This window comes from Annulohypoxylon maeteangense (genome assembly GCF_022496945.1).
Source record: "Annulohypoxylon maeteangense strain CBS 123835 unplaced genomic scaffold GGS22scaffold_6, whole genome shotgun sequence".
Classification (NCBI taxonomy): Eukaryota; Fungi; Ascomycota; class Sordariomycetes; order Xylariales; family Hypoxylaceae; genus Annulohypoxylon; species Annulohypoxylon maeteangense.
Genome location: NW_025953253.1, coordinates 1,660,937 through 1,716,978, shown reverse-complemented (window position 1 = coordinate 1,716,978; position 56,042 = coordinate 1,660,937). Strand labels below are relative to the sequence as shown.

General features: G+C 44.9%; 18 protein-coding genes across 18 annotated transcripts; 10 read left to right on the top strand and 8 right to left on the bottom strand.

Moving 5' to 3' along the window:
- Positions 1 to 324: 324 nt before the first annotated feature.
- On the top strand, positions 325 to 2,871 carry GGS22DRAFT_199667 (uncharacterized protein; the record flags this gene model as incomplete). The annotated part of the gene is made up of 3 exons (XM_047966321.1): positions 325 to 348; positions 1,570 to 2,751; positions 2,803 to 2,871. 3 exons carry the CDS (start codon positions 325 to 327, stop codon positions 2,869 to 2,871), a joined length of 1,275 nt encoding a protein of 424 aa, XP_047820216.1.
- A 1,125-nt stretch (positions 2,872 to 3,996) lies between these two features.
- GGS22DRAFT_199665 (uncharacterized protein) lies at positions 3,997 to 6,484 on the top strand. The gene is made up of 5 exons (XM_047966320.1): positions 3,997 to 4,305; positions 4,356 to 4,462; positions 4,544 to 4,783; positions 4,843 to 5,289; positions 5,349 to 6,484. The coding sequence occupies exons 1-5, from the start codon at positions 4,234 to 4,236 to the stop codon at positions 6,334 to 6,336; spliced, it is 1,854 nt and encodes a 617-aa protein (XP_047820215.1). The 5' UTR covers positions 3,997 to 4,233; the 3' UTR covers positions 6,337 to 6,484.
- A 188-nt stretch (positions 6,485 to 6,672) lies between these two features.
- On the bottom strand, positions 6,673 to 8,966 carry GGS22DRAFT_128125 (uncharacterized protein). The gene is made up of 3 exons (XM_047958389.1): positions 7,787 to 8,966; positions 7,498 to 7,727; positions 6,673 to 7,444 (listed from the first exon to the last, which is right to left on the bottom strand). Exons 1-3 carry the CDS (start codon positions 8,865 to 8,867, stop codon positions 6,713 to 6,715), a joined length of 2,043 nt encoding a protein of 680 aa, XP_047820214.1. The 5' UTR covers positions 8,868 to 8,966; the 3' UTR covers positions 6,673 to 6,712.
- Positions 8,967 to 9,838: 872 nt separating this feature from the next.
- On the bottom strand, positions 9,839 to 10,714 carry GGS22DRAFT_199651 (uncharacterized protein). The gene has a single exon (XM_047966319.1). The coding sequence runs from the start codon at positions 10,567 to 10,569 to the stop codon at positions 9,856 to 9,858; it is 714 nt and encodes a 237-aa protein (XP_047820213.1). The 5' UTR covers positions 10,570 to 10,714; the 3' UTR covers positions 9,839 to 9,855.
- A 3,345-nt stretch (positions 10,715 to 14,059) lies between these two features.
- On the bottom strand, positions 14,060 to 15,844 carry GGS22DRAFT_199647 (aldehyde dehydrogenase; the record flags this gene model as incomplete). The annotated part of the gene is made up of 7 exons (XM_047966318.1): positions 14,060 to 14,645; positions 14,706 to 15,113; positions 15,176 to 15,371; positions 15,422 to 15,476; positions 15,549 to 15,611; positions 15,647 to 15,739; positions 15,812 to 15,844. 7 exons carry the CDS (start codon positions 15,842 to 15,844, stop codon positions 14,060 to 14,062), a joined length of 1,434 nt encoding a protein of 477 aa, XP_047820212.1.
- Positions 15,845 to 17,099: 1,255 nt separating this feature from the next.
- Positions 17,100 to 19,736, top strand: GGS22DRAFT_179257 (fungal-specific transcription factor domain-containing protein; the record flags this gene model as incomplete). The annotated part of the gene is made up of 9 exons (XM_047963663.1): positions 17,100 to 17,188; positions 17,340 to 17,772; positions 17,865 to 18,097; positions 18,150 to 18,349; positions 18,420 to 18,552; positions 18,624 to 18,845; positions 18,894 to 19,052; positions 19,114 to 19,553; positions 19,681 to 19,736. The coding sequence occupies 9 exons, from the start codon at positions 17,100 to 17,102 to the stop codon at positions 19,734 to 19,736; spliced, it is 1,965 nt and encodes a 654-aa protein (XP_047820211.1).
- A 5,090-nt stretch (positions 19,737 to 24,826) lies between these two features.
- Positions 24,827 to 26,723, top strand: GGS22DRAFT_187618 (monooxygenase; the record flags this gene model as incomplete). The annotated part of the gene is made up of 5 exons (XM_047964618.1): positions 24,827 to 24,978; positions 25,040 to 25,328; positions 25,383 to 25,472; positions 25,530 to 26,167; positions 26,231 to 26,723. The coding sequence occupies 5 exons, from the start codon at positions 24,827 to 24,829 to the stop codon at positions 26,721 to 26,723; spliced, it is 1,662 nt and encodes a 553-aa protein (XP_047820210.1).
- A 1,478-nt stretch (positions 26,724 to 28,201) lies between these two features.
- GGS22DRAFT_160705 (putative ER-golgi SNARE complex subunit) lies at positions 28,202 to 30,082 on the top strand. The gene is made up of 4 exons (XM_047960970.1): positions 28,202 to 28,816; positions 28,874 to 28,959; positions 29,017 to 29,667; positions 29,731 to 30,082. The coding sequence occupies exons 1-4, from the start codon at positions 28,601 to 28,603 to the stop codon at positions 29,753 to 29,755; spliced, it is 978 nt and encodes a 325-aa protein (XP_047820209.1). The 5' UTR covers positions 28,202 to 28,600; the 3' UTR covers positions 29,756 to 30,082.
- A 914-nt stretch (positions 30,083 to 30,996) lies between these two features.
- Positions 30,997 to 32,675, top strand: GGS22DRAFT_160704 (Aldo/keto reductase). The gene is made up of 3 exons (XM_047960969.1): positions 30,997 to 31,171; positions 31,339 to 32,016; positions 32,076 to 32,675. The coding sequence occupies exons 1-3, from the start codon at positions 31,012 to 31,014 to the stop codon at positions 32,297 to 32,299; spliced, it is 1,062 nt and encodes a 353-aa protein (XP_047820208.1). The 5' UTR covers positions 30,997 to 31,011; the 3' UTR covers positions 32,300 to 32,675.
- A 144-nt stretch (positions 32,676 to 32,819) lies between these two features.
- GGS22DRAFT_128088 (HET-domain-containing protein) lies at positions 32,820 to 35,067 on the top strand. Its single transcript, XM_047958388.1, has one exon. The coding sequence runs from the start codon at positions 32,911 to 32,913 to the stop codon at positions 34,993 to 34,995; it is 2,085 nt and encodes a 694-aa protein (XP_047820207.1). The 5' UTR covers positions 32,820 to 32,910; the 3' UTR covers positions 34,996 to 35,067.
- Positions 35,068 to 36,279: 1,212 nt separating this feature from the next.
- GGS22DRAFT_160701 (carbohydrate esterase family 1 protein) lies at positions 36,280 to 37,577 on the top strand. Its single transcript, XM_047960968.1, has 4 exons — positions 36,280 to 36,697; positions 36,766 to 37,117; positions 37,176 to 37,216; positions 37,269 to 37,577. Exons 1-4 carry the CDS (start codon positions 36,403 to 36,405, stop codon positions 37,475 to 37,477), a joined length of 897 nt encoding a protein of 298 aa, XP_047820206.1. The 5' UTR covers positions 36,280 to 36,402; the 3' UTR covers positions 37,478 to 37,577.
- Positions 37,578 to 37,707: 130 nt separating this feature from the next.
- On the bottom strand, positions 37,708 to 39,926 carry GGS22DRAFT_160700 (Di-copper centre-containing protein). The gene is made up of 6 exons (XM_047960967.1): positions 39,363 to 39,926; positions 39,151 to 39,297; positions 38,839 to 39,088; positions 38,594 to 38,781; positions 38,296 to 38,539; positions 37,708 to 38,237 (listed from the first exon to the last, which is right to left on the bottom strand). The coding sequence occupies exons 1-6, from the start codon at positions 39,464 to 39,466 to the stop codon at positions 37,914 to 37,916; spliced, it is 1,257 nt and encodes a 418-aa protein (XP_047820205.1). The 5' UTR covers positions 39,467 to 39,926; the 3' UTR covers positions 37,708 to 37,913.
- A 473-nt stretch (positions 39,927 to 40,399) lies between these two features.
- Positions 40,400 to 42,228, bottom strand: GGS22DRAFT_128060 (GroES-like protein). Its single transcript, XM_047958387.1, has 4 exons — positions 41,888 to 42,228; positions 41,443 to 41,813; positions 40,928 to 41,348; positions 40,400 to 40,843 (listed from the first exon to the last, which is right to left on the bottom strand). The coding sequence occupies exons 1-4, from the start codon at positions 41,942 to 41,944 to the stop codon at positions 40,541 to 40,543; spliced, it is 1,152 nt and encodes a 383-aa protein (XP_047820204.1). The 5' UTR covers positions 41,945 to 42,228; the 3' UTR covers positions 40,400 to 40,540.
- A 232-nt stretch (positions 42,229 to 42,460) lies between these two features.
- GGS22DRAFT_160681 (NAD(P)-binding protein) lies at positions 42,461 to 43,881 on the top strand. Its single transcript, XM_047960966.1, has 3 exons — positions 42,461 to 42,555; positions 42,650 to 43,028; positions 43,126 to 43,881. Exons 2-3 carry the CDS (start codon positions 42,909 to 42,911, stop codon positions 43,786 to 43,788), a joined length of 783 nt encoding a protein of 260 aa, XP_047820203.1. The 5' UTR covers positions 42,461 to 42,555; positions 42,650 to 42,908; the 3' UTR covers positions 43,789 to 43,881.
- Positions 43,882 to 44,056: 175 nt separating this feature from the next.
- On the bottom strand, positions 44,057 to 45,396 carry GGS22DRAFT_187610 (alpha/beta-hydrolase; the record flags this gene model as incomplete). The annotated part of the gene is made up of 2 exons (XM_047964617.1): positions 44,057 to 44,221; positions 44,314 to 45,396. 2 exons carry the CDS (start codon positions 45,394 to 45,396, stop codon positions 44,057 to 44,059), a joined length of 1,248 nt encoding a protein of 415 aa, XP_047820202.1.
- Positions 45,397 to 45,446: 50 nt separating this feature from the next.
- On the bottom strand, positions 45,447 to 46,016 carry GGS22DRAFT_187609 (uncharacterized protein; the record flags this gene model as incomplete). Its single annotated transcript, XM_047964616.1, has 2 exons — positions 45,447 to 45,675; positions 45,931 to 46,016. 2 exons carry the CDS (start codon positions 46,014 to 46,016, stop codon positions 45,447 to 45,449), a joined length of 315 nt encoding a protein of 104 aa, XP_047820201.1.
- A 578-nt stretch (positions 46,017 to 46,594) lies between these two features.
- On the bottom strand, positions 46,595 to 47,956 carry GGS22DRAFT_160676 (acetyltransferase). Its single transcript, XM_047960965.1, has 2 exons — positions 47,389 to 47,956; positions 46,595 to 47,250 (listed from the first exon to the last, which is right to left on the bottom strand). Exons 1-2 carry the CDS (start codon positions 47,667 to 47,669, stop codon positions 47,007 to 47,009), a joined length of 525 nt encoding a protein of 174 aa, XP_047820200.1. The 5' UTR covers positions 47,670 to 47,956; the 3' UTR covers positions 46,595 to 47,006.
- A 5,472-nt stretch (positions 47,957 to 53,428) lies between these two features.
- GGS22DRAFT_160672 (glycoside hydrolase family 43 protein) lies at positions 53,429 to 55,026 on the top strand. The gene is made up of 2 exons (XM_047960964.1): positions 53,429 to 53,562; positions 53,740 to 55,026. Exon 2 carries the CDS (start codon positions 53,751 to 53,753, stop codon positions 54,780 to 54,782), a length of 1,032 nt encoding a protein of 343 aa, XP_047820199.1. The 5' UTR covers positions 53,429 to 53,562; positions 53,740 to 53,750; the 3' UTR covers positions 54,783 to 55,026.
- The last annotated feature ends 1,016 nt before the right edge of the window (positions 55,027 to 56,042 follow it).

Sequence of the window (56,042 nt, the reverse complement as noted above, 5' to 3'; positions counted from 1 at the left end):
TACGCTACCTGATTAGTGATCATATTCTTCATTATCTTCCTCTATTGGTGATTGAGGATGATATTTATGCCGATCCTCAATACGACTCATATATCGCCTCTACTGCTTTAAGACCCCTATAGTATTCGAGGTGGTACCTTGCTTCATCCCTTTAATCCGTCCATAATGGGACCCTATGATCCAGTCAGTAATACAAGCAGTGAATTTATCATTGTTTATCTATCGGAGCGCTCGTCGCGGCCGTACGAACCCGTCACGAGGCGGAACCAAAAAGACCAGGAAACAACGACGTTGTTGCGCGAGGAGCTCCCAACTACTCTCGCTATGGAGAACACGTTATACATACAGGTGAAGCTCTTTGTCTACCCTGCTTCCAATACTGGTGGCCAACAGGACCCTCACGAACTCAGGGGTGACTCCACAGACCTCCACAGCGGGCCGAATCCCGACCCCATAGACCTCTAGTTACCAACCTGGAGGAAGACCAGACGTCTGACAAGCTCTTAGAATTTATTGATGTCTAGGTTGCAACTCTACCATTTACACTGGATATCTCAAATAGAGTCTTGGTTGGTTTAAGTCCTTGGGATCTTAAGGAAGATAAACTCTAAGAAACTGCCTACTTGTTTATGGATATTCTAAACTGCTTTTAAAAAACAAGATATCACAGCGTTATTACTTAGGTACATATCTGCTAGATCAATATTAGTAAATAGTAGGTACCTAGGTACCAAGGTAGTTACGTGAATTCAGATTTATCTGCTATATATTTACCTGCATAGTAGGTGGGTAGGTATTTATTAGGTATTTAAGGGAGTCTTATAAAGGAATAAATGACTAAACTCACTAACGTACCTTGTACCTACCCCTATATACTAGGTAACGTTCTAATTTAAACAGAATTGTCTATCTTATTCCATATTTGTTGACAGCGAGGTTATGGTTTCTATGTACTTGTGTACTACCCACTAAAAAGACCGTATTATACCCCTTTAAGCCTAGGCGTATAGGAATCGTTGTTTAAATGGATGTGGTGGCGAAATAGGAGGTATTTTCTAGGTTAACTAGATCTTGCTAAGAAAGGTCTGGACAATTCGGGGTATGTTATTTCCACGAAATCGACATCTGACCTTATCCTGCTTAGACGTCACCTCATCTTAGTGCTTAAAGAACACAAATTTTGGTTTTTAAGCTAAAATGACGGCCCGGGCACTTAGTGTCGTCGATAGGGCTGGATATTGTAGGAATGACTCGTTAAAGCTTTATAACTAGCAGCTAGGAAAAAATTGAAGTAAAGTTACGGTCAGAGTGATGATCAATGTGGCCATGAGTATAACTATTGTAATAATGAAATAAAAGAAATAATTAGGTAGGTACCTACCTCCTAGTAGGTAGAATTTGTTGGAGAATTAAGTGGTATTAGAAATGTACCTAATTTATTATCATGATAGCAACACGAATGGCTTTCCTGGATTTAAATTACTAGATTATTTACTTGGGATACTCACAAATTTTAATTTGAAGTTCGCTTCGTCTATCACGATGAAGTTGTCTTTAGTTGTATGTCAGGCCTTTGTGGTTGTAATCATACCATCGCCTGTGATTGAACCACGCCAAGGTATTGACACTTCGCTTGCTGACTCTGCGCCAACACCAACCAATGCTTCTATACCTATTGGACCTACTGCTGATTCAACTACATACGATTTGAGTAAAGCCACGGCATCTGCTACTGCAAGTCCCTTGCCTGTGGGAACCGCACCAATTAAACGACGATATCTAACGGCCCGTCAGACGGCGTGCCAACCTCTTCCTACTGGAGCTGGACCTATGCCGACCCCTGATACTGATGGTAGCTTCCTTAACTACAGTACATTCTCAACTAATGCCAGTCAAGCTTCTACTCCGTCTGGCTACAATAAAACTTATGTGAACCTACATGCGAGAAGCGAGTCCTACGGGTATCTTGGCTTCAACGCCATCGATTCATATGATACCCAAAACTGTGCCAGCCAGTGTAGTACAATCTGGCGCGGATGCCAAGGTTTCAATATCTTCTTCGAGAGGGACCCTTCTATTGAACCAGGGCCGAATTGCACAAATCCATCTTCAACAACCACCATTAAATGTATTTTCTGGGGCGGTCTAGTCTCAGCAGAGACAGCTAGCAATACAGGTCAGTATATAGCTGACTTCCATGTCGTCATCGCGGGATCCAATGGCTATATGAAAAACGCTATTCCTCCTGTGCCCGGTTATGATGGAGAAGCGACTGGAAACAACACAATTGATGTGCCAGGGCCTGACCTTGGCGAACCATCTGTAACTACAACAGCTACCACATCTACTAATAGTACAACCTCCACTTCATCCACGGCAAGCCCGACATCTGGCTCTAGCTCAGTCACTGCTTCGACTTCGTCTACGGGAAGTGCAACCACGACAGTTACTACGAGCAGTACCACCACCTCTTCTCCTACTACAAGCAGCACAACTCCCCCGGGCGCAGGTCCCGGAACAGGGACTTACATCGGATCTAAGATATTTACGAACACCTATTTCGACCCAGCTCTCTGTGCCGCGGCATGTGATTCCCAGAATCAGAATAATTGGTCCCACCCTCCTAGCCGAGGTCAACCACAGATTTGCCGATTCTTCACAACATACTTGTTGTACAAGAATGGTCAGCCTATCGGGCAGTATTGTGCCCTATACACGCAGTACTATTCCAGCTCCTATGCTACCAACAGCGTAAGCACCTTGAAACCCTTGTCACTTTTTAGTCCTAATTTATCCCGATAGGGTACACAAAGTGGAGGGAACAGTCTTGATGTTCGCCATGCTTATTCGTACAGAAATACGAAGGTATAGGTAATTAAGTTCTCGATGGTATTCGTTGGTTGGGTTTACGTTAGTAGGTAATTGTTTCAACCAGATACGACGAAATAAAAGTTCTAATATGAAATGAGACCTACCTACTAGGTACCTAGGTAGGTAGGTTCCTATTAATGGTAAGGTGTCAGAAGTTACCAGACCGAACTTCTCATCTTATAAATAATAGCAATGGTTTATGTTACGTTGTAGGTAGGGGCTTAAATTATATAATCCTTACCCCTTTACGGTGCGGATTCACTACTAGGCGGCTTAGTAATCATTGTAGTTATAAAAGGGGGCTAACTTTGGTAGGTATGTATTAAATGAGCGGGATAAAAGACTATCTATCGAGGAACTCTAAAGGAGAGTCGAGGTATTATAAAATATGGTTTGCGGAAAAGGAACATATGAAAAACAAGAATAATTATCATTAGGTTACATTGTATCGTGGCTGGTGCTGATGTATCGGTGAAGGGGTGGAAGGTTGTCGCGGCTAGATGCTAGGCTTCAGTTTTATGTGTTGAATTGAATTGACGCAGATCGGATATAGCGCATTTAAGGCTGCTATATATGTTAAAGGATTTTGCACTAGTGGTGATTATAACGGACCATGTTTAAGCGGCACAAAAATATGGATACAGTTAGTTATGTTTTCCCTTACGAGATGCAGACTTCTTAAGGTATAGACCATGATTTCGTCGTTTTTGATTCGTTGTGGACGTTTATAATAGATGTTGGCGAGGCAGTGTAAAAAAGAGCCAAGAGCTACGCGTCAAGGAATATAAATCGTAAGGCTGATTTTAACGGAGACTATAACCGGGATTTCGGCTTGTTGGCGCTATGGCCATATGGGTACGCTTATGCAATATCCCCTGACTGAAGATTGCACCGCCTCTTGCGTCGTATTTTTGACCTCTGTCCTCTGCGGGGGCTAGCCTATGCTCGGAATATGAGAAGTTGTGAGTCGGATTTTTTGCTGCCTGTTCTAAAAGCCGACCGACATCCATGGTTCACACTGATCTCGTTACTACCTGCCAGGTATATTACTTAATTCGTCAACTACCTAATACGAACACCCTTGATAGGAGGACCTGGAAATCGTATGCAGCAAATCAGAATTCAACATACTTCACTCTTGGCACACATATGTAGTCTGCATTTCTAATTGATGTCTTATTAATATTTTACTCTATCACCTGCCAATCATCCAACTGCCATCGATCAACTACCGAGAACTGTGCATCCGTGTATAATCTATCTAAATTCCGTGCAAGCCCTTCTAGATTGTAGAAATTGGCGATCGCGGTCGAGAAAAAGTACAAGTATATTCACACCTTAGGGGTTAACTTCCTATTCCCGATGTCGTCAAGCGCACCGAGTTGGCCCGGTGTACGTCCCGTTAAGACATGCACGGAATGCAAACAGTCGAAGGTAAAGATTGCCGCTTTTCGCATATCGGAGCTCCGCTAATAGTTCGCTAGCTTCGGTGCGATTCAAAGGACATGTTCCCAAATCCTTGTTCTAGGTGTCAGGCAAGAAAACTGACTTGTACGGTTGACCCGTCTTTTCGGAGGACACCGGCTCGAAAGTGCGTTTCGAAACTTCCATCACACGGAGTTTCCGCCATTGGCAATATCTCCTTGGTCTAGTGACTAATTGAAGCGAACAGGCGTCTTGAAGCCATGTCAAGGGAGCTGCGAGAACTTCGTGATCAAAGAATATCGAATTCTCGTGCAGGCTCCACTACGAGCCCGGACCCAGAATCTACTCGTTCGCAAGACTCGTCTTGTAATACATCGCAGCCATCCGCTGCTATTCTACTAGAAGATTTCGAGCTATTGGGATTGGAAACCTTTGAGCTTGGTGGTGTCACGATAGATAAGCAATCCGTGGTTGAGATGTTCAAGCTGTGAGTATTTGATCTGAATAGTCGATGATCTTCGGCTGACTGATTCCTTGTCACAAAAGATTCACCACACTCTTTCATCCACATCTTCCAATATTAGGACCAATATCACTTAAGAATATTCACCATTCCCATTCCTTCCTCTTCTGGACGATCATAATCATTGTTGCGCTACGTGCGCCTTTGCCAACAGACGAAAATCTATTCAACAGACTCCATGACCCGTATATGGTAATGCTTAGCACTGAGATTCTACAAGCACCGATGCCGCTAAGCAAGATTCAAGCCATCTTGTTCCTTTGCGTATGGCCGATGCCCGTATTACATCAAAGGGATGACCCAAGTTGGCTCTATTGTGGGATCGCCGTGAACGCTGCTCTTTATATGAGCCTTCATCGATCGACTCCAAAATCAGGTATTACTCCTTCATTGTATAGTGTCGGCGTTATATCTGGTAGCCCTCGCGAGAGAACAAACACGTGGCTTGGCTGCTTCTACGTCAGCACCTCGTAAGATATTTCGTATACCCCTTATACATAGTAGATCAACTGCTAAGGATTCTACGCAGTCTCAGCATGCACCTCGGTCTCCCACCGATGATCAATACTCCATCTGACCTCGCATCGGTTCGTGCGATTCTCGGTGAACATGGCATACCAAAAGAATTTGCTCTCCAGATTCGGATACTCCTTATCATGGCAGGTTTCGGCAATGTCCTTGCACATAACTCAAATGATGGCGTAGTTGACTCCTCGGTCACTCAGCTTCTTGATGGTGAACTCGACACCCTTAGGATTACATATCCTGAGGGATGGTCAAGCACGACTGACTATGCGGTTATGGTCGTCAAAATGCACGTTTATACCCTGGTAATAACACGGTCCAGATCCGGTGCTAGTTCTAAGGACATACTACTTAAGCTGGGCCTAGCGGCCTCCCTTCGAATTATCCACCTGGCAAATTTGAGATTTCACGAAAGGCCGGATAAGTCCCAAACCATGTCTACGGTAGAGCGCGAAAGGACTTTGCCAAAGGATTACTTCAGGGCACTTGCTTTTGCGACAATATTCCTGCTCAGATACTTCGGTCTGAACAATGGTAATAGTAGTGCGGAGGAACAACAGCTAGCGGCGAACCATGTGATCATGTCGCATACTATTTTTAAAACTATAACGAAGCACGCTCGAGATGAATACGACAGAGTTGCAAGTCTCTTTGAAACGCTTTGCAAGCAAGCACCTGCTCCCCCAGATGCGGGCAAATCCAGTGTCACTGGTCGAATGGGGGTATCTATCTTACTGGACGCGATCAACGCTGCTCGGGAAATACGAGGGTTTCCCATTGAAATGCCAGAACCGGAGGCTCCAAATATAGCTGAAAGCTTAGTAGGGCCTAGTACTATCCCGCACGCGGACGTTTTCGACGCCACCTCTCAATTAGTAGAGCCGTGGCAGTCAGATCTCGCATTTGCGAACATGTTTTGGGGAGACCCTACATGGGATGTCTACAACATGTCCACAGATACTCCCCAGTACCACCCAGGCCCAGGGTTATAATTATGTATTATTGTATATAGAGAACATAAATCACGAGCACATAGACGAGACAACCATCGGTCATCTGCATCAATTTTTAGGACACCCCCTTTTTCAGCGGGGTGGGGTGGGGGTGGTGCAGGGTACAGGGTGCACCCCACTAAATACCATTGAATTTCTAGGGAGTGAGTTAAAACGATTTCGCACTCTATTCATCATGGGAAAAGAAAATTGCTATTATCTCTTTCGTTAATCTATACCTGCCAGGTAGGTACCTACCTAGAAGACTATTATATAAGAAAACCCCAATCCTCATAACCCTTTTAATACCTACCTATCTAAACATACCAGTACACAAAATACAAGAGCTCTCGCACTTCCTTTAACAAACCTAGATCTAAACAAGGACCGCAACTAATTCCTCCGGCAGTTTCAAGTTCACCAGCGCAAGGTGCTGCTGGGACCCATGAACATCATTCTCCATGAAGCTCCCTCCCGGCATACGTTTACCGCCTCGGATGCGCGGGATCGTAGCCTTGAACGCTTGAGCCGGGTCGAAAAACCCGCACCAGACGATGTCGCTCTCGGCCAGGTTATAAGCGTTCGCAATAGTCTTCACAGATAACATGCCCGAATCTTTCACTTTCATATATGTATCTCTCGATTCAAAGATGAGATCGAAAGTGATCTCGTATGGTCCTGCGTTCTTTGATCGGACCACTTTGGCCAGATCGCCGAGGGATGCGGGCTTATTGCGCCCGTTCATCTTTGCGCCATTGCTGATAGTAGTGGTGGCTGCACTCTTGACCCCATTCGACGTCGTGCCGTTGACATGTTCATTGGTGATGGATATTGGGGAGGATTTTAAGGATTTATCTCCCTTGCCTATCACGGAGATAGATTGCGTGAACAACTTTTTCCGTTGCTCGGAGATGCCATTGCCGTTTACTTCCTTACGGTTAGGGACTGTAAGATGATTATCTAGGCATAAGCCCTCCTCGCCATCTACAAGGTCCATGAGATGGTACATGGAGAACTTTGAGCATGGTCCTAGTTCGATGACAGACTTCCCACCAATACCGAATGCAAAATTGCCTGAAGTGGCTTTCTGCCCTGGATAGCTTCCGTGCTTGAAAAGGTCAGTATCCACACACGGCACGTTGTACGTATTTCTTTACTTACAATTGCAGCAATTCTAGCCGTAGCCGCTATGCTGGTCGCTAGTTCTTGAGTCGGTGCCAGTGCCTCGCCAATGATGAATATCTCCTTCGACGGGTTTGCGGAGTCATTTTCGTCTTGCTTGCCGTAAGTGTGAAAGTCAAGTTCCCATTTCTCTGAGATCTGACTGTGCTGATCAGCAGCATAGCCTTTCACGATATTAATCAATGAGTCTAGCTGTTCAATCAGGATTGCTACTGTAGTATTAGCATCTATAATAATCAAGGCGAGCGAAGTCTGTTGGGGGTCTTACGGTCTCGGAAGCTTCCCATGAACATTGATCGGAAACCGACTATACTTCCAGCCTCCAGTTTTATTTGGTAGGGAAGACCGCTCCCTTTGGAGAAGTGAAACACGCTGCCACGCACTCTGATAGATCTCTGATCCGGAAGCTGTTCATATGTGGCGGCGTTTAAATCGAAATATCCACCCGGGCCATGGAGGATATCAGGGCGTGATTTCTCATACATTGTATGCGCGGCTACTGACACTGGCGTGCAGCGAGCTGTTGGTGTTAGAGGAGATATAGTGAATCCTCCATCTTTGAAAACGGTTGCGGTGGCGCCGTGAGATTTTGGTTCGGCGCAAGTCCCTCCGCATTCTAAGATCTTGCCCATGTGTGTGAACCCCCCGAATTGACGTTGCACTTCGGGAGAGTTCCAGTCATTCACATCTAGTCCGGACAAGTAAGAGCAGTAGGCAACGTACGGAGCCGGGTCGTAGGCCCGACCACCGACGATAACATCAAAGTCCGGGGTCGCTTTCATTGCATCGATAAATGGCTCTGGCCCCATCTGCGCGACAGCACGAGTTGATGCTTCGATATCCTCTTCCGTCATCGGGGGAACGCATGCACCACATCCGCTTATTTTCCCCGCATTGAGACGCTCTCTAATGACCTCCTTATCGATGTTGGAGAATATGGCTAAAGTTTTAAAGGAATATTCTTCGTTTCCCTTTTCGGCAGCAATTTCTTCAATAACTTCCACTATCTCTCGAACGTGTTCGTCGATCCCGTCTCCACCGGCAGAGCTGAAAATCAGGGGGACGTGAAACTGATGGACGAGCTTCAGGAGTTTTCTTAGATCTCGGACGTATGCTGTCCGCGGCGATCCCATTTTCCCTTCGGCTAGCCTATCCGGACCGCTATCTGTTGAACCGGAGTCGAGGATCATAGCCGTTGGGATGCCGGTTGCGACGTAGAATCTGAGAGCAGCGGTAGTTTCGTCCTCCTGGAGCCCGTAGCCGAGCATACCCACGGGAGTGACGATATGACATAAGGGGGCTAACGACGCGTCAGCGTCGGTCGTGGTGTTATTGATTGCAATAGGCATGATGAGAATTTGGTGAATTAAAGTATAAATGATTATTGCAAGAAGTTAGATTTCTATCTATGGAGAGATGAAAGATTGAATATGACTGTGAAGGGATAATAAGAACATGTAACTCAGGACGTACTTATTCTTATCATAAGGAGGCGCGGTGTTGTTCGAGATGTCCGAAATCTGATCAAGTTCCGAGTCGACGTCACCAATGGTAAGCAACGATATGACCAGGACCTCCGAACCTTGCATTTCGCACCGCGCACTGCCTCTCTGTGTCGTTCGCTTGGCTCGGCCGTCGGACAGAGCCATCCTCTCCGCTGCTGTCCATTGCAATACATTGTGGCCGACCAACCGAAATTCGCATTTCGGCCGAAGTTCGCTCTTGGGATCCGCATTTCGCTCCATGACATAATAACAGGTAGGTACCAGGTGCCTACCTAGGTAAGGCACCTAAAGAATCGCGAGGAATATCTTAAACGACGCGGGGTCTTCAGTAAAGTTGTTTCAAAGACGGCGATAAACGTATAACGTAAACTCCATAGAAGGTAGGTAGGTAGTAGGTACCTAGATACACTGGGTTAGGGTTAAGATCAGGGTTGGGGTTAGAGTTGGGGTTAGAGTTGGGGGTTAGGGTTAAGCCACACTGCCCACCATGCTATGTCAGTTCATGTATTGTAGTGAACTTCCTATTCCCAGAATTCCGAAGGATCACGATGGGAAATTTGAAGAGAGAGATGCGTACCTACCAATATAAACGATTCATTTTTACATATACCATAGCTGCGATAAGATTGTATAAGTAAAGGTTCAAGTTCGACTCTTATTAGGTCTGTCGGGTGTCCTTTCTTGTCTACCTACCTAGGTACCTAGGTAGTACCTTTTCCCACCATGCAGGTAGGTGCCCAAGACAAACCAATACCCAACGACGAACGTGCGGGTATCTTACCAGGCAGGCAAGACCTATCAACGTTATCGGTGATGCCCTGGATAATATCTCTCACGCTAGTCTCCGTCTCCTATCTTTCTTTGGCCACGGCCACCAACCTTCCAAAGGCGTATCATCGTAGACGGCATTAAACGAACTCTCCAGATCCCAGGTTTCGTATCCATATATATTCTTATTCTCGCCGACACTGAACGCGTATGTGTAACATATATTGTCTATAGAGATATTTTCTAGCCGTATGTCTGACAAATCCTTGATATCTCCAGCGTGGACCTGGAGGTGAGCGATCCATCGCGATGGGACTTGAAGGTCTCGAAGAAAGTAATGACGGGTATGAGTAAGGTCATATCCAAGGCAATACCTGTTTATAATCTTGTCCAGGATTGATTGGGGTTCGGGTAGTCTGTCCTTTAAATCCATATACCCATCCTCCCATTGAACATTATCTAATGACCAGTGTAGACCTTCGCGCATAAGCTGCGGGACGTTGTCACACTTAAACTTGAGCCGGGCGAACCAGGTTTGTGGTCCAGGTCCAGTATCTCCATTAGGATGATATGGGGGTTCGGGACATAAACCTAGCTCTATTGTTTCTTCTGCCTGGCTCTCGAAGTAGAACTTCCCATTTGTTGCTGGTGGTGGTATCGGAAGACCGGTATTTCCCAGGCCTGCATGGAAATTGTCATAGGCGGGAGGTGCCACTCGGTCCACCTGAGGTCGAGCTGTCGTATTTGGACCCTGTTCAGGATCCTGTTCTGAATCCATACTCTTTTAAGTCGCGGTATCCCACTATGGTAAAAAATGTGATTGTTGTGTTGCAGGTGTTATGTAGGTATTTATCTTGTTGGGAAGAGCATGGAGCAGATTAAGGGTAAGTTAGAAAACGCCTACTCTTTCATTTTACTACAAGGTTTTTAGATAGATAGGTACCTATATAGGTACCTAAGCATGAGCCGGAGAAAGCTCTCTATAAGGTATCTAAGTACTTACTAGATAGATACCTACCGACCTTTTCATGCAGTCATGAACTAAAATATTATACTCGATGCGAAAGGTTTATTGTAAACTTAATAGACGCCACGGCAAGATAAGGACAGGGAAGTCCCACAAGAAACTACTTCGTTGCCCTCTTCTTAGAGATTTCACAATGACTTTCGAAGAGTATCTGACAAAGTGCAGGTCCTCAATATAACGATCTAGAATATAATCGTCTCACGTAATGGCAATATTGATATTTGGAGTTGTCTTGCAACCAATGTATATCTCAACGTCACGTAGTAAGGTATTTACCATTTTGACATGCAATTATATACTAGTACCTAGGTATCTAACTCGTGCTTTCGCTTTCACCTTTAATAGAAGATCGTAGGTAGGAAGTCTCGATGGGTCGTTTCCTTCTTTGAAGAGTAGACAGGGCATTGCTTACTTAGGTACCTAGTACTTGGGTATCGTGCTCTTTCAAGGTTAGATAAGAGTAGTTTGAGCGTCGCGCATATTAACGACGTTATTTCCTCAGTCGTTAGTTTTGTTTCATGGTAGTAGTAGTTTCCTAGGTAATAATAATCTAGGAAACTTATTTTATGGAAGTCGCGAAGGGTTAAATCGACAATGCTCGATCGTTTTTGATTCCAAATTTGCTTGCGATCCCGAACTTGAATAATTTCTCTCCTATCTACATACAAGTTACGATCGTTATCCCATTTATACCATCGCTAGCTCATCGCTATTCTATTCTATCGTTAATCCATTGTTATTTTCTCGCTAATAGCATGGATCTCCAATTTAACTTGACCGCTTCATTATGATGCTCGGTTATTCCACTTATTATCATAATTTACAACCTTTTAAGAATCAACTCTACTAATGTAAAGCTTTCAGAATGTAGTATCTATTACCCTTAATCAAATAGTTACGTGGACATAACGACAACACTTCCCCGGAGCCCCAGACACCACACGGAAGCTCGCCTAAGGGCAAGGGGGAGAACCCTCAGGCAAAACCCATTAAGTCAAGACTCGTTGCGTAAGTGTTATCATATATTATTATACCTATTTATCAGCTTTAATCAATCTCATTAATAACAGGATAACTAAGAATTGGGCTCAACCAACTAAGGGGAAGGCCTGTGTGCCGACAAAAGACTTTGAGGATAGCCCCAAAACCATGATTGAGGCTATAGTTAAACATTCTTTAAGTTTATCTTATTGGGCATTTGTATCAGCATCATTACTAGCGATAGGGATGCTCGGCGGGTTAATATTTTTAACGCATCAGTCGATCGCTCAGGGGAACGACGTTCGCTTCAGAACGGCCAGCATCATTAACACCACCCATACATCCTAAGATAATTGGAGAGGGCCCGGAGAGGGAGGAGGATAGCTGTCGATAGAATGTACAATATTTTTTCCCGGCGAGAGGAACATAAAATATGTTGAAGCAGATGCAGGGTATGAGTATCATATTAGGTAGTTGATTAATAGTTTGTGAAGTTACTGATTCTAGGTAGTGGTTCGTAGATAGCACACATATACCCTTAAGTATAGGGCGTAGACTCCCAGCCACCTAATATTCCAGCAAAATACAAGCCTTTTAACAAAAACAACATGATGCAGTTTTTTGCCATGGAGGAAAGTTCGAAAAATCAAAAGAATCCTACCCCTTAATATCAACGAGGAAGACATGGCAGTCTTGGAATGAAAGATTAGACGGACCTACACTCAACTATACCTAGTCTAGGTAGTTAGTCGTCTAAGTACATACTTTAGAGTATTCATAATCCCTCAATGTTATCCTCGACAGAGACCCAGTAGGTCCGGTGCCCAACACGGACAGGGGAAAGGTTGTTCGCGGGGCGTACATTATCAAGGAGACTTCCAATTATAAATTGACGTTAGCTAGTTGTGGTTCTAACCTTCATTATGCCGTGGCTGCGGCCAGCTTGCTTGAGGACAAGGGCTTTCCAACACGTCTTGTCAGTTCACCCAGTTTAAATCTTTTCGAGAAGCAGGATCGGAAATACAAAGATGAGGTATTCCCTAGGGATGGCAGACCAGTGATTACCTAGTGTGGAGGAATATGTATCCACCACGTGGGCGCGATACGTTTCGGCCAGTATCGGAATGACGACCTTCGGCTACTCTGCATCAAGAGAGAGCAATTATGAGCGGTTCGGATTAGATAATAAAGGAATCGAGAGACGGGTTTTAGCTTACCTTGAGGAATTGAAGGGAGACAACGCGTGGCATCACGGATGGAGACAATTGTAGATTTGGATACTTGAATAGGGGTTGATATTAACACGATTGTTCAAAACTTATCTCATAAGAATGGGAACCCCATACACCAGACGCCGTACGAAATATGATACAATTTTACCATTAAATACAATTATTCCGTCGCATTGGGGCCAAGTACTTTTCCAAGTAAGCTGATCATTTGGTAAGCCTAGAGATCTGCCAATCTGCCAACAGATCGCGCATTTAGGTGGGGTGCAGCGCCTACGGCAGCGCCCCATCCCCTGTAATCGCGATTGATGGTTAGCCAATCACTCGCTGCTGAGTACCTGTTGGGGTTACCAACTTTTGTAATCAAGTTCTCATTTCTATTATATAGGTCGCCTAGTAATTGATAGACTGGATCAACTTGATTATTAACTTACTTGTTAGATGTTTACCTAAGGACTGCACCACATTGTGAAGCTTGTGTTGATATATGACTTTAATCAAGCCAATATACAACTGGGTCGTCGTGGTTGCTTAGAGCGACATAAGTGAACTAAAACTTAGCTAGGTACCGAGGTAGGTTATGATGGATCTCTTGCAGTACTAGGTACCTACCTAGGTACGTAGGGGGTTACTGAAAGCCTTTGAAGGCGCTATAATCCTAAGGGTTTCTAGCGATAAGGAAGCGTTATGACTACAGCCCTAGAGGTACTTAGCTTATAGGTGAAGAAAGATAACGCATTAAATCACTAAAACCTTCCCTAAATTTTAGCGCACATTAATTAGATAGGTACCTCCCTACCTACTAGGTACCTACCTACCAGCACATTTCCATCTCAACCATTCCACCATTTATGCACTATAATTACAGTGATCACATCATTTCAAATCTCATGCTTCAGACACAAACACCCCGACATTTTCTTAAAAATAGATTTAATCACAATTTATATTTAAAGAGCGATTAAATTATAAATAAGCTGATCTCATTTTCACAAACCATTTAGTTGTGTAAACAACTTTTGTTCTAGACTTCAAGCCTGGAGATTACCAATCGTCACGGATTTGAGAACCTGGTACTCTTCTAAACCATACTTGCTACCTTCTTTCCCATAGCCGCTCTCCTTAACACCTCCGAAAGGTGTTTCGGCAGCACTGATCAAGCCCGTGTTGACGCCGACCATGCCACTCTGTAGCTGTTGAGAGACGCGCATGATCCGACCTATATCGCTGCTGAACATGTAATTGGCAAGACCAAACTCGGTTGAATTGGCCAGCTGTATCGCCTCCTCTTCCGTGTCAAATTCCCAGATCAGGGCCAGGGGACCAAATGTCTCTTCATTCGCGACAAGCATGCTGGTGCTCGCTCCTGATATGACGGTCGGCTTATAGAAATAGCCAGATCCAGGGCCCGAAGAGCCACCAGTCCTGAGTTTCCCGCCCTTAGAGAGAGCATCCTTGACGTGTTGGTCGACTTTTTCAACCGCAGCTTTATTGACTAAGGGCCCTTGGGTTGTCTGCCCATCAAATCCCGATCCCATGTTTAGAAGATTGACCTTCTCCACGAGCCTTGCGGTAAACTTCTCGCTGACGCCTCGCTGGACAAATATTCGGTTCGCACTGCAATATTGTCAGCAAGGCCCTTTTTGAGTGGCACGCTATGAAGTTGCATCGACTTACCACACGCAGGTTTGACCCGTGCACCGGAACTTTGAAACCATGGTTCCAGCAACGGCGATATCGAGATCCGCATCGTCAAATACAATCAGGGCCGCATTTCCGCCGAGCTCAAGGCTCGTCTTCTTCAATGTAGTAGAGGCAAGGCCGGCTAGTTTCTTCCCTACACCGGTCGACTCGGTGAAGCTCAGTTTGTTGACTAGTGAATTCATCGCTAGCTCAGTCGCCGCAGCCCGATCTTTTGTCGTGCAGACATTGATACAAGCAGGAGGGATGCCAGCTTCGACCGCAAGTTTAGTAAGGGCTAGGCACGAATGTGGAGTCTCGCTGGGGGGCTTTATAACGACGGAGCAACCCGCTGCGAGGGCCGGGGCGACCTTGCGCGTGATCATAGCTGCAGGAAAATTCCACCTGTCCCGGGGCTGGTTAATACCCAATGTAGGCAGTCAAATGCAAATAAGGGTTACTCATACGGTGTGATAATGCCGCAGACGCCTATCGGCTGTCTAAAAGTCATGATAGTGGTATTTGCCTGAGAAGATGGGATAGTATCGCCATAGGCTCGTGGAGCCTCCTCGGCAAACCACTTGATGAAAGACGCCGCGTATTTTACCTCTCCCTCGGCCTCCGCATAAGTTTTTCCGTTTTCGAGGCACAGGATTATTGCAACTATTTACTCCTTTAAGATATTGTTAGGAAGAAGTCATCGGAAAACTCACGGTCACGAACGTTCTTCTCGACCAATTCATACCATTTCCGTAGCAAATTACCACGCTAGGCTGCGGTGGTCGATGCGTAGAATTCCTTTTGTGCCTTTGCGGCTTGCTCTATCGCATTCTGGATAACGGCACGCTCCAGATTTGCAACATTGCTGATTTTACTTCCGTTTACGGGCTCTACTGAGGTAAGCTTCCCGTTGCTAAGTCGTAATTCTACCTACCTACAGGAGACTCACCTAAGACTTCGAACGTTGTCTTAGCTTTAATCCAGTGTCCACCGACGAACGCATCTTCGATAAAAAGGGTCGGATCTGAGAGCTGGTATCGTTAGCTGAATGTTACTGTACTTACAAGTACAAAGGGGGGTAAGACTAGAATATGAGGACATACAGACGCAAGAGGGTTTATAAGGTCGACAGCCATCTTCACGTTTTAGTTTACCACAAGACCAAGTTTAGTTGGATTGGTCTCAAAGACTTGAAATGCAATTTCTCTATTTATTTGTGCTTTCGTTCACCGTACATGACAATTTTCCTGGGTACCTAGTTGTATATACAGCCTTGACAAGTAAATTCAGCCCCATGATTTTCACGTTGTGGTCGGGATTATACGATGAATACGGCCTCTATGTTAAAAAAGTCGGGACCTTGTTCCACTACGTAGTAGGTACTCGGCTCGCCCCCCGATACAGAACAGCTTACCATGGCAGAGGCTGCGGATGGTTCCATCTCTAAGTCTCGACGATGAGAAACATCTCTGTGTACAAGGTACCTAATTTAGGATCCATAATTCAGGGGCTCAGGGGGTGCAACCCGGAAACCATTTTCCGATTGGGAAGGAATTCTCATCCCTATTCCCCCCTTCCTAAGATGTGTATGCATCTCCAAGTTCCCCGCATTGAAGCAATTTGGGGGGGTTCGCCTCAGAATAGGTCTCATTATCGGACTTGGTAAATAGAATAATCCTGCTGATTCATCGGAAAGCCTATCCTGGCAGCCTAGCAGCAACGATTCCACCTGTCTACCCCCTGCCTACTAGGTACCTACCAAAGTACCTACCATCCAAGTAGCTCGGTAGGTACCTATCTTATGAGGTTTAGTAGTGATGAGAGCAAATGTGGGGTACCTAGTAATATACATGAAGCCAGCTGACTGGACGTGGGGTAACCCCGCAATAGTTACCTATCCCCCAGAGTATTACATCCACTAGAACTCCACTAGAACTCCACTAGAACTTAACGAAAGAATACAACCACAACCACAACCACATTTCCTCTTCTATTGATGTCCATAGCTTTAGAATTTTATACAGTGTTTTCATCGAATTGCATTTCAATTGATTGCCGATTAAATTGTTAAGTGTTCAGCATGTACTGAACGCAGCATATGCCAGTACTCTAAAAAGTGTAGCCTAATTCACGTTACTCTGCAACGCGCACAATTCGCTTTTGATGATATTGTTAACTTTCAAATCTACGAAAGCCGCTACTGCGTGGGTCTCATAAAACTTCGGTTGTTACTACTCAGCGATTCTACTAGCGTTCCGGTTTAAAGATGGTAACCTCCTCCGTGTCTGGCCGCAGGCACGTTACCACCGCGTGCAGTCCTTGCCGCGATGACAAGATCAAGGTACGATACGTTTATTGGTATCCAATTGAGGCTCCGACGCTGACTTGAACATGAAGTGCGATGGTAAAAGCCCATCATGTGGCCATTGTATTGACAAGAAGCGTCAATGCGTATATAATTCCAAGACAGACAGGCGCAAGTGAGTGAACCCGCGCTCTGACGATGCCTTCGCCACATTGCGAGTCCAACTATCCAAGGCTTATACCTTGCGTCAGGATATCACTGCGTAAATCTATTGAGACCTTTTCTCGTCGCCTGCGACAGCTCGAAGCCACTTTAGCCTCTCACAGTATCGACCTTCCGCAAATGCCCAATGAAGAGGACGCTTCTATGATAGACTCGCTCATGGTTATGTATGCACCTACTCCGGAGCCTCCAACATCTCCGTTACCTGTTACATTTATGAGCTCTGAGTCGCCAGATCGAGCTATGCTTCTACCACCTTCGGAACCCGACACGTGCATGGATGCCACGGAGCAGCCAACTGTCCCCGGCAGTAATCTGTTCCAATTTGATTCTGCTATCGACGAAGACTGGGTTTGGAATATGGGCGCCTGTTCATCATATCCGGCCCTAGATCTGGGTAGCTTCACTCCTATTAGCCCTCTAGGGAGCGATACTATTATTGGGCATTCAACAGCGTATCCCATAATTCCCCATGATATACCCACACCAACCTTAATTAACGATGAAGGGTCATCAGATGATGATGACTGTTCTGAGGTGACGAGTCAGTTCTCCTCGCGACTCGGAACTCTCCTGACTACGGCGCAACCTCCAATATGCATTTTATGGAAAGTAAACGTATTTTGAAGTATAAGTCAACATCGCAATCACGAGAACCAAAAATCCAGGCCAAACTGGACGACGCAGGTGTCGGCCAGAAGGTACCTATTGAGCTCATTCGAAATCTTACTGATCTCTACTTTACCTGGCAAAATCCTAGCTTGTATATAGTAGATAAGAAGGAATTCGAAAAGGCAAGAGAGAGCTACGTCCTTTACAAGCGGGAGAGTACGTTTTACTCGGAATTTTTGATCAATGCATTGTAAGTCGATTACCATTAGTACCATATGACTAAGCCAATCTGACTTAAGCAGGTGCGCTATAGGGGCAGCGTTCAATAATACCTGGTACCCTGGATACCCTTTCCCCTTGGGTGAGTTTTTTGCAAAACGAGCGAAGGCGCTCATGGATGTGGAACTGGACACGCCACGGATAGCCACTATCCAGAGTCTCGCCGTCCTAAGTATCCATGAAGCCTCCGCTACCAGAGATACCCGCGGCTGGATTCTTAGTGGTATGTCATTTGATTTTACTATTCCCCTACCTATTAATAGGAAAGGTACTAAATCCAATTCATTTCCTAGGAATGGCGATAAGGCTTGCGTTTGACTTGGGACTTCACCTCAATACGAAACAATATGTCGAGGATGGAACTATGACAACGGAAGAGGCGCGAGCACGGAGTGTGGCTTTCTGGGGCATCATAGCAACTGACCGGTATGTCCTTAATCATTTTCCAAGAATGTCTTCGTCGCGACTTGATATTGATTGTGAGGTAAACGTGACAGAATGTGGGGAATATATCTAGGTCGGCCGTTTCATAACACCCTTGATACTGTGAGCGTTGAAATACCTACGCGTTCCCAATCAGGGCAAAAATTAGATCGTTGGATGGCCAATGGCGCATTTGGCAATCATTCAAGAGGGCTTGTTCTTCCAGATCCAACATATATTCTTTCGGAGAGGTGGCAAGCATTATATGAAATCATGTCTCCCTTAGAGCTAACGTTGTACGTCCCCTACAATCCATTTGAGACATGAAACTTACTGTGATGTAGGTATTTCAAGGCAGATATCAACAAGGTTGAGCTGGTGGCATTTTCTCAACATACATATGATCGTCTTCTAGCATGGAAAGACGAGCTTCCAAAAGAGCTAGTCATCGACATGGAAACATTAGACTCAACAAAGCATCTTCCCCATGTACTCATGTTGCAGTAGGTAACTCCTTTAATAGCTGCATACGATTTAGTCCGGACACTTCTGACTTCTAAATAGTATGCAATACGCCCTGTTTATAATCATCCTCCACCGTCCGTGGGTTGCCAAGAAATATATCCAGCCGACTCCTCTCTTCGGTTCGGGACCCCGTCACGCGCGTGAGATGTGTCTTCGCTCCGCTGTTGACATAGCTATTCTCATCCGCGCCTTTGAGAAGCAATATTCTCTTCAAAGGGCAAACGTGCTTCTTGTACACATAGCATTCACGGCCGCCCTCATTCTTCTCTATGCGACCGTATCCGAAAAAGACTTCGACTGCCAACGTGAGCTATCAACGCAGCTAGATATGTGCTGCCAAGCACTAGCAGAACTTGGGAATTCATTTGAAAATGCAGCAAGAACACTCGACATCCTTCTGTCTGTTAAGAGAATGTGGCAGGCAAGCTTAGTCTCGGGAATTCAGACCAAGCGCGCACAACCTCGAGAATGGTTCCCAAGTAACCATTCCAGTAAGAGATTACGAACATCCGATTAGTACGCGTACCTAGGTAGTCAAAGGGTCACCTCTACATCATTTTGCAGAAACATTAACCACACCTAAATATTGTACTATTTGTTGCTTAGTAACAAGGGACGTTGTGGCGCTTGCCTTTGGTCAATATCCTCCGAAAATGAATTAATTTTTGCTATATAAAGTAAGGTTTTTAAAATAAAATATAGTATTTTATTTTATAATATTATTTATGTATTTTATTATATTTTAAATAAAATATTATATTTTCGAAGCCGGAAATATTTTTCGGTATTTAATTTAAATATTTTATATTATAAAATTTAAATGTAATTTTTATAATTATTAAGTATTTTTTATGTTAATTTTTTTTAAATATATAAGTTTAAGTATTTTAATTTAAATATTTTCGTTCGTATTTAATATATAATTAAAAATTTAATTTTTTAATTGTTTTTTTTTTTATAATTATTGTTTTTTAATTTTTTAAATTTAATTATTTTATCGTTTAATAATTTATATATATAAATATATATTTATTTATTTTATTAAAAGTTAATTTATTACGATTATTATTATAAATAAAATTTAACGTTAAAAATAAACGTTTAAAAAAAATTAAATTATTAATTATTAAATATAATTTTATAATTAATTTAATTAAAAAGTTTTTTTTAATTTTTATTTAATATTAAAGTTTAATTAATTTTTTTAAGTTATTATAAATTATATAATGCGTTATAAATTAATCGTGCCGATTTTAAAACGCGTTAAATTTAATTTCGATCGTATACGTTTAATTAAAAAGTAAATATTTTTTAAATTAATTAATAATATTATTATAAATTTTAAAAATAAATAAAATATTAAATATTTCGTAATTAAAAAATTAAATTATTTAATTAATCGTTAAAATTTAAATGATTTTTTTATTTTATAATATAATTTATAATTTTTAAAAATTAATTAAATTAAACCGTTTTAAATTTTTTTTTAATATATTTTATTAATTTAATATTTAATTTTATTAATAAATTATTAAACTTATATACGAACGATTAATTTCGAATTAAACGATAATTTTATATATAAAACTTAAAATATATAATAATATTTTAAAACCGTATTAAAAATTAAAATTATTAATAATTCGATATAATACGATAATTAATTTATTACGATTTTATATTATCGGGATAACTAACACGTGACTGATAACGTTAAGGCTATTAGTCATGTGACTTATTAAGGTTACACCCCTCGTGTATATAGTTTCGGATTTTTGCCCCTATTTTAAAAATATAAAACGTAACTTTAATATAATTTTTTTATTAATCGTTTTACTTTAAATTAACCGCGGTTTATATTAATTCTTAACTATACTAACATATATAAATTATTTTTAAATTATTTTTTTTTATTATACGTTAACCCGAAAACATTAATATTATAATATAATTTTTATATTTAAAATGAGAAACCCTGGCCGCGCAGTATGGGTACATCGGCTGATCCGCGCAGTAACGCTAAAATCCGCGCTAGCGCATTCGAAAGGTACCCAGAACGCCCTCATTCCCTTCAATCCACTTTGATTAATTATTTCTCCTTCATACAACCGTCAAATTTAATATAATTACAATCATTCAATTGCTCTCATAAGGCGCTTTCGAATGAACCCGGTTGCAGATCTATATCCATCAGCGGGAAGGAGATATATTGGATTGAAAAGATTCGGGCAGAGGGATAGAATTCTGAGACCACCGGTCGCAATTTTGTAGCGCCTTCAGGTTCAAACTCACTTCCTATGACGTCAACTCCTTTTGAAGCGGTGCAAATTGATCTGCTAGTAGACCAGATTAAGAGCTTTCAATTGATTGTAATTATAAAGCTTTTGAGCCGGTATTCAGGGAGAAACAATTGATTGAAACTGATCGGGGACTTAGGTGTTCCAAAAAGGTACATTGCGCGAAAGGATACATTTTGCCACATACTAGTTTATATGGCGCTCGAGGTACACCAAGCTATACCTCTTTCGATTTAGCTTTACTGCGCGGATCTAACGATGTACCCATACTGCGCGGCCAAGGTTTCTCTTTAAAATTAACTTATAATAATAATATTAAATGTTTTATTAAATAATTATTAATAATATTAAGTTTTTTCGTTTTTAATATATGTTTTATTATTTTATTCGAAAATAAGCGTATTATAATTTAACGAATTTAAAATTAATATATATAAATAAAATATTATTATAAATAAATTTTTAAAGTTTTTAATCGTATAATAATAAATTAAAAAAAATTCGTATAAAATAAATAAAAATAATTATAAAAATTAAAATATATTTATTAACGTAAAAAATATCTTTAATTAATAATTATATATTATGAAAATTATAAAAAACCGTTTAATAATAAAAAAGTTTAAAATTTTAAATAAAAAATTTATAATTAAATTTTATCGTTTTACACGTATTCGTATAAAATCTTAATATTTTAAAAAGCTTTTTAAAATTAATTAAATTTTTAAAAATAAAAATTAAAACATTAATATAATTTTAAATAATTAATTTAATTTCGTTAACGTTAATTATTTTTTAATAATAATAATAAAATTTTAATAATTAAATTAAAACGTTAATTAAATAATTAAAAATTAAATCGTTAAATATATTAAAAATAATTATTATTTATTTAACCGATTTAACGATTTAACGTATTTATTTTATATAATTAAAATAAATTTCTTTTAAAAAAAATTTATTAATTAAATTTTTATTTAATAATTTATATAATAAGTTTAATTATTAAATTATTTAAATAAAAACTTTATTATTAAACGTATTAAAAAATAATTTATTAATTAAAATAATTTTAATAAATTTAATGTTAATTAAATGTTTTTAAAAATTATTAATTTTAATTAATAACGTTATTATTAAAATGCGAACTTTTTTAAATTAATAATTAATTTTAATTTATTAAATAATTAATTATTAATAATTATTATAATAAAATAAATAATAAATTAAATTTATTATAATAATAATTATAACGTTATTTAAAAAAATTATTAATTTTTACCGTAAAATAAAATCGTAAATTAAAATTATATTTTTAACTTATAATTAAAAATTAATTAAATAATATAAAAAAATAACGAGGTTAAATAAATAAATTAATATATAAAAAAATTAATTATTTAAATATTTTTAATAATTTTTTTAAATTATAATTATATATAAAAAAATAATTATTAAATATTTTACGATTATTAAATTATATTAAATTCATTTTATAAACTTTAAATAATTTATTAACTTATTAAATTAAATCGTGATATTTTTTAAACGTATAATTATAAGTTAAATTTATAATATATAATTTAATAATTATTTAAATTTAAATTTAAATAAAAAAAAATTAACGGTTAAAATATTATTAATAATAATTAAAATTATTTAAAAATACGGTAAAATTAAATAATTAATTATATTTCGAAAGTGGATAATCCAGTTCCGGTATATAATATTTAATTATACGTGTTTTATAAGGTTTATGTATAATACCGGTATTTTATGAAAAATACAATATTTTTAAAAACCCTAGTACAGAATGCAACTAATCCACGAAGCCCCCTGTAATTACAGGGGGCGCAGGGGCCACAAGGCACTACTAAGCGCTAATTCTCAGGGTTCTACAAAAATACGATCGCATCCATTGTACAATAGGACCTAGGTACTACCTTCGTACTGATACGATACTACCTCGTATCGTACCGATTCTTTAGGTGCTCATCTCATGAACTTTGGGTACAGCTCTTAGAAAATACAACCACTTTTTACCCTACCAATCAATCCTACAATTTGACTCAAGAATCGATAACTACCTTGGTGATAAGTGCTCCATCGTCATCCTTAAGCCTAGCCGCCATGCCAAAAGCCTGAGAAGCCGATTCGAGGCCGAACGTCTAGTAGCGTAACTCCCTGCTCGAGCGCATTTCTGATCTGTAGGCCGCGTGGGTAGCAATTAGCATATCACTACACGTCAATTTGAACGGGTACACTAATGCCGACGAGAAGGGTCTTGCCTCCGGCGCGTGTAGCCTATGAGGTATGAGAACTGTATAACTCGGAAGAATCTCGATCTTGCAAACTCACATATATCGATGTGCGCGCACAAGACTCCACACTTGTGCACTCGAATACTCTATGAAACATGCTTACATGATTTCTTGCCATCAACACAGCTGCGTCTTCTTTTGCTAGCTCCATCACATGTTCTGTTGAGATCGCTGTGCGAATTTCCAGGAATTGGATCGCGTTCTAGGGGCTCAAGTAGCGCGCCGTATGCGAAGTCCGTATCAACTGGCAATCTACAGCGTAGGTTGTCAGCAATATGAAAATCAATGGTTCAGAAGAGGCACGCCTGACCTATGCACCTATTTACCAGGGTGATCCAAAGTTCTTGATAGTGTGGAATCTTCGTCGCGCTGATACGGAAGCGTAGTTTCTCGCAGATCTTATACACGTCCCCACAGCAATCCTCACACTCGTCACAAGGTACACCCACTTCGAGCGCGACTTTGTCACCAACTTCCAACCCTTCTACGCACAAGCCAACGGCGAGGATGACACCTACTGCCTCATGACCCAGTGGTGGCGGTTCTCGTACTTGGATGTCTCCGTTGTGGTATTATATGTGGTAGTGCAGGTCGGATCTGATGGCTTTGACTTCAATCTGTCTTGTTAGTCTTGGGTCTTTTGGACTTGCGCCTTCACCTCACAACAAGCAGTGATACTTAGGTAGTGTACACGCATGTGTGCACAGGAGCGGTGATTTGAATGCTACTCTTTTATATACTTATTCATTATTAGAAAAATATCCACATAGATATTATCCAACCTACTCGTACGATCGGAAACAACCAACGGAGGATGTGCCCGGAATTCAGGACTCGGCTCAGCAAACGCTCCGGGTTCTAGATCCCGAGCCCCACATGCAGTTCGACCAGATGTTGTTCTTACGTATAGCATTCTAGGTATCTATTTGAGATAGAATAATGTTTAAAGACTGAGGGAGCTGCGAAGACATTGAATACGCGTCTAAGTCGTGGAGTTGTGTATTATTATAAACTTAATATTTATTCGGGCTCATCCTGATTTTGGACAGGCGAACACATCTTCAACGAGACTCTACTGACCACGTCGTACTGGGTAAGCAGCCGGACATTCTCTCACATCAGTACTTTGTCACGATGGACCCTACTGCAATCATTATCGGGGCTGGACCTTCAGGTATCGCCATGGCCTATAAGCTTAAGCATACATTGGGCTATGAAAACTTCACAATCTTCGAAAAGCTTGACGGCGTTGGTGGAACGTGGAGGTTGAATAATTATCCAGGCTGGTCAGTATACCTAAGAACTTCCTGTACTTCCTGCTTCCACAAGATGGCTCACATGATGCAGTGGATGTGATGTTGCCTCGCATCTGTACTCTTTCAGTTTCAATCTAAACCCCCATTGGTCTCGAGAGCTATGCGAGCAGGACGAGATTCTCCAGTATATCGAAGACACAGTTGATAGATTTGACCTACGTCAATTCATTCAATCCTCAATTCAGTGTATTGGTGCTAAGTGGAACAATGATCGCACCGAGTGGGAAGTACGACTCAAAGACCTGAAGACAGGTATAGAATTCACGCGACGAGCTAATATTTTCGTGTCTGCTGTTGGCGGAATATCATTTCCCAGAGATGTTAGCTGTCTTTCTGTCTATATGATGCATCCAAGAACTGACAATATCGGGTAGGTTCATTTTGAAGGTATGGATGACTTCAAAGGACCTATGTTCCATACCGCCCGATGGGATCATTCTGTGAAGTACAAGGGAAAGAGAATGGTAAACTTCTCCTGAACTCCTTCGGTTACCTAAATATCACTTCTCTAACCACCTCAGGCCGTTATTGGAAATGGCTGTAGCGCTGCACAAGTCGTTCCCTCTGTGGCGGATCATGTATCTCTCGTCAAGCAATACGCACGAAGTCCGCAGTGGTATCATGACAGACCCAACCACGTTTTTACCGAGGGAGAGAAGATGGCCTTTCGCTACATACCATTTATCATTCAGCTACGTCGCTTGTTGACCTTCCTCGAGATCGATTACGAATCTTACGTATACCGACCAACACCCAAGGGAATCAAAGCTCGACTTCAGAAAGAGGAGGAAGCTCGGCAGTATATTTACAAGACGGCACCGAAGAAATATCATGAGATGCTAGTACCCAAGTTCGAATTGGGATGCAAGCGCCGAATTGCGGATCCACAGTACCTAGAGTGCCTGCACAAGCCTACGGTCGAACTTGTTCCTGAAGGCATCGAGAGAATCACGGAAGACGGCATAGTCAGCTCTTCCGGCAAATTCGACAAGTTCGACATCATCGTTCTAGCCACTGGATTCAAGGTGTCACAATTTCTGACTCCGATGGAGATCATCGGCGTCGACGGTAAGACCCTCGATCAGCAATGGAAAGAATCCCGAGGCGCACAAGCGTATCTTGGGACATTCGTCCATAACTTCCCGAACATGGCTATCATGTAAGTCCTCCCGTATCGCCGTCGCTTTAAAAAACCGAGCGGCTAATCAATCCCGCTTACCAGTTTCGGTCCCAACACCTTCCCCGCAAACAACTCCGCCCTCTTCGCCTGCGAAGTTCAAGTCGACTATGCAGTCAAAGCGCTCTTCGCACCTCTCATCGACAAGCGAGGGCGCGTAATCGAGGTGCAGGAGAGCGTCGAGAACCGCACCACAAACGTGATCCACGCACGGCTACGGAACAGCGTGTTCCAAGGCAACTGCTCGAACTGGTACCTAAGCGAGTTCGGGCGTAACGCGGCATCCTGGCCTGATACCGCCGCGTCGTTTTGGGTCGCCACCTACTTCCCGAAGTGGAAGGCTTTTAATATGTCTGGCGGCAGCAGGTTATGGTTCATCAATACATTGCTGCGGAATGTGCGCAATACTTCGCTTTTGACTAAGACTCTGGTCCTGGCTTTGCTGGCTTTTGGATTCAGGCCGCTGTTGAGTTTGGGACACTTTTCTAGGACCACAGATATGCTGAGGAATTATGCAGTGAGGAACTTGATTACCTAGAATAGGTAGTTTTTGAGATGTTTTACTGGAAATTAAACTACTTATCTATTATGTGAGTAGAGCAAATTGAAACATGAGGATGTCGCATATGAAGTTCTGGGTAAAGATTTCGCACATTTGCTCAGGGGTTAATGCCGTGCAATTTGAGATGATAACGCACTGCGGGGCTTTCTTTTTCAGTGGCTGGCCCCTTGGACTTTAGTGAATAACCGTTATATCACAGGGGAGCTACAGGCACACATATCACCCGGGCACTGTATTTAACAATAACTCACCCAACGGTTGTAACCTTAGGGTACCTCTGATATCGCGCCCTGTGGATAAGATTTTCGAAAGATATTTTTTAAGATTGAGAATAGTTACCTACATTTATTACGGATTTATCCATATTTTTGTACGATTGCGGATGGGGAGTTTGTTAAGGCGTACTACCTGTAAGAGCCCCGAGGGGTACCCGTGGACGCTCCAAGTTACAGGGTTTACGGCACTTAATCCCTTCAATCAGCCCTGTAATACTTCGTACAGCCAGTTACAACGCAACTCCCCTACAAGTCGTTAGCTAGTGTGCTTTCTCATGTACCTAAGCTTTTCGGTAAGTTCAACATTTTGCAAGGACTTCAATAGCATCGCAACCTTACATTTTATTGCTTCTTTCATAATTAAATCGAATATATCCATGAATTTTTCGAAAAGCCTCATTGTTTATTGAAGGATATAAGTCTAAGCATGTAGGTAGGGTTGAAAAGGTATCTGTAAGTAATGTGCTGGTTCAGTTTAAAGTAGGTAGCTACGCGTGCATGTATGCCCAGGACATATTCATGAAATATATCAATCAAATGGCTTGAATAAGAGATATCTGAATACATAAGCCCTATATTTTTAACTTGATGTTAAAGAAGACGATTGGGATATAAAGTCGAGCGCGTAGAAGGTGCCTAGTAGATAAAGCATTCTGTCATTTTATAGCTTCTAAACCCCTATGGAGGGGTGGTCACTATGGACTGCGCTAGGGCTGTACCTAGTAATGTGATCAATAGCGCTGTACACCTAAATTTACAGCGCATCCCTATCATAGTACGAGCTTGCAAAAAGATCGATCTTACTATGGACCGGAGAATATAGCAAAGCCACCTGGGCAGTTATCTTCTTCATCAGCGACATCCATAACTTAGTATACAGAGTATATCGAAGCAGAATCTTATTGTGAATGGTTGTAGTTATCAATGAGCACGAAAATTATTATAGTATGGATGGATGCCACCTGCCAATGCCGTGATTTACGGTTGATCATAAATATTGCTAAGCCACATGTAATAATTATGTCAGCCACAGGCATTGTCAATTGACGAGTAACAAGTACCTCCGTACTCGTACGTAAGTGTCACAAGGGTGCACAGCCACAATGGTAACGTCGCGGCCCCTGCAATTTGAATAACAAACAACTTGGCAATTTGGCCTCAGGAGAGTTTTAAGGCTGAACTCATTTTACCACTTTCAACATTACAACCTTGGAACCTTGACGGAGATAAGACTTCAAAACATCAATACTTGAGTACATACCTACTCTGTACTTTACCGTAACAAGCCTGGAATGAACCTATAATCTATTATCAATCATCGTCGTCTAGAACACTTCGACCTCATCAACCCTCCAATTATCCGGTTTTCCCGAGTTCTTCGCTTCGTCATCAGCGGCATTCCACAGGCTTACAATACTTCTACCGAATCTACATCGACACGAGTGTCCTAATTCGAATTCTATAATCCTACGCGCCAGTTTCTACGCGCAATAAAATCTACTCGCCCCGTCTAGTATCGGTCGCGATACAGAATAGAAGAAATATTTCACACCCAGCCATCCCGGCAAACTCGTCAGGATGGCCGTCACTTCGATACAAGACCGAACCTCCGAGTTCCGATCCGTCCTTACACAAGTCCAGAGGCGACAGGCTTCGTCCAAGGTCGGCTCCCAGAGGAGATCTCTCTTGACAGATTCGCAGAAGGCCGCCGCCAATGGAGACGCGCAACCGCCTCGGAGGTCCGATTTCGCGAGACGCGCAGCCGAGATAGGACGCGGGATCGCCGCTACGATGGTATGCCTCATCTTTCATAAGGAACTTCGGGTATTTGCTGACGTGTTGGTTATATAGGGCAAGTTAGAAAAGTTGGCGCAGTTGGCAAAGCGCAAGACTTTGTTCGATGACAGACCCGTCGAGATTAACGAGCTTACTTTTATGTAAGACCCCTGTGATATTTATATGCTATCCATTGATCGCTAATATGAATATCCCAGAATAAAACAAGATCTATCATCTTTGAATCAGCAGATCGGCGGCCTACAGACATTAACACGACAACAACACCCGAAAGTCGACCAGGAAGGCGAGCACAATAAGAATATTGTGCTGATGTTACAAGGCAAGCTTAGCGACGTGGGCGCCAACTTCAAGGACGTCCTCGAGGTCCGTACCAAGAACATCCAGGCATCCCGATCGCGAACCGAGAATTTTATCTCTTCTGTATCCCAGCACGCGCAGTCGTCATCGCTCCAGCAACAATCCGCTTCACCCTTGTACGGGACACCGAATCGAGGCACACCGTCCCCCGGCGCGGACTTACTTACGCTTAATCCACCAGCGGCAATGGGCGATCAGCAGATGCTTTTGATGGAAGAAGCGGCGCCGCAGAACTCATATATCCAACAAAGAGGCGAGGCTATCGAGGCTATCGAGAAGACTATTGGCGAGCTCGGATCCATATTTGGGCAGTTGGCGCAGATGGTGTCGGAGCAGAGCGAGATGATCCAGCGCATCGATGCGAATACCGAGGACGTGGTCGACAACGTGCAGGGCGCGCAGAGGGAGTTGCTAAAGTATTGGTCTCGCTACTCGGGCAATCGGTGGTTGATTGCAAAGATGTTTGGAGTTTTGATGATATTTTTCTTGTAAGCCCTTCATGCTTCCTAAAACTCGATTATTTGTAGACGTGTTTTGCTGACTATAAACAGGTTATGGGTCCTCATCGCCGGTTAAGCGAACGGAACGAGAAAACAAGACACGAGACGAGATTTATTAGTAGACGCTGGTGTACTACTACTACGATTCTTCAGTTTGTACATTATTACGCCATCCACCCCTGGCTAAGGGACCATGGTAGTTGGGCTACACGTACTAGATTTTAATGAGATGCATGGCGGCGACCCGTTTGTATGCGTACCACACCTATAAAGTATTGGTTCTGGCAGAGTTGGAGTTCAGACGGTCATGAATATGATTTTATTATATCATCTTGCTAGCTATTTGATCACTGTATGTCATCTGAATTTAACAACACCATATTGGTTTATTTTTATATATCGCTAAAGTTAAGTGTCCATTCCACATATGCGAGAGTGAAGAACCGTCCGCTCGGTCTTAGATCGAACCGAGGTCAATCCACTCCTTAAAATTTAGAGCCAGATTTCAGATTTCAGATTCCACGATCCCCCACTAAAATCCATCCAAGCTGGGTAAAAATGGCCGCGTTTTAGAGACTAAAAACTTCAACGGTCTCTTGACCAATCCACAGCTAATCTACTTGGTATCGAATAGAATTTCTCGCTATAGAATATGATCGAGATGTTTCATCGATGTGCATGGCGGGACATTCTGCTTTGGCCGACGTGGAAGTATGTATGTGCCTGGATCTCATCCCAGGTATATACTAGGTACTAGTAACCCCCCTGGATTTCCACCACTGGCGTTCCTCGGCGACCGAGTACCCGATTTCATCGTAGTGGGGTTGATCGCGGAAAACATTTCCCAGTTAACTTCCAGGTGTTTTTGAAATTACACGCTACATCACCACATACTTACTATTTACCTTTATATCATTCGCCAGGAATAGGAAGGTATGGCGCCCTCAGTATTGGGTTGTAAAAGCTGAAGAAAGGAAGAGTGACGGAAGTCGATGAGTGAGCCCTGCTACAACTCTCGCCAGTGTCCTTTACCCGGCTAGCATGAGTATGCGCTTTCTCAATTATTCGTCTACCACATAGCATACTATAGTAAGCGGATATATATGTAACATTCATCACAGGCGAGATTCGATTCGAGAATAGTCATCTCAAAACCCCCGCGATCTACCCCAGCAGCTAAAGCATAGTCAGGTGGCATACAGGTACCTAGTAGCTAGCCCATACATATAGCAGTAGCCCGGCCAAGCTCGCTATCTATTTTGCCGGAGGCGTCGCAATAAATACCGTTACGTAGCCTCCAAGGATCGTCTTGAGAATTGAAAAGTCATTTGAATGTTTTCTCGTCTCATTAAAACTTATTCCATAAAAAATCGCTTGAAATTAGTAGCAAAACCACACATACAAAGGTTTATTCATAGAAGATACTCACTCACGATGGCTCCCACTTCGTTCAAGCTCAACACGGGCCAAGACATCCCCGCCATTGGGTTCGGTACGTTTTCCCCCCAGCTAGCACCCACACGCAGTGCCCCTCATCCCCTAAGCTCTAATCTTCATACAAACAAATACCTCCAGCTATTATATTTTCCAACTCATACAAAAATTGAAACCCTCACATTGCTCAAAATCCCCCACGCTAACAACTCGCTTGCCAAACAGGAACATGGCAAGCCGCCCCAGGTGAAGTCGCCGCAGCGGTAGCCTACGCTCTAAAAGTAGGCTACCGTCTCATCGACGCAGCATACTGCTACGCGAACGAGGATGAAGTAGGGCAGGGTCTCAAAGCCGCCTTCGACGCCGGATATGTCAAGAGATCGGACATATTCGTGATGACGAAGCTATGGAACACATACAGCACGCGCGTGGAGCTCGGACTCGACAAGTCTCTTAAAGCGCTGGGTCTGGATTACGTGGACTTGTACCTGGTACACTGGCCCGTAGGCATGAACCCCAACGGCAACGACGACCGTTTCCCCAAGCTGGCGGATGGGAGTCGTGATATCACGTGGGACCACGACCACGTCGCTACGTGGAAGCAGATGGAAAAGTTGGTGGCTACGGGAAAGGTGAGGGGTGTGGGTGTTTGCAATTATAGTAAGACGTACCTGGAGCAGCTTCTTGCGAAGGCGGATATCGTCCCGACGATTAATCAGATCGAGAATCACCCCGCACTGCCGCAGCAGGAGGTTGTGGATTTTTGTAATGAGAAGGGCATCAGGGTTGTGGCGTATAGCCCGTTGGGGAGTACCGGGGGCCCGTTGATGAAGAGTGAGCCTGTAACTAAGGTTGCGGAGAAGAAGGGGGTTAGTCCTGGGACGGTGCTATTGAGTTATCATGGTATGTGCTCTTTTATCGATGCGTGGTTGAACAAGCTGATCTGATAACCGCGACAATAGTTGCGAGAGGCACCACCGTGCTCGCCAAGTCTGTTACCGAGTCGCGCATTGAGGCCAACCTGAAGATCATCGATCTCGACGCTGAGGATATGAAGATCCTAAACGACTACTCGGATAGCTTAGTCAAGGCGGGTAAGGTCGAGCGATACGTATACCCGCCCTTTGGTATCAACTTCGGCTTCCCAGACAAGAATGTGGGCAGAGCATTACCGAACGGGGTATGAAGTACGGAATATTAGTATTGGGCGAAGCAGAGTTAATTGCACAGACGTATTTACACATGCAGATACGGACCAAGCGAGCGCAACGAATGCTAGGCTGGCTAGCTAGCATATTGATAGAGACCTATATCATGTTTCGTGGGAAACTATAACTAGATGAATAGATCAGGCGCCTTCATATCGCGGCCCTCCCGAGGCATATTTGAAGAACATTTCTCGTTGATATCACACTAGAGATATTCTAAAGGTTCATAGTTCCTATATGAGCCTCGATCATAGTCCCCCAAGAATTCTAGACTGTCATAGCCTTGATTAGCGTCGGAACAATTTCAATGAGGCGATCCAATCCCGGTTCATTCCCTATACGGATTGGGGGCGATGCTATCAGCTCATGGCCTCAAAGGGAAAGGTCCTACCAATAGGCAGGCTGAGCTGAATATAAGTCATACTACATCAAGACATTATGAAGTCATGCGGTTTATGCCCTCAACATTGTCTATAAAGTGGGAAGATAAGGCTGGCGATTTTTCGGAAATGTGACATTTATTTCCATACCTATACACCTGGGCATTCATCAATCTCTTTACTATTTACTAATAATTATACCCACCAACATGGATCCTCTTGCCTCAATCAACCCATATGTGTCTCTTAAGGGAAATACACAGTTGGGAGATGTTTATCAAAAACTTCCTCCGGGAAGTACTCGTTTTCTGAGGTATAAGGGGGTTCAGCAATCACCGAACTCTCCGGAACAATTGCTTGTTTTTGAATTTGAAACTCATGAGATATCAAGCGTCAAGTCGCAATATTCAGCTTTATCTTATACATGGGGCCACCCCATAATCAACGACTTTAAAGATGATATGTCACACGCAGTCATTTGCGATGGCCGTCGCATGCCAATCGGCCTCAACCTCAACGATGCGCTTCAACATATTTACGTGGAATCCGACATATCTCCGACGTTGTTATGGGTAGATGCCATCTGCATCAACCAAAGTGATCTTGCCGAGAGAGCTTCACAAGTCACCCTTATGACAAGCATATACAGTAACACCTCTAACGTAGTTGTTTGGCTGGGGAAAGACGACGATGACGCCCGCGAAGCTCATGCTATGCTATCAGAGTATACACCTGCTCTTCAAGCAATTATGGAGGATATTGTGTTGGATAACCCTAATATTCCTGTTATAGCTGGAATGTTCAATGTCTACGACGACAAGGATGTTCACGAGAGATATAACATCACGCAGAAACCCATGGATTCCTGGAAGGCGCTCGTGAGGTTTCTTTCCCGGAGATGGTTCAGTCGTATATGGATCGTGCAGGAAATGGTTTTTAACCCCTCCCATCTGATCTGTTCCGGCCCTCTCCGCTTCGACTGGGCCGATTTAGACTGCTTCGTCAGTCTCGTCTTCGGCGCGCAGTGGCACGGGCTTAATTTTCACGGATTAGAAAAGGAGACATCGCAGATCGCTCGGATCTTCACATTCCATCGCGAAATTCGCATATCAGGAAGCGATTTTGCAAATCAAGACCCGCGTGCCGCTCTTTTGAGCACTGAGGAAAAAGTCTATGATTACGCGCAGAGCTATCTCCTCTCGTCGGCTTTTCTAGAAGCTACAGATCCCCGCGACAGAGTGTACGCGCTGTCCGCGTTTGTATTTTCCTACGGAGCCAAATTGAATGTCAAGCCTCTCTGGCTCAAGGCAGACTACACTCTTCAGACAACGGAGGCTATGCTTCGCACAGCACAAGTCCTGTTATGGAAGACTCGGTCTCTTGACATGCTTTCGCATGTCCCTGATTTAAGCGACCGACAACAGTCCGATCTCCCATCTTGGATGCCTCATTTCCACGTGCCGGGAGCTGTCGCATCCGTTGAGACTTTGCTGGAAATGCATCAGGGCCAGAAATACCACGCGGGTCGTCTATCATCTACAAGTCTCGCCCATTCAGATATTTATCTACATTTAGATTCTCCAGGAAACGAATTATCAACCCAAGGATACCTCCTTGATACAGTAGAAGAAGTTATCCATTTCGACTCCGGCTTTCTGTCAACCTTAGAAGTATGCACCAAGCTACCTGTGAGATACGCGAATGGACAGTCCCCAGTTGAGGTTCTCTGGCGCACTCTAATAGGAGGAAGAACGGACACAGAGTTCCCCGCGCCGGAGGAGACGGCCGTGGATTTCGCTAAGTTCGCCAAAGCCGGTCTTATAGGTATCGCTTTACAAGCACTTGGAGTCACTGATAGAGACACACTTATGAGGCTAATTTCTATACTTAACGATATCGGGACTCAATGCCCCCACCCTTCCATACCAACGGTGGATGAGTTTACCGAAATATTAGGAAATGTGATGGGAGACATGGACGGCACGGTTAGAATGTTGACGGAATTACATACTAGCTCTTCCTATCGGACCATGATCTCGCCGACGCATTGGGGGCGCAAGGGCAAGGCTGTTATTCGTACTAGTAAAGGGTATCTTGGATTGTCGCCTCATTCGACAGAGGCGGGGGATGAAGTGTGGCTCTTCAAGGGGGCAAATTTATTCCATGTGCTAAGGAAGGCGGATGATGGTCCTAGGAATAAGGTTTTACTTGGAGAGGGTTATGTGCATGGGTTTATGGAGGGCGAGGCGTTGGGATTAGATGGAATGAGTTATTCCCCCGTTACCATTAAGTAATGATACCTAGTGTAGGAAGTATTTTTAATGATGTCGCATAGACAGCTTTAACCATAAAGTTTTACTTTCGGTCCTCAACTCGAATCTATATTTTTTCGTAGAAACTTTCTTGTAGTTGTGCTGAGTCTATCTTCTAATGCACTAATATACTTACATAGGTAGGTACTTAGGGAAGTCACTTTGTACGACACCACCACTCAGGGGTTTAGCCTTGACCTCAACCCTAACCCTAACCCCAGCTTAACCCTGACCTCTAATTAGGTACCTGGATGCTGGAGTTATTACGGTTATTTTGGAAGTCGATATTACGGTAACATTGAGCCACGTGGAATTTCCAAGGTGACTGAGGCTCTTTATCAACATTTGTCCCTCACTATATATATAGGAATAGCCTATTTCGATACCTACATACGTACACTGGGTGCGTAATCACACGCTTGAAATGTCCCTCTCGGTACCTATGAATCAATACACTTTGATACACATACCTAGGTACCTACCTATACAAGTCCTATTTATAGGATATGAATCTAGATTCTAGATTCCACTTTATTACCTACCTAGGTAGATAATAGTTTGATATCCGTTCCAAGGTTTCTATGGTTGTTGTACCTTTGAAACGGTTAGGTTAAGGGGTCAGTGGTACCTAGGTAGCTAGGTAGCTATATTGTATCTAGCTCTAAGTACAGCGATATCCGCTTCTATTTGATTGGCACGGTGGGTTTGTGCGGTAGAATTTTGTGTTATGTTGGACTGAAAGGTACCCATCGGGACGTTGAGACAAAGTAGACTCGGGTTTTGTGAAAGAAAATATACCTATGTTGTGTCTTGCTTTAAATCTACCTATAGTTGGGAAATGCAATTGGATCCTGTAAGAGATAGTCCTGTGGTTCAATATCACATTCCCCAGATTTGTTTCTCCTATAACGAAAGCCGGCGTCTTGTAAGACACTAGGTACCTGGTATTAACTATCAAAGAAGCTTTCAAACACTTAGCCGGGAAGCTTTATGTAAAGGACATGGAACTTCCAGGCCTTTGAACTGTATTTTTCAATATTAACAACCCCAAATGTATCCTGTTCACAACTTGGAACCCTTACCTATTCCCCAACATCTCCGCAAAAAGAATGTCACGATGTTGATTAACCGAACATCCGCTTTCCCGATTTGGTTGGAGCCATGCCGCGATAAATTTATCCACTCGAATATTAGCCAGAAGGGATGAACAACTCAAGGCGAAATCCGGGAAAATTGGACTACTCTTAGAATTAGCTTCAATGGATCAGCGGAATGAAAATGTTTATTTACCTTCGAACTTGCCCACCGGATCTGAAGTGATTGTTTGTAGAGAAGTACAAAGAATACAAAATTGTTATCGACATAACTGCTCTTGACTGAAACAGAAACATGAAGGTCTCGTCGGCACTTACAACTTTGGCAATTGCCACTGTTGGCAACGCTCAACTCACGAAAGTGAATGACTTTAGTGGCACGCCGACAAAGCTTGGGATGTACGTCTATGTGCCAAAGACTCTCAAGACTCCGGCTCCTATTGTTGTGGCAGTCCATCACTGCCAAGGATCAGCTCAAGGATACTCTACGGAATCTCATTACATGCCCTTGGCCGACCAACACAACTTTATCTTGATCTATCCCAACTCAAGATCTAGCGGTGGCTGCTTCGATGTTGCTTCGGAAGCCAGTATGTATCTCTTTCCCCCATATATAACGTGTATATGTAGTAGAAGCACTACTAACTATGTCTAAAAGGTCTGAAGCATGATGGCGGCGGTGACAGCCAGACCATCGCCAACATGGTCAAGTACGCCGTGGAAAAGTATGGCGGAGACGCAAACCGAACATTCGCGACTGGAACTAGCTCTGGTGCTATGATGACGAACGTATTGGTCGGTGCCTATCCCGATGTATTCAAGGCAGGATCTGTCTACTCTGGTGTTCCCGACGGATGCTTCGCAGTGCCCGGATCCACCGCTACCCAGGACCCTCCTGGATGGAACAACCAATGCGCGAACGGACAGACCACCAAGACGGCAGCTCAATGGGGCGACCTCGTGCGATCGTACTATCCCGACTACACCGGCCCCCGACCCAGAATGCAGATGTAAGAATCTATATATCACTGCCATTGACTTGAATTATTTGATCTGACAAGGAATTAGCTGGCACGGATCTGCTGATGGCACTCTACGATACCCTAACTGTATGTCCAACTCCCTTAATAAGCTGAATCCAAAACACTGACTCTTTAATAGACGCCGAGACGATGAAGCAATGGTCCAACGTTATGGGTCTCTCAGCTCCCACAGACACTGCCAACACCCCCCAAAGCGGATACACCAGGAGCATCTACGGCGAGGGTGATGAGAAGACCGCACAGCTTGTTGGATACAGTGCACAGGGAGTTGGCCACAGTGTGCCCCTCCACGAGGCGATGGATCTTGCATTCTTCGGTATCGCATAAAGGGCAGAGGTTTATCCAATTACTTAGGAAAACTTAAAATGGGGAATATGTAGTCATGTATCATAGCTTATAGTTATCTATATTTAACGATATGTTGAGGATGTGAGGTATTGTTTTGCCGTGAAGAACGTATCCGGTCGATTGAAATATGTGGGTGTCGAGCCGTGCGAACTCCTTTTGAGCACACACTGTAAGCATCGAAGTGCGATTCTCATCAATGTGACCTGAAGTGCTATTTCAAGACCTCTCATTTCATCCCTAGGTACTGCTGTCTTTTCACATCAACATTTCTCTACTTCTACATCATAAAAAACAATGTGCCTCGAGATAATGATATTGACTTAATACTAACGATACCTATCTGCAACGATTGTGGTGATCATCGAACTAATCGCGAGCCGCTACCCAACTTATCCGCCCCATGTAACGGTCCGGATTAAACATAGACGTAGCAGAATAAACCGTTGTTTCCACCAAGCTGCTCATGCGCCTCCAGAAGCTTAATCGGAGGACCAAGCCATTCCAAGTCCACGGTGACATTCGAAGGGTCCTCGGCGCGTCGCTCCAGGTTCATCATGGGGGGCATCGGCATACCACCACTAGGGACGACGTTGAGGCGCTTCTCCGGGTCCTGCATCTGCCAGATCCACCACAGACGGTCTAGCGCGGTATGGTGGAAGTAGAAGAGCGGGTCTCCGGGCGATGTCATCGGGTCCCCACCAGGGTCGACGGCGGCAACGTAGTGACCTGCGGTGTGAATCTAATCACAATATGTCAGTTCTGACTCTTAAATAGAATGGAAAGAGTGTGAGACTTACTCCCCAGGGGTAAGGGTCATTCCTGGGAGGCGGGGTCCCGAGCAACTCGTTGTAGAAGGCGTCGATGTCCTTGCTATTGTTAATGAGGTGGAGGGCGCGGTCGGCCTTGGCTCCCATAGTCGCGTCGCGGTTCACATCACGGCGCAAGCAGCGGGGGTTCTTGCCCGACCCGTCTGCTTTCGGGTTCTTGGGAACACTGGAGCCGCCCATCGACATGGAGGTTGGCCCGAGACTGACGACCATGCTGCTCGTATGTTAGTATTTGACACACTTTTGGTAGAAAAGAGATGTGACGCACTCTGAGAATGGACCCTCAGTGACGCAGCCGCCACCGCCGCCAGACTTGATGATGTTGGGGGTTCGTCCAGGCTGAGGAACACCCCTATACGACGGCTCCGGCTGGCCGTTACCACCGAGACTGGACGCATTGCCATTCAGTAAGGGGGAGTTGAATGGGTCTTCCGCGTAGCGGTCGTAATTCATATACTAACTCACGATTAGCAACAACATCTGGGGATTCGTCATATCTTGGGGTTGGCATACAGGCTGGTAACCAGTGTAACCACACTCCTCTCGTAGGGCTTTCTCGAACAGCCAGACATAGTACTTGTGTGCGCCAAATAAGTGGAAGTTGTCGTGAAGTTGCATGGCATGTGTCATGTGGAACGCGACAAAGTCATCATATCGGCTCAGGGCACCCGGGAACCTTGTCGTATCTACCGTGGGGGGCAGGTTCATCAAGCACTTCACGGCAGTAGTGTACTCAATTCTTTGCTCTTCGGAGAGGTCACTCCTATTAACCAGATTAGCATTGACGGAAGACTTTCGTAGGTATCGTGAAGGTCTAAAACGTACCATTCTCGCCTGACTGCCGCATTCTCTAATGTGCAGTTATTGTTGGTGTTGGCAGCAATCTTCTGAGCTACCCATTCATCAACCTTAGGCATAGTAGCCTCCTCAAGCTGGTCGACGACATCGAGAGGGTAGACGGGATTGCGAATACTAGATTTACCATTAGTTAACCTAGCTACGCAAAGCCTGCGGTGAGGGAGAGGACTATAACCTACACTTCTATCTTTGATGAATATGCACTCCGAGGCACCTCTATCGCTGCGCCTTGGACTCCGGCGAGGAGTGAGGGAAGTAGGAGAGCACTCCCGATCGTCCACATGATGAAGCAGCTACCTTTCGAAGGTAGATCTGAACTTGGATGTGACTTACCAAACGGCCATTTCCAACAACTCTGGAGCTGGGAGATCTTCCAAGAGGTAGGTATATATAGCCCGCATTTCCCATGGCGGCTCAATCAATCGACCTGGGGTTCAACCTTGCACCTCCGCACGGCATTTGAAGCGCATCTGCATTAGGACAATTTTAATTAACGCATCCAATGACAGCTGTTCCCAATATATTTCTGCTTAGATAAATGTTCGGCAGAGAGACTCGTAACACGAACCATCGCCCTCGACGACCTGGTTCAAACTCATCGATCTCATGGTTTTCGTGTTGAGTCATTGAAACAGTCACATTTCACCGTGAACTCGTGCTTCTCCAGGTACAGGTGAAGATACACAAGAGTTGATCGATCATCACCCTATTTGAATGGGAGGGTTGTTCACTGTTGATAATTGACAGTAGTTATGGAGGAGGTAGATACTCTGTGACAGCTTATCTAATGGATATGTTAGATTAGGTCATCTTCAAATAAATCACGTGATTTAATTAGTAATCCTATTAGTCATTTTCGAGTGTTATGGCTTAGTCAGATCTAAAATCCAAACTCTTGACACCCACCACCCCGCACCCCCAATTTCAATCTCCTGAACCTGAATCTTTTAAATTCTATGATAGCTTCGGCGTTCTCATCACAACCTTAGAAGTACTCTTCAACGAGAGGGGAAGCTGGCCTTTATAAATTAGAACCCATCTAATTTCCAAGACCATTTCTATATAGTCAGACCAGTCCACGTCAAATCACCGCTGTTCTAAAACTCGTGGCCTTCTCAATCGACTTCGTTGGCAATACAAAACAAATCTGCTAGAACGGCACCACTGATCGGAATTTGGATCTTGCAATTATTTCAAGAAGTATACAGAATGCGAAGAACAATCTAGAGAGTTAGCTGTTTCAAACGATCATATAACTACTAGGTACGTGAGGTTGAAGGTTTGAATGGACTTCATTTCACATTTCCACAATCGAAATAACTTAACTAGACCCTCTACCGTACGCAAAGTTTTACATCTATTCCGTCATATCTACCATAACCTTAATCACCAAATTTCCCTCCTCATCCTTTACTTTAGCAGCCGTACCAAAAGCCGTAGGTATGCCCCCTAATCCCTTCAGTCTGTGAGTCACAAGTTTCTGAACATCGGGTAATAACGGGTTCCCGCTTGCGAGTAAATCGATAGCTTTGCGATACGCATTGGCATATCGGAACACGCCGACCAAGTCGACTTCCTTGAGCGACGCAGCCGAAATAGGAAGTGTCTGAACTGGCGTGCCCATTCCGATAATCATGACTTTGCCGCCAGGTTGTGTTGCCTATTCTGTTAGCTGACTCGGGAGGTCCGGGGAAACGGGTGGGGCTAAAATAGGGGTTGAAAAGGGGGTAAGAGGAAGTATTACATATATGGCCGTTTGCATGCATGATTCAACGCCTGTGCACTCAAACGTAGTAGCAACCTCGCCAATAGCCTCACTCCCATCCTCAACCTTTAAAGCTTTCAGTTTCTCAGCTACATCTTGCGCATACGATAGTTTGTCCTCGATTGTTTCCGGCCTCGGCGTCACAATGGGCACCGTAAACGCAGCGTCAGCGAATCCGTTCTCGACGGCGAACTTGACACGGTCCTCTAGGATATCCGCTATAACCACGGTCTTGGCCCCAGCTACCTTACTTGCAGCCGCGCAAAGCAGACCTACTGCTCCGGCGCCTAGCACTAATACCGTAGACCCCTGTTTCAGTCCTGATCGATCCTTAGCGTGCATCGCGACAGATAAGGGTTCGACGAGCGCGCCGTGTTCGAGAGTTAGAGAATCTGGCAATCTAGAAAAGATGTAAGCACTCGGGGTCTAAGGTCATACTACCATAACAAGATAGTATGGTGCTGGAGAGGGGATCGTAGTAGATATCGACGTACTTATGACACCACCTTGCGGGGTGGTTTACCCTCTCCTGTAGGGTACCTTGTGCGTGTGGGAAAGCTTTAGCAGAACTACGGAAGTTCATGCCACGACAGATGTTATATCGACCTTCGCGACATAATTCGCAATTCTCACAGGGTAAGCCGACTTCGAGGGCCACACGGTCGCCGACCTTAAAGGGAGATCCCGTAGCCGGCACAGCAACAACTACACCCGCCGACTCGTGTCCCAGAGTGAGAGGCTCTCGTACTTGGATCTGGCCATTTCGAAAATGTCGGAAGTAGTGTAGATCTGAACCGCAGAGACCAGTTGCCTGTACAGCTATCTGCACCTCGTCCGCCGAAGGATCGGGTAGTGGTCGGACTTGCTGTTACACTCGTCAATTACTTATGCCTCTACCATCTTTCTTTCCCATTTCTGGTGTCCTCATTGGAGACTTACAACCCGGAGGTCTCCTGCTCCGTGGAGAACAGACGCCTTTACTTCGGTGGCGCTCATGATAGCTTCAATTGCTAATTATTGGCAATAGGACACGAATAACCTCTCTACTCAATTTTTCTGATATCGAAATAATTAGAAATTGGGAGACTTTGATTGGAAAGAATAATATTGACAGATGAAGAAAACACAAGTAGTATGTCAACTACAGCTATTTTTCAAGCAACAATGGAGCTCACCTAGTTACCTACGTACCTAACGTCACCCAAGCTTTACCTAGGTAATCACTCTAGCTTCGGTATAATTATAGAAAAAGAAATCATAGAAGCCTATATCCTTCCATTAGACCTTCTCTAGATTGCGGGCACCAACCAGTTCTACATGTGCTGCGCAAACCCCTTAATGAAGGTCCACTGCGGGGAGAAGCTAGTACAGGTGTGAATTTTTGGGATCGTCGAAATCCGGCGAAGTAAGCTAGACTCGGTAGAAATAGTCGTTTCTGGCCGAGTGGAATGGGGTTCGTGATGAATTTCTCTTACCCCAAATCTCGTCTCCATCTACCCCGCTGAAAGCTCTTAGGTTAGGTGAAAAAATAAAGGGAACTGAGGGAGACCGAGCTATCACCGGTCTACATCATGAGACTAAAAAGAGGTCTTTCGATGCGCTTCATACTGTAGGAATTCATCAGCTTTTCGGGTCATCCCCACTCTTCGCCGGTTTTAGCCCAATTCATTGACCCTAATCGTAAAATGCGGGAGCACTTACTATATTTTAAACTTCCCCGTAAAGAAGTTCCCTGACGTAGGAGGGTTACAGAAGTCTCAATAGAAGGTATAGCTCCGAATACGGAAATAGAAAAAGCGTCACATCCCACGCTGGAGGGGTAATCGACCATAGGAAACCCAATCGCGAACTCAATGGTAGAAAATTGAAACTAGCAACGTACAGAGTATATCGGAAAACATATTCCTGAGTTGCCTGAACTTGTATTCTTAGACAACAGCCAACCAACTTCAAATAAGCCATGGCAGACTCACTATTCTCGCTCAAGGGCGAGACGGCCCTTATAACAGGCGGCACAAGGGGAATCGGACAATCCGTCGCCATCGGGCTGGCTGAAGCGGGCGCCGACATAATATTAGTGCAGGTATGGGAATCACATCAATCGATTCAACAAAGCAAAAAAAAAAATTCATGAAGAAAAAGGAAAAAAAGAAGACAAAAGAAACTAACCCCTAAACCAGCGTTCCACAGCCTCAACCGAGACTAAAACCGCCATCGAGGCGCTCGGCCGCAAAGCCACCATCTACACCGCCGACCTATCCAACATAACCGACGTAGCAAGCCTAATCCCCAAAATCGTCGCAGACGGCCACACAATCCGGATCCTCGTAAACTGCGCAGGCATTCAAATCCGGCACGCGCCCGAAGTATTCCCCGACAGCGACTACCGCGCCGTCATGGGCGTAAACGCGGACGCTGTATTCGCGTTATGCCGGGACGCAGGAGCGCACATGCTGACACTACCGGAGTCAGAAGTGACGGGTCGACGGGGGAGTATAGTGAACTACGCGAGTCTGCTATCGTTCCAGGGAGGGTTGAACGTTCCGGCGTACGCGGCGAGCAAGGGTGCGGTGATGCAGATGACGAAGGGGTTTGCGAATTCGTGGGCGGGGCGCGGGGTCAATGTTAACGCTATCGCGCCGGGGTATATCGCTACGGATATGAACGAGGCGCTGATCGCAGATGCGGAGCGCGCGGCGAGTATTAGTGCGAGGATACCGGCGGGCAGGTGGGGTGGTCCGGAGGATTTTAAGGGGAGTACGGTGTTTTTGGCCAGTCGGGCTGGGGCGTATGTTAGTGGGCATACGCTTGTTGTTGATGGTGGGTGGATGGGGAGGTGAGAATGAGTGGAAGAGTAAGGAGTGGGTGGAGGGTGGTGATGGGGTCAGATTTTTACGAGAATTGTTAAGTCACGGAAATGTAAACCAATTGGGTAATAGATGCATAGAGAATGTTTTCATTTTGAATTGTTACAATTTGAGCCGTATAACATCTCTCATAACCGACATAAACATAAACCATCGATTTTACAATTTTACAATTTCTAAACCGTACAAACGCCAAAATGCAAACCCATCCATAGGTAATTGATACACATAATAAAACACATCACTTCGTAGAAGCCATAACCTGCTCCATCCAAGGATACACCGACGAGTTCGCCATTGGGTAACCCATATGTAGCGCACCGGTGAAGAATCGCGCCTCCTTCGGGGATCCGTGCTCGAACAACAAGATCGAATCTTCGATCGGCATGAGTCCATCATGCATGCCCTATCATCATCATTAGTACTACCGCACAATATAATCATACGTACGAAGTAGGTAACTAAGTGATATGAAGAAGAAAAGGAGAGGGAACATACGTTAACAAGCAACAACCTCGCACTAGGCAACTCCAAAACCCCCGTCTCAAGCAACGAAAACTTCTTCTGCGCACCGCTCAAATACGCCTCGACATCCTCTCCATAACCATGTTTCGCCGCCAGCGCCGGCGTGAGTTTAAACGGATACTCATGTCCATCGGCACGAGCCAGCCACTCCCTCGCGAAGAAATGATGCGTGCCGGCTCCGTGCGCCACGACGCCGACGAGCTTCTCGCGATGCGTGTGCGCCGCGCGCACGGCGTAGTATCCGCCGCTGCTGAGGCCCCAACACATGACGCGCGCCATGTCGAAGCGGCCGTCTTGCGCCATCCACGAGAATGCGCTGTCCATTAATCTGTCGGGAGAAGACGGGTCTGCTGAGTCTGCGGGACAATCGGCAGTGCCTGGGATCTCAAATACGACGGCAGCCCAGCCGCGTGAGAGGAATTCCTCGCATCGAGCTGTGTTGTCGGGGCGGTAGCCGTCGAGGCCGGTTAGGAGGATGACGGTGGGGTGTTTCACGCTGGAGTCTGGGGGTACGCGCACGTATGCTGGGATGACGGAGCCGTCGCGGCCCTGGCCATAGGTGTGTGGGATTGAGACTTCGATTAAAGGTGAGGGAGACCATAAGGCGCCGGCTTTGCGGTAAATTGCTTTTTGGAGCTCCCAGGCCTCCCATTTGACGGTATCGCTGATGCCGGGAAATCCGGTGATGTAAGGGAACCGGGCGATTCTTAGAAGGCATGCAGCACGCAAATAAAGGTCCGACGCCTTTTTGACCTCACTACCCCCTTTCGCTACGGCCTCATCGGCATGCTTCTCAAGAGCTTTGGCTGTGGGCACGAAAGCTAGGGTAAACTCGGCCGAGTTCATATCATTGATATCTCGCGCGATTAAGTCAAGAAACACAGGCTCGAAGTCCTCAAACGCTCCGTCGTGGAATGGGTATACAGATCGACGGCATGGTTCGCGCCACTTGGTCTCCCAGAGCGCCCGAACGCCGGTGTGGTGCGGCATGCGCTTCTCGAAAGCTTCTACGCCCATAAGCCACTGCTTGGGCGAGGGTCTAGCGTTCGGCGCCATCTTGTCTGGTTCGTCCCCTTTACCCCTTACCTTTACCCGAGAGTAAGGAATTAAGAGAAGTTGGAAGTAGCAGATCCAAAACTGGACCTGGTGGACCGTGAGGATGGCAACTCATCAATTAGCGTGAAGCCGCTGGTTTGAGACTCGTCCTCTTCTTCGGAGGTGTACCCGCTGTGACTTTGCTTTCGCTGTGACCCGAGCCGGGATAGGTGGATACGACCGTTGCGCTTACGGACTACGACGCGCCGCGTGGTGTACCAGTCTTTCTTCTCTCGGATCCTATTTGCCATTAGTGGACTTTTTCGTTTTCGAATGGTCCTATTCTCAAGGGTGTTGACATAGATGTGGGGTAGGTATTCGGGAAGGATGCGGCGTGGCTGAATCATCCATCCGTAGGTCATGCCCTTGCGTTAGACTAGCCGCTGATATGCAGAAGCCTCCGTCACTTAACGGCGATGATTGTTCCATCCCTTAACTAGAGCCTGTGGTGGGGGAGGCGCTCCTCCTCAAAGTTAGTAAAAATAGATGACTTACTCTCTCTGAAGCAGAGCTATATTGGTTCTGATTAGAGCACTACGGAGTTCCTGGTCGACAGCCTGAACATTGCTTTGCTGAGCCATTTTTTATAAGAGACGGAAGACAGAGAGATAGGCCGTCGTTCCGAGGCGTAACGGGTGGGGATGTCCGAGTGTAGTCCGGGAATTGTGTATATGCAATCTTTAAGAGGTTAAGATGGACAAATACAGATGTTTAATATGCAGGCACTCAATATATATGATACGATGTATGTGTTTGGCGAAGGGAATAGTGAAATGATGGTAATGCAAGTGAGACTGAATCGTAATGAATCGTCGGTGTTCCTAAGAGTGTTACTTATGTAGGTTTCTTGGAGCGGGAGTGAGGCATCAGGGCCTTTATAGCCGTCTGTCTGACGAGTTAAATGTAGCACCTACCAAAAGCATGTCCCTCTAAGGATTCCTATGCGCCTGCGGAGTAGTGAGGATCATGCCCGTGAAGCTGGTTTCTACACCCCGTCGCAGTCTGAGTAAGCCAAGGGTTCGCTCGTGTAGTAGAAGCATCGCAGTAAGACGCCAAGGATGGTGCGGATTGGCTGGGGACCGTTTCGCGCTTCGGGAATTCTCAGAGCAAATGGGTATTATCACGTCCAACCAGCTCACTACCGGACCACACACCAACCCGAAGGAGAAGGCGATATTTTGGGCTTAGTATAAAATGTGGTTCGGTAGAATGTTTTCTACTCAGCGTCGTAACGGACTGACGAAATCCAAGTCTATTGTTGGAGGTCTCCATCACATGTCCCTCTTTCACATGTCTTGATTTTCTAGGCCCTCTATACTCTATCCTGTATCGAATGCTCTCGTGCTGTCACGACAGGATTTCTTCTTCCAGGTACCAGAACTCTAATAGTATATATATCCCATGTCCCGTCCCCTTTTATCGTTTTTTGACCGCTCTAAGGAGGGTTGGCTCATCAACTTAAATCTTCGGCTCTACCAAACGCTCGGAGTCAGCCGAGGTATCAAAAGCACATGCACCGTGTAGCGTGCAGTTGGTGTAGGTATAAATGATATCAATCGCCTGAACTCTTCTCACTGGGCCTTACTCTTGTCACTGTTATAGTAATGGGCCATTTCTAGTCCAGCCCTCCTAAAGCCGCACTTTACGTAAAAGCCTTCGTTCGCTTCGCTGCAGTCGAGGATAGTCTTGTAGCAACCAACTTTCTCGGCGATGAAGTCGAGCGCTTGAATCAGACGAAGACCAAGCTTCTTGCCTTGTTGGTCTTTCGCAACAGCAATGTCCTCGATGTGACCGACCAGGCCAAGACTATGGATGCTATCCAAGAAAATATTACGTCAGCAATCTTGGCTCAATCATCAAAGCTTATCCAAATAGGTTTGTCTCGAATCGCGATCAGGTAGATCGCAGATCGCAAGATTTACAGTGCCATCGTCTAGAAGAGGGATGTCCTACAATTTCCTCTCTACGAGTAGTGCTCCCGTTCCTACGATCTTTCCCCTTGCGGCATCCTCAATAACGAGGACGTAGTATGTGTCCTGTGATGACATCCACTGATACCTCTCAGCGAATTGGTCTTTGCTAATCTCACCAACGGTCGTCAGAACGCGTAGGCAGTCGAGAAATCCAGCATCGTAGTCGGATAGTCGTAGAGATCGAGCGGTGTAGCCTTCAGGGAGTGCGGCAGAGACTTCGGGTGAGATGAGGTCGGACGAGAAGAGACCTTGTTCAGCCATTGCGGTTGTGATTGTGATCTTGTGCAATGTTCGCCTTATCGAAAGTCTCGTTTTGGTTTCAGTGGTTAATTAGCGAATGTTGGTTAGCGGTGAAACGAGCGGATACAGATCCAAGATTCTCAATGGAAACCCAGGAGTGAAGGAGTGAAGGATGAAGTGGTTGGAAGAGATCCGAATGACAATGTTGGTTGAGGCGATAGTAGAATAAGAAGAGGTCGAAAGGTTAAAGGGGACAGTTCTCGTTATTACTCTAATGTTGTTATTGTGTTATCGACGATAAAGAATACGAAGCAAGAAATTCCCTCTTTACATCCCTGAAACCATGAAAACTACAGTATTACAATGTACCTTGTAGTACCCATAGTACCCTGTAATTCCTTGTAAAGCCCCTAAATTTAAGGAAGCTTAGCCTCAATCGATTGGATCTGGCCTTCGGTAAAACCGTAAAACCCCTAATGATAGCCCTGGAACCGACTCAGTATCTGCATAGCCTGCATAAGAGCTGAACAGCCGGACCCTGCCCAAAGCTTGAAAAGAGCTAAGAATAGAAGTCTCGATTTGTATCCACTGTATTGTGCAGGTACATAGGTACCTACTCAGTGCAGTCCCCTCAACTTTCAAAGAACCTGAAATTCCCAGCTGCGACTGCTGACATCATTTGAGTTTTTGAGGCTTGCAAAGATGAACAGGATCTGCCTTTGAGGCAAGAACGAATAAGCAAATCCGGAGTCTCCCAAGCAGCCAAGTCGTGTTTTCGTTCTCTTCATTTTCAATATGAAACTTACTCTCGTCCGTCTCCATTTCTTAATCCTGCCATTCCGATTTACAATTTCATTTGTGAATATTCATCCAACCATACCTAATATTCCCTAATAGTTCTGGACCATGGTTAAACACCACGATAATATGCGATGACGTTTAGGCGACCCACGATTCCGTGTCATTCAATCAGTGATTGATTGCGGACAGATGACTGGCACTGACTCGGTCAATATCGCGACGAATATCGCGACTTAGTTATGACGTGGACAAGAGCCGAGGCTCTCTTGTTCCTGCATCCTATCTCATTGCCTAGGAATGCCTGAAATGCTTGGAATGACTAGGAATATCGATTATTTATCATCTTAGATCGGGAGCCAACTGGGTCAATTGGCATGGAAGATAGGGATCACCGTCTGAGATGCAGACACGTTTCCACGCTCTCGGCGCTGGGCATATGCAAGTCTCCGTGGTTTCCGTGTCGGGAAATCGTTGAGAACCTATTCGTTCCCCTTTTTCGCCCTTTCCTATTCTAGCGCGAAACTATGGGGGGTCCACTCTGCCACTCTGCCACTTTGGTAACGACAGTTGGAAGTGGCCAATTAATAGCCAATCAGGAGCCAATTAGATCTAGACTTAGCTATGAAAAAACCCCCCGCATTATTATCACATGTAAGTTTTAAGCTAACGAAACGTTATGCTGGTAACATCAACAGATTTCTGTCGCGCATAACCTTGAAGGATTTTTGGTACTGGTAACGGGTACACGTACAGGTACCAATGCTCTAATTACCTAAGAAGCGCGGCCAATCTTTAATTTTCCAAATCCGAATCCAAATCATCATCTGTCATCCGTCATCTCGAATTAATTCAACACTCCTTTTTTGACTTCGTTCCCAATTTCAAGACATTTTTACTTTACATTAAATCGACCATAGAAGCGAACACAGACTGTTTCTTACTTGATTAACTTGTCTCAGCCTGCCATTAACTCCTACAATAGCAAATACACAAATACACAGATACAGCCTGTACCTTATTGACCAAACGTTTGAAGACGTTCCTATTCTCAATACAATAAATGCAGCCAATACATTTCGAAAGTCGACTCCTCCATCGACGTCAAAATGTCGGCAAATACGGAAGAGGATCAAAATGATGACTCGGTCAAAGCTGTTGAGGCTCGTCTTTCGTCGTCTGAGTTATTGCCATCCGCCCCAGGTAGGACTCTCCTGCCTAGTACAATAGCGAGTGCCGTCAGTTTTGCCGCAAGATCAACCTCCTTCGCCCTTCGTGTCGGTACCTTAATCGGTAGCTATGGCTTAGGGGCTGCTAAGTTCACCACACTTTCGAGTCTAGAACTAAGTCGCGGAATTCTGGAGGGGATATTGAGTAGGGCTGGGAAGGATGTTATGTCGAGGACCCGATCTGAGCTAGGAAGGTCAGATGCCGAGTCTATTCTAGAGAAGAGTCTCGAAAGCTTGCATCAGACCATGTCGCAGATCGTCTTTTGGACTGCGACTGGCTTTCATATCACTGGCACCACTGTATCAAGCGCATCCCAGATATCTCAACTTTTTCTATCAGTTTTGGATCAATTCTTCGGCTCAACCGACTCTTCTAGAGCCATCGCAAGCATTATCACCCTGATTCGTCGAGAGTTTCAAAACCCCGCTACTGGAGTACAAGGAGAAAGAGTTGGGGTGATCGACCTTTTGCTTGGATTATGTGGTCTGGCATATCTGCAGAATTGGTGTAGGAAGATGATCGAAGATGAGTCTCGTCGACTTTGTCAAGAGGAAGTCATCTGGGATGTTGTCCTTCTTGATGATGACAGACGAGTTGATGTCGATGATGAAGACATGCATATAGTGCAAGGTGCTGGACATGCAAGACAAATTGGTTCTGGTGGCAATGACGATTTAATCGAGGCAATTGAGCGACATGGTGCCAGATTGGATAGTAGTGACGAGGATGAATCACCCGAGACCCGACTCAAACAACATATTATAAAATCTCTTCCGAAAGACGCCCAGGTATCTATAAATACGTCGACCACTACAACTAAGACGATCACTGTTGACATCACGGGTGCTCCACTGGTCCCAATTTTATCATTACCAGGAGTCGACCTCGTGAAAAGTGAAATACGTTCCAAGACACCGGAAGATAAAGAGGAAGGATCCAATTATAGAGTTGTGTATAAGATTAGCCGGAACAAGGTGAGAAGCACAGCTGTGGACAGTGACGGTGATGATGACATGAAGTCTCGGGTTGAAGCGGTCGAGGACGGCGAATCAGATTCATCAACCAGCTTTGTTAGTCGCCAGTCCGATCAACCCCCACCTGTCCCGCCGAAGGTTGATCGTCCCACATTCGCATCTGCAGTAAAGCGGAGAGGAAGTCTTGGATACGACTGCCCGGCTCGTCAAATGAGACACGCATCAGGTAGCTCAACTTCAACTAAGGGTCGTATATCTCCGCCCATCTCTTCCAAGCAAAGCCCCGAGCATATCGCCAATCAGAAACGCGCCAGAAAACCGCTGGACTCGCAACCCGCACCACGAAATCACGTTTCTGTTTCTGTCTCGCCAACTAGCAGCAAATTCCCGATTAAAAGGCCCGAGCCGTCCCCCACAGTCAAACCAACCGAAAAGAAAGGTGGCATTCGAGGGGTCCTTAAAAAGAGATCCAGTTTACTGAATAGGGATTCGAGCTCCGAGAATCTTCAAACTGCCACCAAATCAAAATCGTCGATAAAGCCGCCATGGGGTAGCAACAAGACCTCCCAGAGTAAGGTGCCCAGCACATCAAGAAAGGAGATCATCCCGGACAGATCTTCAAGTCTGTCATATCGCGAAACTCCTCGGGCACCACAACGGGGAAGTCCGAATCACTTCACTTCGAAAGATCTAGGCAGTGCTGGGGGTATTCCCAGCCTGCACGGTTCGCAATCTCGGACAACCTATGTCTCGCTACACGACCGGCGTCGTGAATCAGTTGTGTCTTTGACTGATACGTTCTCGGTACACTCATTCGAGAGTCGACCATCGTCTCCAGCATTTCGTAGGAATGAGCCCTCCATTCGTATATCTCGCGCCGAACCTGGACCTACCTCCGGTGCACAAAATCCCCCTTCGCCATCCCGGGGTCATCTAAGAACTAAGTCCGAAAATCACAGTTTATACAGTCCAAGCATATATACACTTAAAACTAGGGATTCGCAAGCCTCATTAGCACTGTCGCCCTTTCATCAAAAAGGCGCCTATAGTAATTCAGAGGCCGTGGATACTCTACGGTCATCGGGTATGGTTGAGGGGATGTTTCCACAGTTCCATATCCTAAGGAATATTACACGATATAGTCGTTACGCGTCTGCTGCGTACGGCTCGCATTTCTTGAAGTTCATGGGCATCACAAAGGAACTGCCTGTTTTGAAGGGATTGGACGAAACACATCGAGACGTACGCTCATTTGCGCATCATACGAAACTCCCACCAGATAGTATCTTACTATCTTCGTTTGTCGATCCTCAAGGTGGTTCTGATTCTACCGGATCTACTGATACGGGCATTCCTCTCGTGCATACTATCGCTATTGATGAAGAGTCTAAAGCTGTTGTGTTATCATGCCGTGGTACGCTAGGCTTCGAGGATGTCCTCGCCGATATGATGTGTGAATACGACGACCTCGTTTGGAGAGGAAAGCCATACAAGGTCCACAAAGGCATCCACGCATCTGCGCGACGACTTCTGTACGGAGGAGATGGAAGAGTATTAGCGACACTTAAGGAGGCTCTTGAAGAATTTTCAGATTATGGTCTGGTGCTTTGTGGACATTCATTGGGCGGCGCCGTCACGGCGCTACTTGGAGCTATGCTTGCCGAGCCTAGTTCTACGGGAGCGGGCTTCGTTACTTCTTCCGAGCCGCATCAAAAGTTACTTGCAAACGGGCAGTCTCAGCAAACCTCTTCTCACGTATGTCTACCATCGGGTAGACCAATTCATGTGTATGCCTATGGACCTCCTTCTACCATGTCTCCGTGTCTACAAAAAGCGACCAGGGGCTTGATAACGAGTACAGTGCATGGCAATGATCTTGTTCCGTACTTATCACTAGGCGTCCTTCATGATTTCCAGGCCCTAGCTTTGGCGTTCAAGACGGATAATAGCGAGGCAAAAGCAGAAGTACGTCGGCGAATTTGGGTGGGCCTGCAGTCAGGTCTGGCTGATAAGTGGTATAATAACGGGCCGACACGATCTACCGAGGAGGAAGACAAGTGGGCTTACGCTGCGCTTAAGACCTTGCGTGCAAGTATGATGAGCTCCAAATTACTTCCTCCAGGCGAAGTTTTCTCGGTTGAAACCACGCCCGCCCTAAGACGAGACGCCACCCTTCAGGCTGGCACGGGCCAGGTCGGGCGACCCGCAACTAGGATCGTATTGAAATACGTCAGGGATGTTGAAGCCCGGTTTAGAGAAGTCCGATTCGGTTCCAGCATGTTACTGGATCATAGTCCAGGGAGGTACGAAGATGCTCTCCGACGACTTACATTAGGCGTTGTAGATGTTTGAAGTATCATTCTTGGAACGACAGTCATTTAGATATCCCCTTTTATTAGCGCGTAGATACCTGCCACGATAAAGATTGATCATGTAGATAGATGAAACATTACGTCCCAAAGACGAATAGTATAGAAACATATTATGACAGTTAGATAGACCTATTATTTAATGCGATAATGTGTAACATTCAACACTTCTGTCAATAACATGTGTTGATCAAATTCATATTGGGTCACATAGAACACTAACAAGTTACCTATCTCAGACTAAACTCTTAATATTCATCCATCCGAGAATAGTATGAGTTGAAGCCGCATGTCGTATTTGGGAAGTGGAACGGAGCTAAGGCAGACGGCGGGCGGTTAAATAGGGATAAATTCAGGGGTTCCGAACACCCATTCTACCGGGACCAGAGAAGAAAGATCACCCTTACCACCAGTGAACACACCGCATGCGAGGGTACAATACAAATCGCGTGATGGCTATGAGCTATTAGGAGGATGAGAAATAAGAAAGACTTGAATTCCTCTAATTTTAATATGTATATTGGTTTTATCTCGAATTAAAAAGTTACGTCGTGTGCCCATGAATTTACCCCAACATTGAACCCCTCAACACCAAGGAACCCCACCTCACGATCCCCTCACTCCGCTTATAAGTCGTACCAGAACAATTCCAATTCCAATTCCGATTCAATAAATTTAAATCAGCATTCAGATTTTGTTAAAAATTTTGAACATTTACAGATCAACTCGAAATGTCGCCACCGCTCATAACACACCTGTACACCGCGGACCCGTCGGCCCACGTCTTCGACGGCAAGCTATACATCTACCCGTCGCACGACCGCGAGACAGACATCCACTTCAACGACAACGGCGACCAATATGACATGGTCGACTACCACGTCTTCTCGCTCGACTCCCTCGACGCCTACGCATCCCCCGAATCCACATCCGCGGTCCCTCCAAAAGTAACCGACCACGGCGTCGTCCTCAGCGCCGCCGACGTCCCCTGGGTAAGCCGCCAGCTCTGGGCCCCCGACGCCGCGCGTCGCAAGGGGAAATACTACCTCTACTTCCCGGCGCGTGACAAGGAGTCTGTATTTCGGATCGGCGTAGCTGTAGGCAACACGCCCATCGGCCCGTTTACCCCGGACCCGGAGCCCATCCCCGGCAGCTTCAGCATCGACCCCGCGTCCTTTGTCGACGACGACGCTGACGAGAGCGCGTACCTGTATTTTGGGGGCCTGTGGGGCGGACAGCTGCAATGCTACCAGCGGGGTAACACACCCGCGCACTACGACGCGACATGGCTAGGCGCGCAAGAGCCGTCTGGACCAGATGCTACGGCGCTGTTCCCGAAAGTGGCGAAGCTGAGCGACGACATGCGCGGGTTCGAGGGCCCGGTGCGAGATCTGGTGATTCTGGCTCCGGAGACGGGAGAGCCGATTAAAGCGGACGATCACGAGCGCAGGTTCTTCGAGGCGGCGTGGATGCATAAGAGGGGGGAGACGTACTATTTTAGCTACTCGACTGGCGATACGCATTTCCTGGCGTACGCGATGGGGACGAGTCCGTTTGGACCGTTTACGTATGCGGGGAGGATCCTGGAGCCGGTGTTGGGGTGGACGACGCATCATTCTATTGTGGAGTTTCAGGGAAGGTGGTGGTTGTTTCATCATGATTGTGAGTTGAGTAAGGGGGTTAATCATCTTAGGTCTGTGAAGGTGAAGGAGATTTTTTATGATGCGCAGGGCAGGATTGTGGGGGAGAAACCTGGGGAATAAGGGTGGATGAGGGTGGCTTCTGAGGTTGGTTATGGCGACGGTGTGATTTGATGGGCGGCTGGTGTTTAATATCGAGTTGCTTGGCCTTTGATTATTGAATAGGTAGAGTCGCGTTGTGCCATGGACGACGTCGAATTGCCGTGTTGACTGTATCAAGATTTCCCAGGATTTCCATATTAAATTGTACCAAGCCGTACCTAGGACTAATTTTTACAGCGTTCATCGTATTATCCTACCACTGTTATTGGCAACGTTAATAGTATCTTCATAATAGCGATAGCTCTATTAGTACCTGTGCCATGGAAGTACAATCTTCCACGATATGAGGACGGGGATAGAGTCTGTTCATCACACGGCAGAAGCAGCTACTTACCCCATGGGGTTGATCTACTCGATCCCCTTATGACGTTACACCTGATCTACCGATATTAAAAGAGGCGTCTATTTTCAGGGGAAGGTAAATACCGGAGAGTATCTCGATGAGGGGGACTTGACGATAATTTATCTCGAACCTTGTGTACCAATCACACTACCGGTGAGATAATGGACATTATGGATGTTATGAGTGTTACTCCAAGATATCTCTGCCGAATAGTAACAGGCTTTAACTTTATCTCATGACCTGCTGTGGTATGTATCAATGATCACAAGTCTTCCTAAAACTGGTGTATACCTTCCCGAGATCGTTATAGAAAAGAGAGAATGGTTCTTCATCTCCCATTTTGTATTCCATGCAGCCTGAACCTTATCACTCCTAGTTTTCCATCATGGCCACCAGAAATCGACTTAACGATGGCATCAAGGAGAACTGGAAGTGTGGTCTGATATGCATTGGCATGGCCTTTGCTATGGCTCAGTATGGGATCGATGTGACCGCTGTAGGAGCCTTTCAAAGCATGCCCGGCTTTCTAATGACCTTTGGATACCCTGATCCTCAACTGAAAGGGGGTTGGGGTATTTCAACTACTAATCAACAATTGATAACCTCGTTCTTGAACCTAGGGACTATCATTAGCGTTCTATTTATCACCCCTTTCAGTCGATACTTTGGTCGCAGACACGGAATATGGATGGGTTGTATCCTCTCCTTCGCCTCGTCCACCACTCAGATGGTATCGACCTCGATTCCCAGCCTGTGCGTTGGGAGAGCTCTTATGGGGGCATCGAACGCCTTCTTCCTAACCTTCTGCAATACGTACATCGTAGAATGTGCGCCGCCGAACCTACGCGCTATCTGCTCGGCTATGTTTGCCGTTACGA

Bases quoted from the DNA above. Each gene is read 5' to 3' on its own strand.
- GGS22DRAFT_160676 (XM_047960965.1), bottom strand. From the start codon at position 47,669: ATGGCTGAACAAGGTCTCTTCTCGTCCGACCTCATCTCACCCGAAGTC. The intron at 47,251-47,388 runs GTAGGACATCCC...TTTCTTGGATAG, and splicing joins CTACTCGTAGAGAGGAAATT to CATCCATAGTCTTGGCCTGG.
- GGS22DRAFT_128088 (XM_047958388.1), top strand. From the start codon at position 32,911: ATGGATCCTCTTGCCTCAATCAACCCATATGTGTCTCTTAAGGGAAAT.
- GGS22DRAFT_160705 (XM_047960970.1), top strand. From the start codon at position 28,601: ATGGCCGTCACTTCGATACAAGACCGAACCTCCGAGTTCCGATCCGTC. The intron at 28,817-28,873 runs GTATGCCTCATC...TTGGTTATATAG, and splicing joins GCGGGATCGCCGCTACGATG to GGCAAGTTAGAAAAGTTGGC. The intron at 29,668-29,730 runs GTAAGCCCTTCA...GACTATAAACAG, and splicing joins GTTTTGATGATATTTTTCTT to GTTATGGGTCCTCATCGCCG.
- GGS22DRAFT_128125 (XM_047958389.1), bottom strand. From the start codon at position 8,867: ATGCCTATTGCAATCAATAACACCACGACCGACGCTGACGCGTCGTTA. The intron at 7,728-7,786 runs GTAAGACCCCCA...ATACTACAGTAG, and splicing joins CATGGGAAGCTTCCGAGACC to CAATCCTGATTGAACAGCTA. The intron at 7,445-7,497 runs GTAAGTAAAGAA...GACCTTTTCAAG, and splicing joins CGGCTAGAATTGCTGCAATT to CACGGAAGCTATCCAGGGCA.
- GGS22DRAFT_199665 (XM_047966320.1), top strand. From the start codon at position 4,234: ATGTCGTCAAGCGCACCGAGTTGGCCCGGTGTACGTCCCGTTAAGACA. The intron at 4,306-4,355 runs GTAAAGATTGCC...ATAGTTCGCTAG, and splicing joins CGGAATGCAAACAGTCGAAG to CTTCGGTGCGATTCAAAGGA. The intron at 4,463-4,543 runs GTGCGTTTCGAA...TGAAGCGAACAG, and splicing joins CGGAGGACACCGGCTCGAAA to GCGTCTTGAAGCCATGTCAA.
- GGS22DRAFT_128060 (XM_047958387.1), bottom strand. From the start codon at position 41,944: ATGAGCGCCACCGAAGTAAAGGCGTCTGTTCTCCACGGAGCAGGAGAC. The intron at 41,349-41,442 runs GTACGTCGATAT...CATCTTTTCTAG, and splicing joins CCCGCAAGGTGGTGTCATAA to ATTGCCAGATTCTCTAACTC. The intron at 40,844-40,927 runs GTAATACTTCCT...CTAACAGAATAG, and splicing joins GCATGCAAACGGCCATATAT to GCAACACAACCTGGCGGCAA.
- GGS22DRAFT_160704 (XM_047960969.1), top strand. From the start codon at position 31,012: ATGTTTTCTCGTCTCATTAAAACTTATTCCATAAAAAATCGCTTGAAA. The intron at 31,172-31,338 runs GTACGTTTTCCC...CTTGCCAAACAG, and splicing joins CATCCCCGCCATTGGGTTCG to GAACATGGCAAGCCGCCCCA. The intron at 32,017-32,075 runs GTATGTGCTCTT...CCGCGACAATAG, and splicing joins GGTGCTATTGAGTTATCATG to TTGCGAGAGGCACCACCGTG.
- GGS22DRAFT_160700 (XM_047960967.1), bottom strand. From the start codon at position 39,466: ATGTGGACGATCGGGAGTGCTCTCCTACTTCCCTCACTCCTCGCCGGA. The intron at 39,298-39,362 runs GTAGGTTATAGT...TGGTAAATCTAG, and splicing joins TATTCATCAAAGATAGAAGT to TATTCGCAATCCCGTCTACC. The intron at 39,089-39,150 runs GTACGTTTTAGA...TCTGGTTAATAG, and splicing joins GCGGCAGTCAGGCGAGAATG to GAGTGACCTCTCCGAAGAGC.
- GGS22DRAFT_160681 (XM_047960966.1), top strand. From the start codon at position 42,909: ATGGCAGACTCACTATTCTCGCTCAAGGGCGAGACGGCCCTTATAACA. The intron at 43,029-43,125 runs CAGGTATGGGAA...TAACCCCTAAAC, and splicing joins GCGCCGACATAATATTAGTG to CAGCGTTCCACAGCCTCAAC.
- GGS22DRAFT_160701 (XM_047960968.1), top strand. From the start codon at position 36,403: ATGAAGGTCTCGTCGGCACTTACAACTTTGGCAATTGCCACTGTTGGC. The intron at 36,698-36,765 runs GTATGTATCTCT...TATGTCTAAAAG, and splicing joins CGATGTTGCTTCGGAAGCCA to GTCTGAAGCATGATGGCGGC. The intron at 37,217-37,268 runs GTATGTCCAACT...ACTCTTTAATAG, and splicing joins CACTCTACGATACCCTAACT to ACGCCGAGACGATGAAGCAA.
- GGS22DRAFT_160672 (XM_047960964.1), top strand. From the start codon at position 53,751: ATGTCGCCACCGCTCATAACACACCTGTACACCGCGGACCCGTCGGCC.
- GGS22DRAFT_199651 (XM_047966319.1), bottom strand. From the start codon at position 10,569: ATGGATTCAGAACAGGATCCTGAACAGGGTCCAAATACGACAGCTCGA.